The following is a 72,089-nucleotide window of genomic DNA, read 5'->3' as shown; positions in this document are numbered from 1 at the left end:
GTGTTGTTTTATATGTAATATGGATTATTTTCTCATCCTATTTTTCTGAGGAGGCACTGCCTCCCTTGCCTCCTCGGAGGAAACGCCCACAGGGTAGTATTACATAAGACAGGCAAAGCAAATACAACCATACGTATGCGAGACCGGACAATCAACATAAGAAAAGCAGGAACTTAAGTAGTGTAGATTAACAAGGTGATAATCAAACACAGCGGAACCAACCAAACTCAAAATGATGTGTGACCATGTGGACGGCAGACAGGCGGGAAACAAACTAAGGGTACATTTACACGACAATGATATGCTTAAAATGGGAAGTTTTCCTTTGAGTTTTCTGCGTACAGACAGACTGTCAAAACGATCCCCATTCACACAGATCCGCGACAATGACTAAAAACGCTGTATTCTGCTGCCAAGCCATTAGATGGTGATGAAACACCATCAACTGAACATGTAATACGCATCTGCATGATGTCGTTTCCACAGATTCGCATTTTTGTTGTTTACACGGAGACCGTTTTCAAAAGCTTGCGTTTTCAGGCACCCAAAACGCTGTTGTCGTGTAAATGAACAGCCAAAATGCATTAAAAGTTTTCTGTTTTTAGTTGAAAACGGTGTTGTGTAAACAGCCCCTTTAGTCTATGAAATTAAACTCAGGGGCTGTTTACACGACACCGTTTTCAACTAAAAACAGAAAACTTTTTATGCGTTTTGGCCATTAATTTACACAACAACAGCGTTTTGGTGACCTGAAAATGCAAACCTTTGAAAATGGGTTTCAAACTAGACGTTTTTGAAAACTATACTGTTACCATCTCCGTGTAAACTGCAAAAAGTCAATCTGTGAAAATGGTGACAGAATGCACATGCGTATTACGTGTTTAGTCTATTCACCTCATTTTTCAATGTGGAAATAAGGTGTTTTCTGTGAATGTGTGAGACATTATTAGCCGCTATAGAGAAATAACGAGAAGAATATCAAAGTGCAGTAAACGTCTCGGGTTACGACTGTAATCCTGGTTCCCTGAGAACAGGAAACGAGACACTGCGTCCTAGAATGCTTATGGGGAACGCCTCCACGTGACAGGTGTCTGAAGCAATACTCACACTAATCCTATTGGCCGGGGACAGCCTATAACGTAATACTAGCGCGACCAGGAAGTATATAAGGGGCGCCTAGAGAACATGTCATCCGCTTTTCGTCTGAAGGGACTGTAGCAGGCAGCCCAGATGCATGGCAACGAGACGCAGTGTCTCGTTCCCTGTTCTCAGGGAACCAGGGTTACAGTAGTAACCCGAGACGTTTCCTTTCGAAAGGGAACTCGCACTGCGTCCTAGAACGCTTATGGGGAACGCCTCCATGTGACAGGTGCCTGAAGCAATACTCACGACAATCCTATTGGCCGGGGACAGCCTATGACGTAATACTAGCGCGACCAGGAAGTATATAAGGGGCGCCTAGAAAACATGTCATCCGCTTTTCGTCTGAAGGGACTGTAGCAGGCAGCTCAGATGTATGACAACGAGACGCTGTGTCTCGTTCCCTGTTCTCGGGGAGCCAGGGTTACAGTAGTAACCCGAGACATTTCCTTTCAAAAGGGAACTCGCACTGCGTCCTAGAAAGCTTATGGGAAACGAAATACCCACGCCGCCATGCTAAGGGAAGTGCATGCCAAGAAAATGGCTGAGAAAGATTCAAAGAGAAACTCAAACCACTCAACCCCCTCTGGTCACACGCTAGGCTGTCAGTGACATTACTGACCAAGCTAAAAAGCCTCAAAGAGGCCTCCACAGAATGAAGGCCTGCCAAGGCCGCGCAAATGCTTGGGACCAGCAACTTCAATAGAAGGGTTCCCTTTAAGGGAGTATGGCCAGGGAACCAAAAGGATCTCCAGCCAGTCACTTTTCAGGGGGACATAAGTCAACCACTAGAGTCACCAGGGAGGTTAAACTAGTCCATTTCAAGACCTAGTTAAGCCAATAACCTGTCTGTAAAAACAGAGTCTATTACACAATCTTCCTCGAAGAGGAAAGCCCAATGAGAGGGACTGCAGAAAGGCAGAAACCAATTCTCACCAGACAAGAGACAGGCATCCCAGGGAGTAGAACTCAGCATATCGATTCATGACCTTCAATGAGGGGAGTGACCTACTTGACCTTGGATCTACAGAGTGAGTCTGGAGCACTCTGGAGGCTGGGTAAAAGGAGCCAAAGGAGAAAAAGGAGAAAGGAGAAACAGTTAGTGCTAAACAACTCTCAACACGAGGGGAGTACTAAGCTCAACCGGGACGAGTAAAACCAAGCTCTAATGCAAAAAGAGCTGTTGAACAAAAACAGCACCAAAATCGGTGAAGGTTCCAGAAGAGTCTGAAGAACGTGATATAAAACAGCTCAAATGAGATGGGACAGTTTAGACAGAGAGCTAAACCTAACTCCACCTCGATAAAAACTCTCAAGGGGACCCAGGGAGGCCAACCACTTGATAGTATAGAGGTATTGCAGGCTTGGAATACTCGCTCACACTGCCAACACGAGCCGTGTACTCAGCATATCGCTTATCTACCCTTAAATAAAGGGGAGTACAAACACCACGCAGAAGAAATGATGAGGAGGACTCACAAAGGGCCTGATACTCTCAAAAACGGCCACGGGCCCGGGGCTAATGCTTGAGCTCAAAGGGAGTGAACTCCTCTCGCCAACAGAGGGGGAGAATCTGGTGTGCTCAACCCGAGCAGCATTGGTGTTAAGCATGCATGGGGCATAGAGCTCTGGGAGTAAAATGATTTTAGAGAGACCCAGGAGGATCTCAGAAAAACTCTAAGGAGCTAGCTCCAGAGGAACAGCGGGGGAACAGGGAGGAATCCAAGGAGGCTGACAACTCCTTAATAGCAATGGAGTAAAAGCTCAACCTGAACAAAAATGAGGAGGCCGCAGGGCCTGCTACTCGCATTCTTAGCCTAATGCAAAAGGGCCGGCTCCCGGCCAGAGACAACCCTCACAATAGGGGAAGCAAACATGAGCCTAGACACTAGCTGGGGAGGCTGTAACAAAAGTAGCCTACACCGGCTGCTGTGTTAGTCAGAAACAGGGCTGGGAATAGGGACGGCCCAAAGAGGAGGGCCAACCCCCATAATCATGACCTTGCTGAGGCTCAATGGAGGCTCAAATCCGACAGCACACTAAACAAAGCTGGATGCCCAACCACTATAAGAATAAAAAACAGCTAGCGTTCAGCAGGGTAGTGGTCTGAGCCTGACAACTCTCGGTTGAGAGGAGGCTTAGCAATAAAAAGAAACCAAGGTGGCCGAAAGGATTGGCCAATGCTAAAAAGGTACCTCTGCCTAGAGCTCTAGGGAGCAGAGACTCTTACAAAAATGTAACAAAGAGGGGGCCAACACACTCTAAAATGTCAAGGTGGTCATAAATAGGCTGACGCTAATACAAACAGAGCGGTTGTACAAAAAAGCCACTACCCAAAAACAGACGGCCAAGCAAGCCATCACTAAAGGTCAAAGGACTGGAGCTCAAGGGAGTGGAATTTCAGATAAAAAAAACACATCACACAACCTAAGGAAAGGACCCCCGGAGGCCAGAAGGTGGCCTACACCTAAAACGTAAACTTTACTGAAGCTCAACAGTTACATAGAGACTTCAGAAGTGAGAGGCAGCTATTTGATAAAATGGCTTGCCATACTGCATAAAATTCATTCTAAAATAATCCTCTATAAAGCTTCAAAATTAACTCTCAGTAGAGAGGAAGAAAATAGCAAGGGTATCATGATCAACCTTCCATAAAAAGAGCTCCAGGGCACAGAAAAAGCCCCAACATAACAAAATTACAAAATAAAAGTCCCCTATAGCCTTTCGCAGGGAGCTGAGGTCACTGCAGAATGAAATATCTCCCTTAGCAGGGAAGTGACCTGCTAAGCTCACCTAAGACCAAAAAACAACAAAGGCCGAATGTAAAAATGGCCTGCTAGCAGTCTGAAAGGCTGTGCTCACTACCAAGCTTTGAGCCGGACCCTCAGAAGGGGTTCCAGGTAAGGAACAACATCATCGGGCCCAGGCTTCAGGCCTGATGTCAGAGCGCGTGCAGGGAAATGTAGGGTACAGGGGGAAGAAAAAGAAGAGGAGAGGGTGATGGAAAACCTCCAGAGGGAAGAAACACTCAGCGGCGCTCAGCGCGCTTGCTTTGTATTACTTCCTTTAAATCCTGCTTTTTCTTTCTAGCGTCACGCCTTCTCTGAGACCTGCTCCTCAGAGGAGGAGGGGCCCGAGAGGCGACGCTAGACCCCTGGCTCTGTCTAAAGTCCTCAGACCAAGATGGGGCAGGTCCCCCTGGCTGCCTGGGTGCAGACTCGGACCGGCGTGGTATACAAGATTTAAAAGCCGCCAAGCGCCCTCGCCTCCTTGAACTTCCCAACCACTGCCTCGACGGAAGTCCCAAAAAGTTCAAAGGGCAAGACCAGTGCATCGAGGAGAAAACCCTTCTCTTTCTCCCCGATGTCAGCCAGGTTCACCCACGGGTGTCTCTTCGTTGCCACCATTGCCGCCATCGATCAGCAGTTTGTTTAGTGGCACGGAGATCCAGATCTGTGGTGCGGCGCAGTTCGGCTACCACGTCAGGGGAAAGACCCTGGCCCTGGTCCAAGTCTTTCAACAGGTCCACTTGGTATGCTTGAAGCACTGCCATGGTATGCAGTGCAGCACCAGCCTGACCTGCAGTTGCGTATGCCCTGCTGTTTAAGCGTGAAGTAGTCTTAAGTGGCTTAGTAGGCAGGGCCGGAGCCTTAAGAGTTGATGCCCCACCACCAACGAGATAGTTCGTGAACGTCTCGTCTCGCGTATCCCCTCAACATTGGCATAATTTGCATGCCCATATCGATGAATACGGGCAGAATATGGGTTTTTCCATGCCTTCTCGATCTCAGAATGGAGATCTGGAAGGAATGGAAGGCTCACGGGAGCTGGAGGAGTATGGCCAGAAAGGTAGCGTTCATCTAATCTCCCACGAACAGCCTCTTCCCAATAGCTTTAATATATCTGAAGCACACTCCATAGCATCCAACAGCTCAACATACGCGGGGCAGGATGGCCGCGAGGGCTCAGACATAACACTCTCACTGCCCTCAACAGCCATTGCCTGCTCTTCAGTATGGCTAGAAGCCAGAAGAGCACTATCTGCTGAACCAGAGGATGCGAGAGAAATGGCATCCTCGTTGAGCAGATCGTTCTAGCGAGCCACTGAATCACGAGAAAGAGAAACGCCTTTCTCAAACTTTTCAGCGAGCTCCACCTGCGAGCCCCGTGACCTGAGTCTCCTCTTAGCCTCAGCACGAGAAGGACCCAAGCCGCCAGGTGCAGATGCCTGTCCCTCTCCCCTCGAGAAGATTGACAGGCGAGAGCGGAGCGTTTGCATAGGCAAACGCTCGCAATGAACACAAACAGCTCCCTCGAGAACTGAATGCGCGTGTTCCTCACCCAGGCAGTGAACGCACAAGTCGTGTGTGTCTTCAGGTGTCAGATATAAGCGGCATAACGCTTGAAACGTTTCTCAGACATTCTCTTACCTTGTGAGATGACAGATCACAACAGACAAAACAGTTACTGAAGACGAAAAGAGGATGACATGTTCTCTAGGCACTCCTTATATACTTCCTGGTCGCGCTAGTATTACGTCATAGGCTGTCGCCGGCCAATAGGATTGGCGTGATTCGACTATTGCTTCAGACTCCTGTCACGCGGAGGCGTTGTAGGACGCACTTTCGAAGGGGAACTGTAAAAATTAAATGGATATGCACGCGTGAAGCGAGTGCTCTGTAAAAGAAAGTGTATGCGTATGCGTATGTGCATGCGCATAGTCTTTCTTTACAAAGTGACATCGCCAACTACTTTGTCTGGCATGCATTTTGGTCATTTGCGTGGATTTGTGTGAACAGAGATAGTTTTGATAATATTGTCATCTGTACAAAGCAAAACCTTTTCTGTTTTTAGTACATCATTGTCGTGTATTATTATTTTAAATGCAGTTTAAAGAAAATTCTATTGTACGGATATACATAATGATATAATAATAATAATATTTAAGCGTTATAATAACAGTAATACTAATAATAATGATAGATAGATAGATAGATAGATATAGACATAAACATTTCAGTAATTTAACATGAATTTAGTATTGTCATCTTTCCTTAATTTAAAATGTTTACACAAAGAAATTAATAGTACTAAAAATTATTATCATTATTGTTATTATTATTATATTATTATAAAATATTTTAAAATATTTGTTTTTATCTTTATTATAATCACTATTGGCATTACTTTACTGGCTTTTACATTACTTCGAAACAGAGCATTCAAAGTGCATTAATTTAATTAAAAAAATAAAAAATTTAAAAAAAATCTGTTATTTGTCCTGAGGTGCCTATGGATACGCTAGATGAACTTCATCCTTATACGCTAGATGAACTTCATCCTTATACAAGTTTCTTATATTCTGATTCAGGTCAGCCACAAGACTCAGTGTCTGGACTGTAGTCTCCAACACTATCTCCTGCTACTGCAACTTTTCACTGCTGACTATCTCTCTGTCCCCTTTTCTTTTTCTGACTTTCATTCCTTTTACTTATTTCCTCTTCCTCTATCTCTCACTCTTAAGCTTCTGTATCTGTCAAGACCTCGAGAGGCTTAATCAGTGTCAGAACGGCCTCACCAGAGCCTCCAGCTGTGGACATAATAGTTTACACACACTCTCTCTCTCTCTCTCTCTCTCTCTCTCTCTCTCACACACACACACACACACACACATATTTATATTTATTTATATGTCCTTTGCTTCCCTGCAGTAGAAATTGTTCAAACTACTGGACACAGAATTAGACTGTGTCTGAGAGGGTGCTGGGGGCAAGCATAGAAGCAGCAGAACATCACCAGAGGGGACACACACACATACACGCCATATTCACACACATATAATGAAGTATCAGATAACAGCTACAGCAAAATTCTGATGTTTTGCCAAAGTTTGCCCTTGGTAGAAACAACCAATGTTGTTGACGATATTGATGCATAAAATCGTAAGGACTGGTGAGACTGAAATGTGAATGGCCACATAAAATGTTTAGTGAGCATAGGGCACCCTTCAGTGGATGAAATAGAAACTACATGTCGGATAAGAAATAATTCATGTGGTTCTTTGCTGCCTCATATAGCCTACATGACACTTGAGTTAAAACACATAAACATGAATGAACTTAATTTTCATAATTGCCATTGCTGTGTTAAAATACATTTTAGTTTGTCAGTGGTTCCTGCACTGCTTGAACCATTGTAAAATGATTCTAATGACTCTTATGAGCCAGTTCTTTTTACTGAATAAGAAACATACAGCGGGACTACTGAAATCTGAATCACTAACAAATCACTCTTATGACGCAGCTCTTTTTTTATCAGTGAAAAACGTGCTGCATTCGGAAATGATCAGAACCACTTTTTAAAATACCCTTACTATTTTACAGTATATTTTGATGGCAGAAATAGTAATAATTGTGTGCTAGTATGCAGTTCTGAATTCAGCAATACTGACAAAGTGGCCACTGTAGTCTGATTCACAAACAAATTACGCTTTGGTGCTTATGAGCAGAGGTGTAAAGAGTACCTGAAAACCATACATGAGTAAAAGTACAGATACCTTACAGTAAAAATGGCTCTATTACAAGTTACAAGTCACCAATTCCAATACAACTTGAGTAAAAGTCTTTTACTCATACTAAATATGGGCTCAGAGATGCACTAGTTCTTGACACCTGAGAGACATGCTGGTGAAAAAAAAGAAACAATTGATTTGTAAGATGAGAAATCATGTTTATTTTCTAAAATGAAAATAAAACTGAACACCTCAATATTGCAGGTTGACACAACAGCCTCTTAAACATCGACAAACTCTTAAGTCTCAGTTAAGCTCAAGTGCACAAAAAGGCCATAAGTAAACAATATCCTTCAAAAAGGTCTTGTCAATATAACGGATAAATAAATTAATATTAAGTAAAATTAAATAGTTAAACGCCTACTTGCACTGGATGTGCTGGTTTCGACCTTATCACCGGCTGCAGCCATAAGCTCATCTCATAAATCAAACACCTATTATTCAGCAACTACCTGCTAATGCATTCGTATTCATGTAAAGTAGCCTTGTTGACAAGTTTGGGTGAGTAAAGGCAAAATGCACAAGATATAGTACCTTCAAGGTGATAGAAGTGATATTAGAGGTGATATCGCTTCTTTATAGCAGAAACAACCTGCTGCAGAAAAAGTGAGGTGCTCTGTAAAATGTAATGTGTAATTGCATTACTCATCACAAATGTATTGGAGTAAAAAAGTACATTTACTTGTTCAAAAATGTAGTAAAGTAGAGAGTAATAATATATTTGATACAAAGTAGCCAAAAAGATACTTAAGTACAGTAACTAATTACATTTATTATATTACACCTACAATCAAACACAGCCTGCCCAGTGTAGCTATAATTTCATGAACAAATGACTATTATAGCTTAAGCTGGTTCTTTTAATTAATTGTTTGATGAGTTACCGGTCTGACGTATCCTTCATTGAATCATTCATTGAACTACAAGTTCAGTGAAGACTGTATCTAAATGAAGAAAAATTTGTAGAAAAAGTATGACATCAGCATCATCATGAACGTCCATATGACAATGTGTCATACGTTTGTTTTTCTAATGAAGCAATATTCATATAGACAATAGGCCAGTATAGTGAACCAGGGGCGAGTGGGTGGAACTTCATAAAACAGTGTGGGCACCGCATAGTATAAAAACTGCAATGCCAAATTACCAAGAAAAAATATAACAGCACAGTTTCAAGTTTCAAGTTTCAAAACGGCAAACAGAAACAACATAAGAAAATACACTGTATAAAATTTCCACTTATTTCAACTTAAAATGTTCTGTTCTGTTGCTGCTTTCAATTAATTACAATCAAATTGGCTGTACAAGTTATTTCAACTTAAATTATATTAAAATTGACTTCAATAAATCAAGTTATATCTCGAGTAGTCTGAGTACATTTAGGACATGTCTACAGCTGAAACACCTTAAATAACTTTGTGCACAGGAAGCCTGAGCTGTGATTTTTGCTTCACACATGCGTATTAACATTCTCTTTGATCGTGGGAAATTTTCTCACTCCGAAGATATCAGCAAAACTTACTTTTTTCAAAGTAAGATTTTCACTTCACCATGTCTCTTTCACAATGAATAGAATAGCTTATTATCCTTTTATGACTGTTAAACTTAACTTATGCCATTGTAAACGTTATTCTGTGCACTAAAAACTGACATATTTCATGCCATTGTGTCATGTAAGGTCATTGCATAATCTAGAGAAATGTGCGAGTAGGTCAGTGGGGTATGGTTGAGACACAGTGTAGAGTGTACTCCTGGGGGGTATTCCAGAAAGCAGGTTATGCAACATACCTGGTATGTTTAAGGGTAAGTAAGCAAATAAGCTCAACTTTCGGTTCCAAAAATGGAGGTAACGTAGCCATAGCAACTGTAGCGTCTGTTCAAAATCGGATCTGCACGTCAACTTTAGAATCTTCAGAATGCTTTCAGCCTCCTGAACTGTGCATGTAAATCATGAATCGGCTCCAGCAAGTCCGGGACCAATTGCCCCATTGGCACCTTTGTTACCCCAGTAAAGAAAAACAGAACATATTCTCACCAGCTCCAGGAACTTCAAAGAGTCACCCTGGTGGGGCTAAGGGCTATGTGGTCACAGACACCGGCCACAACCCCAATACACACACACACATACAGACACTCACAAACACGCATGGAGATTGTGAATGTACATTTATCCTCCAAATATGACTGTGCCAAAGTGTACCCTTCGCTGTATTTAAAGGTGCATGTATTTATCCCTAGTATATAAGCTTAGCTATGACTGTAGTTGTATTAGTTTTATTCTAAACGATAAAACTCAAGTATAAACTGTATCTCCCCTTTTATGTCTTTGCCATCTGACAAGTTTGGTCTCATTGTAAAGCTTTCGTTATGTCCTAATTGAAAATGTATGTCACATGACTGTAAAATGCATTCTTCTATTTTTAATGGTACTTTGAAGAAAATGTACTCAGATCTGACACTTCATAAACCATGCAAATTAGGTCATAAATGGAGACAAAGAAAAAGCTTGCCCGCCAAAATAGCACCCTCATCATTGGCTGATGTACCCAAGGAGGCGTTCTGGTTCTGGTCTGGTCTCTCGATTGTCTCTCGATTGTCCCTCGCCATTTCACGCGTCTCTCCCGGACGTCTCGGCGACCGCGCTTCCATCACGCGCCCCCCCTCTTCGGGACAACCATCTTTTTGGCAACAAGTTTCTTTGTCAAACCCTCTTCATCCGTCGCCCGAAGTCTTCACTCTTCATCGCCTAAGAGACGGACTCTTTTTCTTTATTTTCCGGTTATCTTACTCTTAAGTTAAACCCTTGTTTGAAAACCCCGCCGAAGAACACCTTCTGCCGTTCAGCCGTACGCGCCGAAACTCCTGCAGAAACACGAAACGACCACAGCACCTGAACCTATGCAAGTATAGAACCATTCTTTTCGAAGCGTTTTAAGCTCGATGTGTAAGCTGAGTTTCCTTGCTGGCTCTCAAAGGTTTTAACTGTTCGTAAGTTGCCATTCCTTTGATCACCTCTGTTTTCTTGACTTTACTTTCGCTTTCTATATATGTGTATGTTTAGTAGTATAGTCTCTGTATCCGTAGTTTCATATATTAAATACATTATATTCATGCTCTATTGTTTTTTTTTGTTTTTTTGTTTTTGCTCATTCAACAAACCCAGGTCACTTTAACGTTTCGATCCAGTATCCTTGCTTTACGCATTGATGCTAGAATAGGAAGTCTTTCTCGTGGCCAGAGAAAAACCTTCCTTTTTATAATCGGCTATGAGGAGCTAATGGTTTGCTGGACAAACTAATAGTTTCTCTAAATTATTATCAAACCAGAACTAATCATATACGTAATTGATTATAATTCGTTGTAATTAATTCACAATATATGTATAATTCCCTCTTGGGTCGGTATATGTATTATAATTAATCATAAAGCTTTATGATTTATTATATTCATATATTTCACCCATAAATTAATTAAATACCTGTACAATTTCGCTACACAACTTACTCCCTGTTCCAGGGTTAGTTTACTTCAGAGGTGTTCAGCGCATACGTGCCCTATTGCTGAGTCTCCAGAGGGCATGACAGATTGTGCATAATATTATATATTATTACAAGTTACATATAAATATATATATAGAGAGAGAGAGAGAGAGTTGTATCGAATATATATTAATTATAAAGCACTATTATAACAAAGTAATATTTAAATATTTCTTTAATTCTAATATATTATTTATTTTATTGTAATCTTACACATAATTGATCTGCATTCAAATGTTTTTTTTTCCTTTTTGCAACGGGATGTTTTCTATGCTATGTTTTTCTATAATGAAATACATATGTCTTATTATATAATTAGCAACAAACAAACCATATAATTCGTATTTAGTGATTAAATATTCAAAATTAAAGGGTTAGTTCACCCTAAAATGAAAATTCTGTCATTAATTACTCACCCTCATGTCGTACCACACCCAAAAGACGAACAAAACAAAACTAATGAATTTATTCAACAATATCTTCTCTTCTGTGTCATTCTCCTATGCTGTTTACATTCAACGCTTCCAGGTTCTACGTCAGAACACCGACTCATTATTAGCCAGCTCCTGCGTCAGCATCACACGCATGCAACATGCTGCTCACTTGAACAGCATCGGCCAGTACTGAGCTGGCGTATGGGATTAAGTTCCTGCCTAAAGTATTGCGGTCACAGATCAAAAAAATAATAAGCGTGAATCAAAAATTTAAAAACACATGTAAAAATATATTTGCACAAACTAAAAAAAATAATGCAAAATGATCAGAATAGCAAAGAACGTGGTCATGGATCAAAATATAATAAGCATGAATCGAAAAATTAAAAGCACATTTAAAAAAATAACAAGCATGAATCAAAACTTTAAACACATTGAAAATTATATTGCACAAATCTTAAACTTGCGTTTATGTTTTTAAAAGTTGTTTTCCTTGGTTTTATTACTCTGTACTTTGTGCTCTCTTACATTTTCTGCTTATATTTTACTCTTTTGTATGCTTGGCCTGTTTTTCTCTTTGCTCTTCTTTCCACATTCTGCTCTTGTTTTTCCAAATGTTGCAGTTCAGTTTCATGTAAATTAGGGCATGCTTAAGCGTCACCATTGGTCCACTAGTTCTAGATTGACAGCTCCTCCTCTAGCCAATCATTCGAAGAGAGGGAGATGACATCACTTCAATGCCACTCATGGCTACTGATGCTCACAATCATACATGGGAAGATAACAGTTTAATTTGAAACTTTACAAGGACTTTCAAGCTGTAAAGTTATCTCAACAATGGACATATACAAATAATTTCTCTTTTTGAGATACATGAGATACTCTTTTTAATGTGCACTCTTGTTATGATCGTTAATCTTTATGTTCATAATATATGGTACTTGGTGTTAAAATATTACTTGACTCATGATGCTAATATGCTAAGGCTACTGTAGCTAATGTACTTTTTTTCTTTTTTTTTTTTTCTTTTTTCCACAATATTTTTATTTTATTTTCACTTTTTAACACTTTGAAATACAGCCTTTTACATTCATGTACATTCTTTCGAATTCCATACAACCATGAGATCGCTGCATCAAAAAAACAAAAAACAAAACTAAAAAAAAAAAAAAAAACATAAAAACAACTACAACAACAACAACACTCAGAACAAGAATGTTCCCTCTGTTTTAGCCCATGGTAATCTATTCAAAATTGACTATTATAGTCATAACAAATGCAAAAATAAAAATATATATGTTGAACAATTTATCAATTCTACAAGGTCGGAACCACAGTGTCCACAAAGATTAATCTTCCACTTCTTCATCTGTTAAATTCAAATCCTTAATATAATTAATGAAAGGGCTCCATATGTTTTCAAATACATGCTGTTTAGCCTTTAATATGTAAGTTATTTTTTTCTAATGGAAGGCTTGACAACATCTGTTTTATCCATTGAGTACTACTTGGTCTGTGAATCTTTGTCCACAACAGACTGACACATTTTTTGGCATAAAGCAAGCTAAGGTCTATCAACACTCTTTCACCTCTACTATAATTTTGTTTCTCTGGGTATAAGCCTAAAAGAAAAAGCTTAGGGTCCAGTAAAATTTGTTTTGAAATTATCTTCTCAATTATTACTCTCCCAGAATAATTTAATTTTTCTGCATTGCCAAATACAATGAAACCAAGTTCCCTTTTGAAAGGGAACTCTACACTGTGTTCAAAATGCATATGGGGAACGCCATCATGTGAAAGCAACCGGTGTCTGAAAACAATTGTCAAATCCTACCAATCCTATTGGCCGGCGACAGCCTATGACGTCATCATAGTGCGACCCGGAAGTCTATAAGGAGATTACTTCGAATCCGGTAAGAGTTTTTACTATGTCTGACAAACGTTTCAGAAAGTGTGCTGATCCCTGTCCCAGGTTTTTGACACCCAGTGAGACACACAATCTGTGCGTTTTCTGTCTGGGAGAAGAGCACACATGGACAGTGCTTGAGGGCGCTGTCTGTGCGAATTGTGAGCGTCTGCCTATGAAGACGCTCCGTTCTCGTCTGGCCCTCTTCTCGAGGGGAGAGGAGCCGGCATCGGTGCCTGGTGGTTCTGGCTCCACTCGTGCTGAGGCAGAGCGGTGGCTGAAATCATGGGGTTCGCAGATGGAGCTCACGGAGGAATTTGAGAGAGGTGTAAATCTCTCTCAACCCTCTGTAGCTGACGAGGGTGAGCTGTTGGATGATGACGATGTCTTGTCTTTGACATCGTCAGATCCAGCAGCGAGTGCTCTTCTGGCTGCAAGCCAAGAGAGCAGGAGATGGCTACTGAAGAGGAAGCAGGTGAGCCTGCTGAAACTTCAAAGCCTCCCTGCCCTGCGTATGCAGAGCTGCTTGAAGTTTTGGAATGCACTTCTGGCAGGCTGCAGCTGCCGTGGGAGCACGTTAAGAGAGGGGCCGCACGCGGACGGCTTGATGAGTGGTTCTTTTCTGGCCATAACAAAGCAGCCCCCATGAGCCTTCCATTCCTTCCTGATCTTCATGTTGAGATCGAGAAGGCATGGAAGAACCCATATTCGGCTCGTATTCATCTGCATCAGTGGGCGAATTTCGCTGATGTGGAGGGATTGAGCCAGCATGGGTATGTGTCGATGCTCCCTATTGACGAGATGTTCGCAAACTATCTCGTCATAGGGCAGGCCCCGACACTGAAAGCTCCGGTCCTGCCTTCCAAGCCCCTTAAACTGACTTCTCGCTTGAAAGGCAGGGCATACGCGGCAGCGGGTCAGGCTGGTGCGGCCTTACACACCATGGCAGTGTTACAGGCCTACCAGGCTGACTTACTGAGGGATCTGGATCAGGGGCAGGGTCTGTCCCCTGAGGCGGTAGAAGAGCTGCGCCGCACCACGGATCTTGCTCTCCGGGCCACTAAGCAAACCGCTGCTTCGATTGGAAGATTGATGGCAGCGATGGTGGCCATGGAGAGACACCTGTGGCTGAACCTGAAAAGGGCTTTCTCCTCGATTTCTCCTCGGTTTCGCCTTCTGAACTTTTCGGTACCTCCGTCGAGGCGGTGGTAGGAAAGTTCAGAGAGGCGAAGGCGCGCTCGGCGGCGTTTAAGACCTGCATACCGCTCAGATCCGATCCTGGGCCCAGACAGACAGGAGGTCCTGGCCCGTCCCGATTCGAGGATCGGAGACAGAGCCAGAGGTCCAGTGTTGCCTCTCGGGCACCTCGTTCTCCTCGGAGTAAGTCCCAGAGAAGGCGGGACTCTAGGAAGAAGAAGCAGGATCTGAGGGAGGTAATTAACCACAGACACCAGCAGCGTCAGTGATTGGTTTCCTCTCTGTGAAGGTAGTTTACTTCTACCCTCTCCTCTCTTCTTCCACCTCCTGGTTATGGAATTTTAAAATGTAACACGCTCAGGCTTTCTTAAAGTCAGGCTGAGGACGGGGCCCATGATGAATAAAATTCTGATGGCCCACCTTCTGGCTTGATAGTAAAAAGGCTCCTTTAGGCTTAATAGGACCCTAGATTCCATCCCTTACATGATAGGAGTCTTCGGTCTTTGAGCCGCAGGAAGGTAAGCTGGGTCTATATTTACATTATAGTATATCTGACCTTAAGTTTCCTGTATGGTTTTTCCTGGGTGTGTAGAGGGAAAAATAGTAAGAGGTTTTTAAGGGCTCTGAAGTTTAAAAACCATTAGGTTGGCTTGAACAATTTATTTTGGTTTGGCAAACAAAATGGCCGCCTTTACAGCCACCATTGGTAGAGTAGCTTCTCCTCTGGTCATAGCTAGAGTTGTTTTGAGATTAGCACTCTTTACTTCAGATAGATCTATGTTTAGCGTCGGCCTCCTGGGCCGCCTGACATTGTTGGCTTGGGTTAAGTCTTGCTCCTTTGAGCTCTTATTTTAGAGTTTTTAGAGTAGCCTCTTCTCTCATGAGATTTTAGGCTGAGTTTTAGCCCCCGAGCAGATCTATGCTTATGTGTGGCCCTATGGGCCCACAGCTTAGCTGGCCTGGGCTAAGAACTAGGGTAATAGGTATTTGCTTTGCATTCCCCCTTGTATCATTATTTCCCTTCTCAGGTTGTATAGTCTCCTAGTTCTGGCCTCCTCTTTCTGAGTTGTCAGGCCAAAAAGCTCTTTACCCCTTTAGTGTAGGTGTAAGACAGATAGCAGCTAAGGTAGCAGGCTATCATTAGCCTCCCTGGTGCCGTTGTCTCAGGTGGTAGGCCCCTTATCATAGGTGGATAAGAGAATGCTAGTGTTGCGTAGGCCCCACTTGTCTAGAATTTTCATTCATACTATGTTTGCCTGTCCCTTGAACCCCTTGAATTAACATTCAAGTTTGAGTGTAACGGTGTCAGCTTTTATCTAGCTCAAGTTCCCTAGGGTTCAGTACAGATGTGTAAACTTCTGGTTGGTGTAAGGCATCCATCCTTGTGTTCAGGATGGCATGAATGAAAAAATAAAGCATCACATTTTACTTTAAGTTCTAGTTTTTGCCCTACACAATGTGAGCTGTACTCTATTGCTGCCACAGGTTAGCACCTGTTTCTGTAGCAGTAGGCTTGGTTATAGCCTCCTTCAGAGCATGGTGATTAATTTGTACTCCCCTTGCATTAAGAGTAAAGGTTTTTTCTGAGTACATGGCCTGTTGAAATGCATAGCTCAGGTTGAGTTCGCTTTGGGAACCCTTACTATTCAGTTTGGTTCTTTTTTAGCTCCCTTAGAGTTTAAGCACTGCCACAAGAATTGTTTTGCACTGTTGGAGTTGAAGGCTTTCGTCAGATAAGCCTCCTTCTAAGCACTGTAGCTTGTTGTGTCACAAGCTCTTGTTGGTGGATGTTTTTTGTCAGAGTTTCGCTCATTTAGAACTTAGACACTGCCACAGGTTTATGTCCGTGTCTGTTTGAGGTGGTAGGCCGTTTTGGGCCTCCTTCAGAGCACGATAACATATTCCTTTGTGCTCCCCTACTTCAGGGTTTAGAGTGTTGTTACTGAGTACATTGCCTGTTGGAATGTGTAGATTTAAGCTCAGGTTGAGTTAAGCTAGGTAACCTCACTTTACTGTTTGGTTCGCAGATTAGGCTCCCTTAGAGCTTAGACAGATGACACTAGCTGACGCCACGTGTCTTCTGGAGTCGCAGGCCCCGGTTTGGGCCTCCTCTAAGAACATGATGGCGCAGACTTGTTGTGGGTGTGGACACTGCCACTGGCTGACGCCCATGTCTCCTAGAGTAGTAGGCCCGGTCTGGGCCTCTTTTCGGAACAAGCGGAGTTTTTTGTACTCCTCTTGCCTTAAGAGTGTTAAGTGCTTACTGAGTACATTGCCTGTTGGAATGTGTTGTTTGATATTAAGCTCAGGCTGAGCTAATAGTTAACCTCACTGAATAGTTTGGTTTCTATATGTGGCTCCCTGAGAGCTTAGTAATTGCCACTAGAAGCTGGCGCGATGTGTCGTTCAGAGTTGTAGGCCCCGTTTGGGCCTCCTTCAGAGCATGATGGCGTAGGTTTGTACTCCTCTTGCTTTAAGAGTAAAAAGGTGTACATGACCTGGTGGTATTATGGCTCTGGTTGAATTAAGCTAGTTAACCTCACTTGAGAAGTTTGGTTATTCTACTTGGCTCCCTTAGAGCTTAGAACACTGCCGTGAGCTGATGCCACGTGTCTGGAAGTCGTAGGCCCTTTTTTGGGCCTCCTCCAGGTGTGTTGGCGTATGCTGTACTCCTCTTGCTTTAAAGTCTAATCTGCTGGATTTGCTTATCAGCAAGCAAGCTTTTCAGGTGTGTGGCCTTCACAGGCCTCCCTTTAAGCTTCCTCCTCCCATTTCTGGGTGTTCTCTAAGCAGATTGAGCGCATTCTGGCCTTTAGCAAGGCTGCTGTGATGTATTTCTACACGTGTAGAATTTGTGTCATGTGGCAGGCCCCCTCTTGGGCCTCCATGATTTTGTGCCTACAGTGCAGTTTATCTGTTAGGTCGAGCTCTGTACTCCCCTCGTTTGAGAGTTGTCCTGCATAGTACTTAGCTCCCTAAGCTGGTCAGTGGTTGAAGGCCTCTCTGAGGCCTCCCTATTGGGGATCAGCCCCCAGGCTGTTAAATGTACTCCCCTTGTTGGGTTCCTTTGGAGTGCACAGCCTCCTCAGTGCAAATAATCACGCGCTGAGTAGATCCTAGGATTGAGCAGAGTATTACTCCCCTCATTAGTAAGGGTAAAAAAGCGCTAAGCTGAGTCCTGCTCTCAGGATGCCCGTCTCTACGCTCTGGTCTGAGTTAGTTACTGCCTCTTTTGCAGTCACTCTTACTGGATATCTTCTCTGAAGAAATGTGATTGGAGACTCTGTGATCAGACAGGTTGTTGGCCAAGACTAGGTTTCTGTAAAGTAGACCAGGTCAGGCCTCCCTGGTGGCAATCAGGGTTGAGTACGTTCCCCTGACAAGTGACTGGATAGGGTTCCCTCGGGCCCCCTGGCCACATTCCCTTAAAGGTACCCTCTTTTCCTGAAAAGAAGCTGGTTTCAGAAGCCTTTGAGTGGCCTTGGTAGGCCTTGTGTGGAAGGCCTCTTTGAGGCTTATAGCTTGGGCTGTTGGCCATAGGGAATGCTGTCACTGACAGCCTATGTGTGACCCGTAGGGGGAGTGGTTCTGGCACTTCAGTTGAAGCTGCTAGTTCTGACGTTTGTCTAGCCATTTTGGCATGCACTCCCCTCAAGCATGGCGGCGTGGGTATATCGTTCCCCATATGCGTTTTAAACACAGTGTAGAGTTCCCTTTCGAAAGGGAACGTCTCAGGTTACGTATGTAACCATGGTTCCCTGAGAACAGGGAGCGAGACAATGCGTTTCCTTGCCATGCATCGGGGCTGCCTGCTGAACAGTCCCTTCAGACGATAAGGCACTGACTGGTTCTCTAGGCGCTCATTATATACTTCTGGGTTGACGTCATGATGACGTCATAGGCTGTCGCTGGCCAATAGGATTGGTAGGATTTGACAATTGCTTTCAGACACCGGATCACGTGATGGCGTTCCCCATATGCGTTTTGAATGCAGTGTCTCGTTCCCTGTTCTCAGGTAACCTGAGACGTTTTTCTTAAATGCATTCAACTTATATTGTGAATTTTCATGAGATGAGTGAGATGTCAGCAACCCGTAGAATTCAGATATGATACCCTTTCTCAAATTATCCTTTATCATAATTTTTTCCAAAGATGAATGCGGGGGTCTAGTAAGGACATTATCTTGATTTGCTTTAACAAAGCTTCTAATCTGGAGGTATTTGAAAAAATGCTTCATATTGAGGCTGAACTTAAGCCTCAACTCCTCAAAGGACATCATAATATCAGAATCTGTCAAATAAAGATCTTGAATAATTTTAAGTCCCTTCAATTGCCACAATTTGAATGTAGCATCTGCTCTTCCTGGTACAAAGAATCGATTACCCCATATTGGACTATATTGAAATATTGGAGTCTTTTAAATATTTTTGTACATCATACCATATCTTTAACATATGTTTTACAATTAGGTTTTTAGTTTGTTTCCATAGTTTTTTTGCTGTGTCTGAATATATGTAGGAGGGAAGAGGTAGGGTTAGATTGTGAGATTCCATTTCAGTCTAATGTGGAGACTCACTTGTTGAAAAGTAGAACATAATAGTCCTCAGCTGTGCAGCCAAGTAATACCACAATAAGTTTGGACATTTTAAGCCCCCTCTGTCAAATGGTAAATACAACAAAGACAAATGAAGTCTTGCCCTCCTATTGTTCCATATGAATCTGACAAACATAGTTTTAATCTTTGAGAAAAAATCTGAAATTGGTGGAAGTGGAATATTTTGAAATAAATAAAGTAGTTTGGGTAATATATTCATTTTTAAAATATTAATTCTCCCAATTATAGATACTGGTAGTGACATCCATCTATCAATTGACTCATTAATTTCCATCATTAAAGGTTCATAATTTGCATCAACAATGTTTTCCAGTCTTGGCAAAATCTGTACTCCCAAATATTTAAACTGCTCTACAACACTGAATTGAATTACCTCTGAAATCGGATTCCTTCTTTCATTTGAACTGAGCAATAATATAGAAGACTTTGTGTTATTTACCTTATATCCAGAGATATCACCAAATGTTTTAATTAGCTGTAACACAGCTGGAATTGATTTACTTAAATTTGACATAAATAAAATAACATCATCAGCATACAAGGCTATTCTGTGTTCTGTTGGCCCTACTATTATTCCTATTATTACTATTATTATGAAATTATTTCCAATTCCAAATCTTTCTAAAATATTGAAAAGATAGGGCCATTCGACCCTATTGAAGGCCTTTTCGGCATCTAATGATAGGAGTGCTGTATCTGACACTTCTTTGTTAGTATGAATAATGTTCAATACCCTTCTTACATTATGGAAACCCTGCCTTCTCATTATGAATCCATTTTGATCTTTATTAATAATATTTGGCAATAGTTTTTGTAACCGTTTTGCTAAGAGTTTACACATTATCTTTAGATCAGAATTTAACAAACTTATGGGTCTCATGTTTTCACATTTGTTAGGGGGTTTACCTGGTTTGGGCAGTAAGATAATTAGAGCACTATTCATAGAGGGTGGAAAACTGCCTTTCTGAAATACCTCCAGAAACATTTCCAAAAGTGGAGTTAACAATTTAATTTTTAATTTTATATAAATGTCTATTGGAAGACCATCTGGCCCTGCCCTTTTTCCTGACTTCATATTATCAATGGTGTTCCCTATTTCTTCTTTGTTAATTTCCATCTCCAGGTCTTCTTTATGTTCATTTGGGAAATGAGGTATAGGCAGTTTATCTAAAAACCTATTTAAGTTTTGTGAATTAATATCATTTTTTGTATCATACAGTTCTTTATAGTAGACTCTAAAGGCATCATTAGTTTCTATAGGATCCACTATAACCTTATCATTGGTTATAACAGTTGTGATTGATGTTTTGACCTCCAACTGTTTAATTTGCCATGCTAATAATTTACCCGATTTATCTCCTTGCTCAAAGAATGCTTGTTTTAATCTCATAAGACTGGAGGCAGCTTTGAAAGCTGACACCTTATCATATTCAGCCCTCAAAATTAGTAACTTGCTTTCCACCTGTGGGTCACTTTTCTCATAAATTTTACCCTGAAGTGTCTTTATTTTATATTCCAATTGTATTCTCTCCTCTCGTGCCTTTTTTGATTTTGAGCCTGTATAGCTAATAATATGTCCTCTAAGGAAAGCTTTAAATGCTTCCCACTTTGTACATGCAGAAGTTTGAGTAGTATTCATTTAAAAAAACTCTTCTATTTGTTTTTCTATATATTTCACAAATTCTTCATCTTGTAGCCATTTATGCTGAAAATGCCATCTAGCTGGGTCTTTTGTCAATTTTTTATCTACATATTCTATACAACACGGGGCGTGATCCGAGATCATGATATTATCATAAAAACTGTTATGAATTTTGGACCGTAATTCTGAAGAAATTAAAAAATAATCTATTCGAGAATATGTTTTGAATATGTAGCAAGAGTAGGCTTTAGCATGCGGTTTCAATTCTCTCCAAATATCCAACAGACTAAATTAGTTAATAAAACGAAGAATAACTGCTCTACACTTCTTATGTGATTGGTCCACTCCTGTGGATCTATCCATACTGGGATTCAATGTACAATTAAAATCCCCTGCTATAAAAGCATAAAACCTTTTGATGAAAAAATAAAAAAAACTCACCCATCTGTAGTATTAATAATCCTGAAGACACTGATTAGCTGGTTCAGGTGTGTTTGATTAGGGTTGAAGCTCTGCACTCCTAGGCTGCGTTCCAGTTCGTTTTTTTTATGCCCTTCCCTCGCTAACTTCCCTCAGTCTCGTTGACTCGGATGTACAACATTGCTTTGTTGCATGAGTGCCCACTACTGGCAGAACCCTTGCAATGGGCTGAATTGGAAAGTCCTTAGCCCTTGATCACTTGTAAGCTGCTTATGAAGTTGATTTATTATTTACATTTTTTCTCCTTACAAAACTAATGCAGCATTCTATATGTATATAGGTGTGTTTGGGTTGTCTTATATGTTTAAAAAAAATTATTAATATATCACAGAGTTTTTTTGTGGTGGGGCAAATTAAACGCGATATGTGGTGACATTACAATTGTGTTGCACTGTGGTATATGGAGCAGCCTGAAGTGTACATATGAAGTAGAGGGAAGTTTATATGGACAGACAGATTTTGACAGAGGCTGCAAGGGTCTGTCCATATAAATTTCCCTTGTCCACTTCATGAAGTGGAACGCACTTCAAAATGGCGGCAGGAATTTCCCAGAGGGGAAGTGCTTAGGGAAGCTCATGAGTGCTTGTCTAAAACTGGAGTGGAATGCAGCCCAGGACCGACATTGCCCATCCATGTTATAGAAATATGAAGTTAAAGGCCAGTATGTGGCAGCAAGTTACTGTCTTTACGAGTGGGTCATTCATTCAAATGTCTCATTCAAATCAGGAATTCAATTATGAAACACTGCTGTGTTGCTCAGAGACGAGCAACGCTATTCTGCTGTGGCTTGTTTGATACTCCTTTCAAAAACACACTCAAATTAACTTATTGCTATATTTATTTATACAACAGTTCAATAAACATTTGCAATCGCTGTAATATTGGGGAAAACACTCTTGCTGGTGTGATAGGCTATTGCTTACCTTTATAATTTTATAATCTCAGTGCTAAAATGTGATAAAATTCATAAACTAACACCCTTGTCAATGACATACTGGAAGACAAAATCTATAAATCTGTTTACAGGAAAACAATACATGACAAAATATGCAGACAGTTTACAATTATGAGCAATATACAATGATCTACACAATTGTGATGGCATATCTTTAACTGTATTCACGAGCAAATATATTAGTAATGTAGGCTTCATATGTTATATGCTCTAGTGCAAAAGACAGGAATTGAAGAGACAACAAGGAAGCATATAAAAAAAATCTAACAGCAATATCACAGGTATAGACGAGCCAGGCACATATAAGAGTGACGTTGTGAGGCTGGTGTATAGTGGCAGTTGCGTTTCGCAGTGCCAGGACCAGTGAGGTGCATTAAAAGGTGAATATAACAGTGATGGATCATCAGACAGGCACAACTGTGACAGGATGTCGTTAGAATGGTGAATTTAACAATAAAAGATTTAACAATAAAAGAAATTGCCAGCTGTGACGGTTATCTTCCCCTGTATGAGTGTGGGCATCAGTAGCCATGAGTCGCATTGATGTCATCTTCATCTCTTCGATTGATTGGCTAGAGGAGGAGCTTTCAATCTAGAACTAGTGGATCAATGGTGACGCTAGTGGATTGATGTAAGAAAGCACAAAGTACAGAGTAATGAAACCAAGGAAAACAACTTTTAAGAACACATAAACGCAAGTTTAAGATTTGTGCAATATAATTTTTAATGTGTTTAAAGTTTTGATTCATGCTTGTTATTTTTTAAATGCGCTTTTAATTTTTCGATTCACGCTTATGATATTTTGATCTGTAACCACGTTCTTTGCTATTCTGATCATTTTGCATTATTTGTTTCAGTTTGTGCAATATATTTTTACATGTGTTTTTAAAATTTTGATTCATGATTGTTTTTTGATCCGTGACCGCAATACTTTAGGCGGAAATTTAATCCCATACCCGGCGTTCTGACATAGAACCTGGAAGCGCTGAGCACCATTAAACAAAAGAAGAAGAAGAAAGTATGGTGTGTTTTTTCTTAGCGACCGTTTCCATGGCGACTTGTCGATGCGTCGCTCTGTTAAGAATGTCTTGTGTGTTAACCGTGAACATGCTCTGGGTTGACTGAACTTACTGGGCTGTTTTTGGAACCAACATACCTCAAATAAGCAAGGTTTGGGTTAATCAACAGAGAGTTCAGGGTATATGTGATGGTATGTTAACCTTGCTTTCTGGAATACCCCCTGGTGGCCACAGCTATATACATACAGTGTGTGAGTGTGTACATATACACACTATGTATGGGGTTTGTTTGTTTGTTTTTACATTGCATACTTTACATTACATTGCCTTTTTTTACTGTTATTATTGTATTGTTATACTTACATTTGTACTCTTTTCCAGTGTTAAATATTTTGTCCCTGGTTTATTTCTTTTAACTGAATCTGACTGAAATAAAGGGAATGAATGAATTTGAATTAAAATATTTTGCACAATTGTCATTTTTAAAAGTTTATTACTTTTGCAATGGTAGTTTCAACTGTACACTATGGGTACAGTTGAGACAAAAATGCACCTTATGTTTATGAGCTAATTGTGGAAAATATAAACTACGTATGGATATTATTGATTTATGATTTTTTTAGTACACAAGCAAAGGAAATATGTGAAAAAATCATTTCGTTTCAGCATCTAGTTTTTGTGTAGTATTCATTGCTAGACTTGGTTTCTTGCAGGAGTACAAGTAGTATATCCAATTTAGGCTTTTTAGAGTAACTGATATTTGCTTTGCAGATATCAGTTGACCCGTAGCTTCACCAATGTAGTGAAGGGTGAACTAGTCCCTCCTGCTGCAAAAACTGAATTCTGTAGGAAACACTTTGTGGGTTTGTGACGTGTGCTTTGCTTGTTTGCTCATGCAACCATGATGAGCTTAGGCAAGAACCTGAGTGATGATTAATGTGTTCTGTTCTTTCTGACCTTTCATACGTTGCCATATCAGCCACTTTCTATACACACAAAGTGCCTGCAGGTATGTGTATACACATACCCCCTCACATAATAAAAGGCCTACATGTCTACTGAATTCAATAATTATCAATGGGATAATCATTTTAAGTGAAGCTGATTTGATCAAGACACGTGCCGTCAGAACATATCATGACTGCAACTCAGCAAAAGATGTCTACTGTTATTTGAACATGTTTACCTTTATTTTGTGATGCTAGAATGCAAGATATGCTAGTGGTCATGTCCACTCTGTTATGGAAGATATAGGAAAAAATAATGTTACAATATCAAAATGTACGTAGCCTACAGCGTGTCAAAGAGATCGTCAATCTCCACTTACCTCGTATTTTCAGTCTACTGAAACAACGGGGATATATGGTTCCTCTGGTTATTTTAGTATTTCACTTGTTGTCATTTTATAAGCAGCGCAGAAAGGCTAAATGTACGGATCCATCAGAAGAGCTCCCGGGTCATTCAGACGTCGCTTAGTAACTTTCCGAGAGCGTCTAGTCAAGTAAGCTCATTCATTTTCATAATCCAATCCTTGACCAGTAGACCCCCACAAGCCCCGCCTCTTATGCTAATGAGAATCCGCTGAAGGATCTGACTCTAACCGAATGGGAGCGCGTTTGCATGTGTACAGCCGCTCTACAATAACACACAGCAGCGGAGTATCAGACACATATTGCAAGTTACTTTTTATTTGGAATGTATATCTGGTGAAGACCAGAATTAACGCATTTTGCAAGGACTTCATTGTGTGAACATCGCTGAAATGGGTGGGCAGGTTACCCGTACCGCTTTAGGTGAGTGACGATGAAATAGTCTAATTCATAGTTCATAATGATTTCGAAGAATCCATGTGAACTAATATCAGGCTATATATTAATATAAATTGTGTGAAGTATTTTTCAGAAAAGTATATAAAGAAATTGGGCTGCATTTTTCCAATTTATCTGAATGAAAATTAGTTTTCTTCCTTACTGAGCTCATATCGTAAAGACCTTATTGTAACTTAAAAACGTGCTCTAAACAATAGCATACTTGTTACTTAGAATCCTCTTATCAAACAAGTGACTTCATTCTCTTCCGTTTCTTCAACTTAAATGCATTTCTGTCTGAGATAACTGTTTGTATTGTCGATCAAAAGGCTACAGATCAACAGTTTGTCTTTCAGGGAGCATTGTTTTTTTAATTAGCTAATTATATTTAATACAGATTAACTCTTATCCAAACCTTACCCCAAGCTTGAAAGAATGTTTTGATATTTTTAATAATAATTAAAAACATTATTTACATGATTTTTGAGCAATTTGTCCCCAAAGGGATGATTTTGTTCTTCTATCCCCCACACACTTACACATAGTTTTGATATGTCTATTGCATAGGTTTCGCTCTTTTTTTGCTGTAAACAAGAAAAGTAGGCATAATAAACTATTTCAGGTTTATAGCCACTTAGTAAACGAAGCTGACACTGAGTCAACCTGACACTTCGACCAGCTATTGCCTACAGCACTGAGAGAAAGAGTCCACACATATAATGGGATATGACATTATTATCAAGAGAACATCCCTAACATCTCTTTGAACCAAGAGGGAAAATAAGGGATATTGGAATCTGTGATTAGTGATTACCCAAACAAATATTTGCTCAAAGAATGTTTTGCAAACATTCCCATTAAGTTATAAAAAACGTTATTTCTGAATGTTCCCAAACATTCAAAACGTCCAGTTTTTTAAATGTTTCAAAAATGTTTTTTCTTGGTTATGTGAATGTTAAGGGAACATTCCATTTCATCATTTTGCAAACATGGAATGTTACTTTTGACTGTTCTCTGAACATTCTAAAACTAGTAACATTTATAAAACATACATCAAACTATATGTTTCAGGTTAAAAAAAAAAAAAAAAAAAAAAAACATTCCTTGAAAATGTATAAATAATATTTTTGTGCTAACATTATTAAAGACCACATAACTTTGAACAAATGTTAAATTAACATTACCGGATAAATATTTATTCATAACTTTGAGAGAACCTCAACGTTAGTTCTGAGAACATTCCCTGTTAGCTGGGTAGTGTAATGATGGGCTGACAGCGTGAGGATCCATTTGCAGTTTCTTTATTGTAACAACAAAGCACAAGGCAGACAAGGGCAAGACAGTAGCGGAAACAGGGACAGGCTTAGGTCAAGACAGGCGGCAGAGATACAGGGTCTTACAACAGGCAGAGTTCAGGGCAGGCGGCAGGCAAACGTAATTCAGGAAACAGGCAGGGTTCAAGGCAGGTGGCAGAGGTTCACAGGAGATAAACAGTCCAAACAATAACAGGGTAACAGTCCACAAGAAAACGCTCAGTAGTGATCACCGGGGCAAATCAAGACTTCGCAGTGCGTGTGTGCGTCTTAAATAGTGTGAGTGTGATGCAGTGCAGGTGTGTGCAATCAGTCCCAGGAATGAGGGCCTATGGGTAACGTAGTCCAGAGGGAAGTAACTCAAAACTCAGGTGATGGCTCCCTCCGGCGGCCGGGAGGGGGAGCCGTGGGAGCCGTATTCGTGACAGGTAGACTGTTGGTTTGTTTTTGTAAGGAAAAATATTGTCTTAATGAAAAGATAAAAATGCAAAATTATTTCTCTAATGATTAAGTTAAGGGTTACAGGATAGAAAATATAATTAGATCATACACCTGCAACTACATATCTCACATACACCTGCAACTACATATCCTCATTTGCCCTCACAGAGCTCATGCGGATAAAGTGAAAGAAGTATGCAGAATTAGTCTCTCGCTTATGCAACTAAAAGCTAAAGATTCAGTTGTTGACCCACACCCAGAGATAAGCCAAAAGCAGTTAATTAAAGAGAAAAATGTCTCTGAAATTAGACTGTGTCCTTGACTTAATGCTTCGAAGAGGTCTGGGAAAATATTCAAGGGAGTTCAGGAGCAAGTGTTTGATCACAAGCCAGTTTCGTCTGTGAGAATCAATGTGCATCACAAATTTTTAATGGCTGTTTGTTTGTTTATTTATTTATTTATTTATTTGTTTGTTTGTTTGTCTTATTCATCATCATGGAATTGTGTAGGACCATCTACTATCCCAGAACTGTTTATCACAGCATTTTATCACTCAACTACCAATACCAGACACTACATTGTACCTTTATACGACAGCACTGTAGAATGCATGATTCTGATTGTCTGACAGACATTCTAATCTAAGGTGTTTAATTTTTGTTTTTCAATAACTACACAGCTATGGAGTAGTTCTGAAACTGATCATATTGCAGTTCTAAATCACAGCAAATTATTTCAGTTGTTTAAAATAGCAATACCACTTCCTAATAAGGATAATCTATTTATTTGTCAGTTTATTATTTATGTTTGTTTTTGTTTTTATTCTGGCCCAGTCAGTCTAATAATTCATGGTTGTATAACTAACTCCACCACACACAAAAAAAGATACATAGCAATGACAAAAAAAAATGATTGTAGCAACAAATTGCATCAAAAAGAAATATATTTATGTATTTCAGTAAATGTTTTCTTCAAAAAATGTTTTCTTTGTTTCCTTATGTTTTCTCTTTTTTGCAGAAATAGCTGGAAATTATACTGTTATAATGTAATTTAGTAGACAACTATATACTGATAAACAGACTATAGACTTTTAGTTGAAAACGATGACATACTGTACCGTATGGTGACTTGATTCATTTTTAACACATACAAACTGCTTCCATTCTCAGACAACTGTGACAAAACCTCAGCTTAGCCAGCTAGATAACTTTTGCCCTGGTGAAATGTTTAAATAATGAAAGTTCATAACAACAATGTTCAGTAAATCAAAGTTTGTAAGGCATAAAATCAAATGTATAATCAACGAATGAAGTAGTCTGATGTTGAATTGAGATGTCTTTGCCAATGTGTAAGTATTTGTGTGTGTGTGTATGTGTGTGTGTGTGTGTGTGTGTGTGTGTGTGTGTGTGTGTGTGTGTGTGTGTGTGTGTGTGTGGAGACATAACCTCATTTTTGGCAGCCTGAATAGCAGAAACCTGCGTTCTTTCTCTCTCTGTATCTCTGTGTCTCTTTTGTTGTCTCTCTGTTCTTGATAAAGATTTTCATTCAGAGATGGTAGCCACTGTTCTCCCTCTGTTCTGTAAACACAGCACAAAGCTCTTAAAAAGAATAACCAGTGTTGGGGGGGTAGCGCATTACAAGTAACGCGAGTTATGTAATTAGATTACTTTTTTAAGTAACTAGTAAAATAATGCATTACTTTTAAATTTACAACAAAATATCTGAGTTACATTTTCAAATAAGTAACGCAAGTAACTTTTTTTTTCAATTAATTGACTGACACTTCTGCTGTCCCCATGTTGAGAGAAATAGTGAGTATGTGCAGAGATGCGGTGGGTGAACATGGTTATTGTAGTTCTAGACTAAATGTGAGCAGGCATTTACTCATCTCACTTGCAGAAAAACAGATTCAGTATTCTTCAAAATGAATAAAAACAGTAAAATGCAAATTCAGGCTATTACACAAACCTGCAATAATTAAATATTTTAAATTACACAAATATACTTTATGTATTTAATCTCACTTTATTAAGCAAAGCGCACTTTAATCTCACTTTATTAAGCAATGCACGCAATTAGTTACTTTTTTTAGGTAATAACGCAATATTGTAATGCATTACTTTTAGAAGTAACTTTCCCCAGTACTGAGAATAACAGTTGCTACTAGTCAGAATTTACACTGTTGTGAATACCTATATAGGCTATATACATACTGTATATATTTGCAAGTAATATAACTCTTTTTTTATCCATCTCTCAGATGGTAGAACACTTCACTGCCACCCCTTGAAGGCGAGTATGTGCCCACAGCTGCCAGCCTTTCTGCCGCTCTGTTTCCATGCCAACACTAAAGGCTCTCAGATCGTGATGGACAAAACACAGCGCAGCGTGTGCCGAATTGCCAGCTTCTGTAATGCCATCACCTTCACCAATCGGCCAATCAGAATCTATGAACAGGTCCGGCTAAAGGTATGGTAACCTAACTCTCAACCGTTTCCACATTCCATCCCGTGTTTTCCCAAAATAGCCCTCACATATCCCTCTTTCATATCACTCCATCTCAAACTTTCCCAGCGAAGGAAAAACAGAAAGAGAATGCTAGAAATGCTAACATGTGAGGTTGTGCCTGTTATCTTGTTCTGGTGAATGAGGTTGTTTAAGAATGAAAAAAAAAAACAATAACCCATTTCTGATAAATGTGCCTGCTGGTCTCTTTTTATAGATTTTATAAATATTAAACAAAAACTTGTATACATAAATATATGGCAATTTTATAAATTTTCTTTTAAAAAGTGTCATTTTAGCTAACTCCATCGGTTTCTCAGACTTTTGGTCTCTTCATTTAGATCACAAAGAAACAGGGATGTTGGAGTGGTGCCCTGCGAGTGGGTTTCAGTACAGTGGACCCATCTGACTTAAGTTCAGTGTGGCTGCCACGGTTCGCCTGCCCAGATCTGGTCAACGAGACAGGATTTTGGGCCCGTGCACTTCCTGAGGAACAATGTGAAGAAGGAACCGTTCTGTCCTTCTGGTTAGATAACACAGGACGAGTGTTTTACCGGGTTAACGGCAGCTCTCCGATCTTCTTCTTCAGTGGTGTCCCAACCGGAGAGCCAGTATGGGCAATCATTGACATTTACGGGCTGACACGTGGAGTACAGCTACTTGGTGAGTTCACATTCTTCTCAGGCCCTGTTTATACCTGGTATTAAAGGGTTAGTTCACCCAAAAATGAAAAATCTGTCATTAATTACTCACCGAAGGTCTTACGGGTGTGGAACAACATGAGGGTGAGTAATTAATGACAGAATTTTTATTTTTGGGTGACCTAACCCTTTAAGAAGCGTTTTGGTCAATCGAATCACATGCTAAATACAGGTGTAAATGGGGTCTAAAACATTTTGAGCTTCTCCACTTTCGACCACTTCCAGAGGTAGTTGAAAACCCATTCGACCGACTTGCTTTTGAAGTGTACACACTCATGTGGATGAGTGTGTTCAAACAGCCACAAAAGGGCCCCTACTCTCTTCCTACTGACCTAATGCATAAACCTTATAGGAAGCACGCTAGCTTTGTGAGCTGGAGACCCAAGTGTGTTTTGAAGACGAAAAACGTACCAAGCACAATGTTCTCTCACCTGATTTCTAACACTCACTCACAGTCGGCGTGGTCTTGCTGCTGTCAGTTTTTCTGACGTCTCTGGGCACGTTCATAAGTAAATTGCACAAGCTTATTTTTAGATTGAAATATCTGAAAAAAACATACATTTACCCTCCCATAGACCCTCCCCTCTAATAAATCAGGACAGAAGTGGTTGAAAGTAGACAAAAGAGACAGATTAAAACACCAGATGTAAGTCTCCCTCGCCTACTAATGAGCCAATCGACCAAGATGCATCTTTATACCATGTAAACGGCCTCATATGAAATATAAAGTTTCGCAAATTTATAATGTTCTGTCAAGTTCTAAACCAAGAAGTCATCAAACTGCCTAAAGCTAGTATGTCTGACATCTCTGTGAAATAACACTCAATGCAGATCAGATGATGTGCCATTCAGAGTTTGCTCCAAGTGGAATTGCTGAGCTCCAGGTTGGCGTGTAATGTGGGCCAGTATCTGTTGCGCTTCACTGAGCACGTGCTGATCGCTTGATGAGTTGTAAAGTTCACAGAGGCCGGTTTGTTTTCGCTGTGCCGAGCACATTTAAACAATTTAAATTCACAACATTTAAAAATAGAATCCTAGATTTATACACTCTTATCCTAATTACAAAAATTGCCCAATGGAAAAAAGATTGGAGAGATTGGAATGTTGCCTAGCAACACTTTCGCTTCTAAAATGAAAAACATATGGGAATTCCAGAATGTTGGCAAAGTGAGAAAAAACTATTTGTGTTTATACAAAATCAATAAAACTCAAAGCTGAATGGAAAACAGAGTTATTCCATTCATAATTCTGTTGAGATTCTGTGGAAACAAAGTCAAATAAAGCCAATTAAGCCAATTAAACACTCCATGAGACCATGAGAAGAATTATGCTTTAATCTTTATTTAAACTGTTACACATACAGATTTACAATACAGTTGTTGTTGTTGTTGTTGTTGTTGTTGTTGATGATGTTTGGTATTATTATTCAGCAGTTTTCTTCATCAAAAAAAACTGATTGGCAGTTAATATGGTCAAGGGTTAACAGTGTTTTGGAAGTGACTTTGAAACTTCATCATAAGTTAAAGTAGTTAAACTACCATTTTGAAAAATGAGTTATCTTTGTTGTAATAGATTTATTTTAAGAGATTTATTTATACTAAGTAAATACCACCATGTTTACTCTAAATATTATCTTGTTTTATGAAATATGACATTATTTTGTGTATCACTACCAAAAGATGATATAAAAAAGAGGTTAATATACACTACCGTTCATAAGTTTCGGGTCAGTGAGATTTTTGGTAACAGTAAGTTAGTAAGACACTAAGGTAACATTAAGTTGGTAACACATTAGTTAACATCAGTTAACTGCTTTAGTTAACATGAACTAAGAATGAACAATACTTTCAAAATTAACTAATACATTATGGAAATCAAATGTTAGATTTGTTAGCATTAGTTAATGCACTGTGAACTAACATGAACAAAATGAACTGCTGGATTTTTATTAACTAACATTAATAAAGATTAATAAAAACTGTAACAAATGTATTGCTCATTTTAGTTCATGTTAGTTAATACATAACAAGAATACTTAACAAATGAGACCTTAATGTAAAATGTTACCAGATTTTTTTTTTTTTTTCACCAAGGCTGCATTTATTTAATTAATAACAGTAATATTGTGAAATATTATTATAATGTAAAATAAACTGTTTTCTATTGTAATATATTTTAATACTGATGTTTATGGAACACATTCGATTTTGTACTTCAGTTTTGTTAGCTACTGTATAAACCTGTATGCACCAAAAATAGCAATGTAACATTGTGTTACTTCTTGCAAAGTAGCTTGTTACTAGAGAAGCTACATTATTTTGAAAAGAGGGGTCTTCTCTCACAGACTCTCTTTCTCTCTTTCTTACGTTTGAGTAAAAACAGTGAATGTTTCCGTTACAGTCAGATAGCATATAGCATAGTGTGTGTGTGTGTGTTCTTGTATATATGGTTAATGAGGACACAAATGTGTATAATAACATGGGTATTACAACATATAATAACATGGGTATTAAAACTTCCTGTGTCCTCGTAAACCAGATGGATTAAAAAACATACTAAACGGTGTTTGTTTGAAATTCAAAAATGCAGACAGTTTGTGATGGGTAGGTTTAGGGGCAGGGGTAGTGTAGGGCGATAGAAAATACGGTTTGTACAGTATAAAAACCATTACGCCTATGGAATGTCCCCACAATTCACAAAAATAAACGTGTGTGTGTGTGTGTGTGTGTGTGTGTGTGTGTGTGTGTGTGTGTGTGTAGTGATATCAGGGGTCAGTATTGGTGTAACATCAGTTAACCCTTGGGACATCTAGACTACTTTAACCTTCATTATATAGCCCGATCTCAGCTTTAAAAACCTACTAGAAATGCAAATACACATACACACATCCAGTCATATTTTGGTTCTGTTATCCAGCTAGCAACATCCGCTATGTGTATTCAAGCTTATTTTCAGTTGCACTTTGCCTCTGTATAAATAGACAGACATAGTTGGTTTATAGATCAACAATCCTTAAGCAATTCGCACACTGTGCTCTCTCACGTTACCTCTGCTGCTTCCAAAATGTGTTTATTGTCAGATGGCCAGATGCTGTGCTGTGACTAAATTCACCTCCTGTTCTAACTAATGTAGATCACACCACGTCTGACATTTTGTCAAAGTGTTTCAATTCTAGATGGAAGGCCCCTTGTACTGTAGGCCATCACATATTACCTACAAATAAATTTCATCATGTGTAGGGAAAGAGTATTTTTAATCTTTAAATATCAGTATGACAGAAATCATTTAAAATATTAAAAGAGAACCAATGCACATGCCTCCTTCCTTTTGATTTTACGTTTCATGACCCTAGTGTCTCTGAAGCTTCTATGTCTCAATAATTCCTGTTCAGACTACTCAGCGTCAGCTGAAGGCAGTTCAGCGGATGGCATGCGACGTCAAGCCCGGAACCTAAAAACAACCCAGAGAGGAATATCTACTGCATCTGAGAACGTTTCTGCTGATGCGGCTGCAGTAAAAGTTATAGCAGACCAGTAATTTCCATCACTGAAGCTCTGGTGTTCTCATTAGCGGCTGTCCACCGTGAATGGCCAGTGGCAAAGTTCTTACTGACTGAGGTCAAAATGAAAAACCACCTAGTACAATAATACTGATGTTGCTGATTGCAGGCTACATAAGCAATAGAGTTTTACATTACATGAAGAAAATATGAATGGTGCTTAGCCATGCAAAACTTACTCCCACAGTGCTAGGTCATTGTGGATAGTCATTTATTATTATTATTTCCAATGATGAAAACAGTTGTGCTGCTCAATATTTTGGTGGAAACCATTATACCTTTTTTTTTTCTTGGCCACGTACACACTGTAAAGTTTCAGGAGTGACAACCACATTTAAAGGGTTAGTTCTGAAAATGAAAATTCTGTCATTACTTACTTACCCTCATGTGTCCCAAACCTGTAAGCCCTAAGAAAGGTAGTAAAGACATCGTTAAAATAGTCAATGGTTCAACCTTAATGTTAAAGCGACAAGAATACTTTTTGTGCACAAAAAAACAAACAAAAATAATGACTTTATTCAACAATTTCTTCTCTTCCATGTCAGTCTTTTACACTATTCAAGTAGTAAACACAGTGCAGTGCTCTTGTTTTGCCATGTCCACTTATTATAAGCGTATTTGGGCTTGTTGTTTAAGCTTGGCTTATAAAGCTAAAGATTTACAGAGTTATTAAAGTGAGCAGGTGCAGGTTATGATATTTTGGTCTAATTTTCAGCATAAAATTTATTTACATTTATTGTGGGCTTGTTCTTGTTTGTTGTTTTTCTAGCTAGATCTGCAACAAGAATGAGTCAAGGCTCGTATCGCTTTCCCTGTGATTTCTTGCACTGCATATAAAGAAGAGAGAAACATTTCTGATGCACTTTAAAATACGTCATTAACAACTAGTTGTTCAGTTCCGTTCCGTAAACACTGCATAGAATTTTTGTAAAGGTGGTTGTCACTACTTACATTTTTCAGGAGTTAATTCGGTTGTAGAATGCAGTTGTCACTCCCTTAAATTACTGAACTGTGTGTGTACAGAACTGGATTAAGCACTAAAAAAGTGAATTGACAACCGAATTTAGCTGAAGTTTGTACATGGCCTTTGATGAATAGAAAGTTAGAATAGAATAGAGTTTAACTGAAAAAAAAAATTTTTGTAGCAATGTACTTTTGATTGATTTATTGCATTCTTGCTGAATAAAAGTACCTTTCGGAAAAAAAATCTTACCGATAAAATTTTTGAGCGGTAGTGTAAATGTAATAGGAGAAATGAGAATGCAATTGCGGTTGCTAGGTTTTTCTGGTTGGTTGCTAGATTGTTGTTTATTGGCACAGGAGCCCACCCCATGTCCCTTGTAAGTGCAATCACTTAGAAAAATAATAGCATAATTCTGATTTTAAATGTAGTGTGTGTTTGTTTGACAGACAGCAAGATGGTGCCAGCTGAATATCTCTGTCCTGATTTGACTCATGAAGGGATGAATGACTGGCATCTGTCAAGCAACTGCTCTGAGCTTGACCTCCAGGACGGTCTGCCATCATTCTCAAGCTCTCCAAATGCCCTCAACTCAGTGCTGTCACGTCAGCTTGACGATGACTTGCATTTTCACTGTGTCCATGGCAACGGTCTGCGTCTGCTGACTGAACACATAGCAGTGCGTTATTACAACAGACGTGAGGATTGTGCTCTGGTGTTCACGGATCGACCGTTGCGCTGTGGAGAGTGTGTGTTCCTAAAGGTCTCGTTGAAGTCATCTGCCCTGAATGGATTTTTGTCTTACGGATTCACTTCCTGTAACCCAGCCTATTTGAATCCAAAGCACCTGCCAGTCAATCCACATGACCTGCTGGACCGCAAAGAATTCTGGGCTTTAAGCTGTCTGACTTCACCGCTTGTGGGCGGGGATATCATCGGTTTGCGGGCAACTGCAGAAGGGGAGGTGCTTGTGAGTCATAATGGAGGGAGAGCCTGTAGAGAGATGTGTGTGGATAATTCCACTCCTCTGTGGATAATCTTCGATTTACAGATACACATCAAGCAAATCAGCATACTGGGTAAAAAATAAAAAATTATATATATATTATTGCTCTGACATAAAGTTAAGATGTTTGTTTTGTCCTTTAACTTTATTATTGATTTTTGAATATAATACTGCATCGACCAATCATCTTAATTGTAAAACGACTGAACTCTCAAGCGCCACCAGCTTGCCGTTTTCAGAAGAACACCAGGCATTTTTTTCCAGCTGGCTAAAAACTCTTCGGTGAACACATGTTAATTGAATATTTTTTGCTAGGCATATGGTCTATGGGTCTCTTTTGCATTTATGCAATATACTGGAGCCAAACCTGAGAAGGGAGTCCAGAAGATTCCACAGCGTACCTGGACCCGTAATTGTAATTCATAGACGGGCATTATGTTAATTGTGAATGAGCGTGCATGGCGCCCTATTTACAGATGATTGGAATTCCTTAACATACACACGTTTAACTATCATATCTGAGGTTTACAAAGCATTTATATATCCAGAGGAGCGTTTTTTGGGAAAGTCAGTTTTACGCACAAGTTACTCATATATTTACGAATTTTCATGAATGAGGCCCAATAAAACATATATTTGAACTTCTTTAATATTAGCTAATGCATTTCATTTTAATTATATATATATATATATATATATATAAATTCAAAATAAATAAATAATATAGTTTGTTTTTTTTCTAGGCACTTCCTGTGGTTACACTCCATCCTGTTCAGAAATACAGAGGTCCATCTTTAGTGATGCAAGTCACCCCTCAGCCAATCAGAGACACAGTACAGCAGTCAGGGGCTTTACTGACATCTTTCAGCTCCACCCACAGAGCCTCAGCAGTTCTGGAGGTGTGTTCCTGTCTCTCATTCTGTTATTCTTTTGTTGATTTACCAAATTCTTCAATGTATTTCTCATTGCTGTTTTCTATGTGGTTGCTGTGGTTACCAGGCACAACATTCAGTTCACTGTCCTCAGAATCTTCTAATAGCCCATCATGCTATGCAATTACTGGTGAGGAGTGTTTAATTTGCTGTGAGAGGACAGTGGACTCAGTGCTGTACACGTGCGGACACATGTGCGTGTGCTCTGTGTGTGGTGGGAAGCTAACGGAGATGTCAAACCCGTCTTGCCCCATGTGTCGCAGCCCAATTAGAGACATCATCAAAATTTACCGCAGCATTTAACCTGGCAACAAACAGGATCCCAGTACCTGGATGGTTCTAAAGAGTCCCTTCACAGGTCATTGTCCTGTTTGAAAAGGATTTCCTACGTCCATTTAAAAGGTTGTGTGTTTGAGCTCAGCAAGGAAGAGGCACTAAATGACTGATTAATTTACTAAATGTCTGACCAAAAATGCAGAGAAAACCCAGAAGTGACTGTGCATATGCAAATGACATAACATTAAAAATGTCATTAATATAATCCCAGATTCTATAAATCTCTGCTGATTTATAGATAGATGTGTAAATGGAAAATCAAGCTACTATGAAACTAATTCTGATTTTCAGTTTGATAATGTTTCCCCACCAGCAATTCATATTTATCAGAAAATAAATATTTATTTTCCTTGTATACCTTAAATCAATCCGGAATCAGAATCTACGAACTGCATTATGGATTTGATCTGTTGCTAATTATTTTATTTTTTTCTGCAAAACAAAATGAAAAACTGAAAAAATGTTTTACATACCAAAGTTGACATTCACAATATAAAAGTGCCAATAACTTTTATCTATGTTCATTGTGGAATAAAACTATTATTGTAATGATATCCAACAACAAAGCCTGTTGTTATTATTTGTTATTGTGAAAATATAAATATAATGGTAACACTTTATTAACATTAGTTAACTACAAGAACATGAATTAAGAATGAACAATACTTCTACAGCATTTATGAATCTTAGTTAATGTTAATATTAACATTTACTAATACCTTATTATTAAAAACAAAAATTGTATTTGTTAACATTAGTTAATGCACTGTGAACTATTATGAACAAACAATGAAGTTATATTTTTATTTCGTAACTAATGTTAACAAAGATTAATTGATACTGTTGCTCATAGTTGATGTTAGTTAATGCATTAACTAATGTTAACAAATGAAACCTTTTTGTAAAGTGTTACCAATATAATTATAGAATACCTTATTTTTGTTTAGATTTTTATGTTGTGGGATTGTGTTTTTATATTAAGCATTTGTAATCTGTATGCACACTTGTTTACCTTGTTTGTTTTTTTATGAATAATGCAGTGATTGACTATTTACTGACTGATTATTTAGAATATATCAATGTATAAACACAAACACACAGAGACCATCAAGCTATTGTGATTAAGATGCAAAACAGCACTTGGCCAAGACTTGGTTTGAAAATTTAGTATTTTAATAGGAATAGTACCATGTTTAATTACACAAACAAAGAGAGATTTACAGATAGATAGATAGATAGATAGTAGATAGACAGACATTTATTTTGAAAGTGCATCTAGTCTATAAACAGACTTTAATATATTTATTTCGTAAAAAAAAACAACAAAGAGACACATTTTAAAAGAAACCTTCTGCAGCACATTAAGACCAGTTAAGAGCAATAACTAAAAGCTTGTTCAGTGACAATAACATCACATCATCCAGCAGGGGTGCGAGTACAGCATATAAACAAGGTGTCAATCAACAGTTGTGACTTACTTTGTTTGTGTTCCTTAGATTTTGTGAACAGAGACGGCGATATCTAATATGAAATAAAAAAGAGAACACATTTTGATTGGGGTCACGGAGTGTTTAAAATGAATTCTGTTTGGTAAATTTGGAATTAATTTATTCTGGTATCATTTTTGTTTCTGATGGCGGAATCAAAGAACACTAGCTCCTCCTCTCCAGGAAGTTGGAGGGCACCCATCCCTTACGTGTTTTAGCTGTGTCGAGCACACGGCAGTACCACCATCCGTTAGGGTTTCTCTCCAGGACCTCCAGCCTCGTACCTACAGGGAAGCTCATGGTCTCTGCGTCGCCATGGTAATCGGCGATAGAAACGTACTCCTCACGCAGGTTGTTGTGGATCAGATGAGGTTTAGGCTTCACCATTGACACCGGTACCTTACGCCTCATGCTCTCTGTATTACCTGCACAGGAAGAGGAAGTTTGGTCATTGTAGCTATGGAGTGTGGGATGATTAGGCAGCATGTCATTCCTCCATCCTGTGGGAGTTGTGTACGTATTAGTGTTGTCCTTAAGGACGTTCTGAGGTCTGACTGCGAGCTGCTTCACACCAACCCTGCAGTTCTGCTGGTTAGATCTGTCTCCACCCTTCAGGCTTTGGTTAACACGCTGCTCGTTCTTCTCCAAACTTACACATTTACCCAACTTTCCAACATCGACCTGCACAGAAATCTCTAACTCAGGAGCCACATACCAAGACATCTCAGAATTAAGCTTCTCAGTGGTTTTGGTTTCTATACCACTTACTTCTGAGCTTTTGATTGGCTGTAGATAGTAAGTGGGTGCCCATCCCTCTTCGTTCCCCCAGCGGACGAACCACCAGCCACTCTCCTGCTTATCCAGCACCTCCACCTGCACTCCCGCAGGAAAGCTGAGCTCACATGGCTCTTCTCGTTGGTACGCCGCAGTAGTGCGGTACAGGCAGGAAGACGGATCTGACAATCTCATCTGAAAGTTGTCCGATGAGCCACTCTCAGACTCCTCAGATGTGCAGGAGGTCCTGAATTGCATCTGGCCTGTTTGCTCCAGATTTAGGGGACTTCTGAGGGCACTACAGTCTTGGTTTGTGGGCTTCGGATGTACAGATGGTTTGGTTTTAGACTCATCAGCCTGCTGTTTGATTTTAGGTTGCTTTGGGTTTGTGTAGAGTGTCGTATTGGTGTCGATGCTGGACTCGATTGTAGGGGCGTCATATTCCGGTGGATCCCACATAGATGCCTGTTGGGCCGCAGAGGGCGAGTATTTGTCTGAATGACTGTCCTTACACTGTGGCACAGCTCTAAAGCCACCATTTGCATACACACCTTCATCGTCCTCTTCATCCCCCTCACCCAATGTGAAGGAAACGCTACGCTGACACAGAGGAGGAGGGGCTTTACTTGGTGCATCTCCTGGGAGAAACTCCAGCTCTGTGTCAAATTCAAGGCCCACTGCTGGAACATCATATTCTGGTTCCTCATACACTCGTGGACTTGCTGGGCTCACAACCTCAGACTCAACACATGGAAGCGAGTTCTGCTTTGTAATTGGTGGAGCAGGAGGTGGGACCTTGGGCCGGGTCAATGTACTGGTTTGGCGGTTCAAGGTAGGCTTCTTGCGTTTGTCAATGTAAGAACAAGGGGCCCAACCCTCCTTCTCTCCAATCTGGACATACCACCAGCCTCCAGAGTTCTTCTCAATGACCTATAAACATACACAGCCTTTAGGTCTTCCATAGAAATACTTATATGTAGTTTTATTTGCAGCTATAAAAGGAACATTGGGCTCAATTGTCACACTTTTTACTCCATGAATATTTTAGAATTTTTTTTTTACACTGATTTAGAATCAAAAACATTTAAAAACTATATATATATATATAACAATTTTCAAAAACATATCTACACTACTGTTCAAAAGTTTCCAGTCTGTAATATTTTTGTAAAGTTTTTGAAATAACTTTTCTTATGCTAACCAAGGCTGCATTTATTTTGTAATATTGTGAAAATGTTTTTACATTTTAAAATAACTGTTTCAACTATTTTAATATATTTTAATGTGATGTGAGCCATTACTCCAGTCTTCAGTGTCAAATGATCCTTTGGAAATTATTCTAATATGCTGATTTGGTGCTCCAGAAACATTTATTATTATTATCAATGATAAAAACGGTTTTTGCTTATTTTATGGAATACATTTATTTTAGGATTCTTTAATAAATAAAATGTTCAAAAGAAGAGCATTTACAGTATTTGAAATCAAAATCAAAATCTTTTAATAAATAAAATAAATGCTATTACTGTCACTTTTGATCAATTTTTGATCAATCCAGCGTTGCTGAATACAAGTATTAATTTCTTTCTTTCAAAAAAATGTACTGACCTCAAACCTTTGAATGGCAGTGTATTATTCTCCAAAACCCCTAAATTGTAAATGACAAATAATCCCATGTACTGAACAGTGTCATACGTCAGCTTTCTGTCCTCCACTGAAACTGATCCCATCTGTCAAGCAGGACCGGAACTCAGCGATGGTGTAATACTCAGCTTCAACACTAGGGGGATCTGGGGGCTGCGGTAACTGAAATCCCTGAACGTGAAAAAAAGAATTTGCTGTTCAGCATAATACAAACCACAAAATGACCTATTTGTGTGTGTTGTGTGCAATGGAGAGAAAGCGGAAAAGAAACGTAGAGAAAGGGAAAATAGACTGACCAGGCTGTTTTCTCGACGGGGAAGTGGTTTTTGACTGTTTGATGGTGATCCTGGATTAAAGAGAAAACAAATAAAAAACTAAATGTGTTTACTATCTTTGACACATAAAAGAACAACATTATAGACAATAAAAAGAAAAAGAGGAAGAATGGAAAAGAGAAATATAAAGAAAAAGGAAAGGAAATAAAAAGAAAGAAAAAAAAGCACAAAAAAGGGAAAGAAAAAATCTCACTGGTCTCAACGCTGTGGAATCTTTGAGGTGCTACTCGAGCAATGGCAGGAGATGGAGGGACACTCTTGGTCTTTAGTGCGGATGGTGTTGAAGACACATTTGCTTCAGAAACAGATGCAGGTACACAAGCATCTGGCACTGGCACTGACACAGACACACTGCTTTCTGAGACAGACAGATGCATACTCGAGTCTGTGTGCTGATTGACCTGATCATCAGAGTCTCTCTCTGAGCTACTACTGCCCGTGTTAGCAGCTGTATTAATGCTGCTGCTGCTGCTGCTGCTGTTTCTGGCATTGTGTGTATTGTTACTGTAAGCATCAGTCTGCTCTGCATTGCAATTGTACTGTGTATATGTGTCAGTCTGTGAGTGCATGTATGTGTTTGCTAAATGCATTAGTGTGTTGCTGTTAAGGTGTACATTGGTGTCAGGTTCTGTATGTGAGTGCCGTTCGTTAGCGGGTTTCTTGTTCAGGAGGTTGCTGATCTCCATAAGGTTTCCGATGATTTCCACCTGACCATGCACAACTGGTTTATTTGTCTCTGTTGCCTGGTTACCAGCCATGACACCATCTTGCATTTTCCTCAGGTAAGCAGCTGGGGCCCATCCCTCCTTTCCGCCATAACTGAGAGGGGAAAAGATCGAAAGAGATAGAGATATTGCATATGCCCCCAAAAACCATGGGACTCAAAAAAAAAAAGAAATAAAAAAAAAATACAATACAATTTAAAAGTTTGGGGTCAGAACTTTTTATTATTATTATTAATTTAATTTAATTAATCCTATTCAGCAAAGATTAAATGGTTCAAAAGTGACCGTAAAGACATTTATAATGTTACAAAAGATTTTTATTTAAAATAGATAAAAACGCTGTTCTATTAAACTTTCTATTCGGAATCCTAAAAAAAATTACAAAATTTCCACAAAAATATTAGCAGACTGTTTTCAACACTAATAATCATATGAAATGTTTCTTGAGCGCCAAATCAGCATATTAGAAATATTTCTGAAGGATCATGTGACACTGAAGACTGGAGTAAAGGCTGCTGAAAATTCAGCTTTGCCATCAAATAAATTACTTTAAATGCTTTAAATAAAGTGTCATTAAATATGACATGTTTAAAAATACAACAACCCTGTCTAATATAACAATACTGCCCAATATTTACTATCTTCCCTTGACTATAGTATAAAAAATCAAAGAGGCAAGAAGGTCAAAAAAGAGGAAAAGAGAATAGGAAATAAATCCTATTACCAGATAATTAAGTGAGTGTTTTTCCAGTTGTTTACTTTTCTGACTGCTCACCTAGCAAATTTTATAATCACATTTACTTTTTCTGCAAAATCCTAATAAATATTGACTAAATTCCAGCAAAAGAAAGCAAAGCATGTTAAAGTAGCTCAAAGAGAAGAATGAACATGTGGAAAAAGAGTTTACCGTATGAACCACCAGCCCTCCAGATTCCTCTGGATAACCTCAACCATTACGCCACTCTCAAAGCCCAGCTCATCCTGACTCGAACTGCTGAAGGACTGATCTGTAATATACCACTCTGCTACAAACAAAAGAGGAAGGAGAGCACATTGTATACTGCTCTGCTACAGGATACATAGACATCTGAATACAATGCTTAGACAGAAAAAAAGCATTTACAAATCAATTTTAAATCTGTCTAGGAGTGAGTAGGTGTCTTGAACTTACTCATATAGTACCCTCAAAATGATCTGACACTAACAGTCACATTTAAAAATTTTATTAGGGCTTTTCACACTTAAAATAGTTAACTCTGGGTCATTCTAAACCCCGGAGAAAAGAATCCTTGGTTATCTTGCTTCATGTTTCACACCGCTCATAATTTACCCAGGGTTAACAATTAATCCTGGGTATTCATAAACAGATTTTTCACATTGTACACCCCTAAACCCTGAGTTAATGTTCTTATTTGCATATTTGCAGTGTCAGTTTCATGGATTGTACGCACACTCGACCTGTTTACATAAAGGCTCTAGCATTGCACATCATCATTACATATTGCTGACTGTAATATAATTGTTTCCTGAATGAATTTTTCGGACTACAAAATGCCTCAGATAGGACAGTAACCTCGGTTCCCTGAAGAGGGAACAAGACGCTGCGTTGTAAGTTTATGACACTATGAGCCTTTGTGACACTAAAAGCCTTACAATTGGCAATGTGTAATGATGACGCGCAATGCTAATGATTGAGACTTCAAGCACAGGTGAAATCAGTCCAATGGTGTGATGGAACGTCATAGGTGGGTGATGTCACGACCAGGAAGGTATAAAGCACCCCCGAACCAAAAAATGACTTCAGGAAGTCTGTCACAGGCACGACAAAAGTATGGCAGGGCAACTCTTCAGGTAACCAAGGTTACAGTCGAAACCAAGGCGTTCCCTTTCAAGGGAACTTGTGCTGCATTGTAGGTTTCCAACACTATTGGAACGTTAATACCTACTATGCCATGCTGACCCCTGCCTGTCCAGTGTGAAGCACAACTAGGACTGCAGCACTTGGGACCCTGAAGTAGAGTCCAGGTTCTAGGTCATAAAATTTGACGAAAGTGTGCGGAGAGGACCAGACCGCCGCAGCACAAACATCATAAAGAGAAGCCCCTGAAAATAAGCTCCTCATAGAATGGGACCAAACAGCCAAAGGAGAAGGGTGACCGGCCGATTCATAAGCAAGAGAGATCGCCTCAACTACCCACTTGCTCATTCTCTGCTTAGATGTTGAGTATCCCTTCCTCATGGAGGGAGCTCTGAAGTGAAGAATGGTCCCAACAACCTCAGTTGAGAGACCAGCCTCTATGAGTTGGGCCCCCTCAGGGGCCAACACCCACAGTTTCCATAACTCTGGGAGGGGGTGAAATACTGAGCCCCCCGCCTGAGATTGAAGATACCGCCAATAGTCTCTGAGACCTCTCTCCTTAATATTTGAGAATATTCGATAAATATCTCTCCAAAACTACCAGGGCTACTATAGTACGAGCAATAGCTCTAGCCGTCTCCTTGATAGCGCGAAGAGACAAATCAGTGGCTCAACACAGTTTTCAAGCTGTGTTGGAATCAAGCTCCTCCCCCTTGTCGAGGTCTTTAAGCAGGTCGGTCTGATATGCTTGCAAAATGCCCATAGTATGCAAGCATGCACCAGCCTGACCTCCTGCCGTATAAGCCACAACCAAAGCCGATGTTGTTCTTAGTGGCCTGGAGGGAAGGGTCAGGGCCTTGAGGGATGATGCTGAATCATGTAAGAGATAGCTCACAAACGTCTGCTCCACCTTAGACATCATCCCATAACCATGCTCTTTGAGCCCCAGGATATTCAAATAGTTCAAAACCTGAGGCCCATACACTCGTGACGAGTATTGTTTCTTCCACAATCTTGACACCTCAGTGTGGAGATTGTGAAAAAATGGTAGGCCCCAACACGGAGGTTGCACTCTGGAAGACAGAAAACATTCATCCAATTTACTTCTAGGCCAATCGATATTGGTGTGAAAGCTCTAATAAAAACTGGGTTTAGAACGATGATAACCCGGGGTTAAGCGCAGTGTGAAAATCCTCATTGAATTTGTTATGCAAATATTAAACCCAGTATTATTTATTACACCTTTTCACAGAAGTCACTTTTCTGAGCCATTACATTTAAATGTATTCATTTATCAGATGCATTATTCAAATCAACTTAGTAATCCAAGCAAGATACAACACAATAATACACAGTAGTGCATACAACACACAAAAATGCTTTTTTTTCTGAAGATTAAAATTGGTGACACTATTCAGGTTTATTGTCAAGGTTTTTAAAAGTGACCTTTTGCGACTGTATGCAGTGATAGATGTTTTGCAACTACTTTTAACCAACTGGTCCCAAAGTCAGTGGATTTATGAAGTCCGTTCACACAGGTGAAGTTCATCACATTAACTATGAACATGTTTCACTGATGTCTGACAACAAGAAAGGGTACAAAATGCCTTTTGCCTTAATTTCAAAGAGTATTGTTTTATCATTTAAAACTGTGCAAACTCCTTTTTGTGAAATGTTTTGGATAAAAGTATGTTTGTGCTATATTTATTTAAAATACATATGCTTTGATATTTTTTGTCTAATAACATTCACAAATCTTTAAGTATGCCTTAAGTGATAAAAATACTCCTTTGTGCCATTTTATGTAATGCTTGTGCATTTAGTTTGTTTGCCATTTTAATTTTACAGTGGAAAAACTAACCAAAACATGCAGACACTGCAGAATATCTCCACCACTAGTCATATTCTCTTTGTGTAATATGGGTCAGTGTGTTGGACCTAGTTGTACAGCAAAAGCCTTCTGGACCAAGAGATGGAAAATTTGACATCTTTGCTGGAATTTCCACTCCCAGGCTGTTAAATGCTCCAAGAAATCTGTGTGTGCATGCATGCTCTCGCTCGTGCATGTGTGTGTGTGTGTGTGTGTGTGTGTGTGTGTGTGTGTGTGTGTGTGTGTGTGTGTGTGTGTGTGTGTGTGTGTGTGTGTGTGTGTGTGTGTGTATATGTGTGTGTGTGTGTGTGTGTGTGTGTTTGCAGAACAAGAGGGTCCCTAGACTATGATCTGATGACTGTATGGTTTTCATCCAAGCAAGACTCTATGTGCTGATATGGCATGAAATTGCGTCCATAACATATTTCACCGACAGTTTTCACCCATAAATCTCTTGAAGCAAATGGATGGAAACTGTAAAGAGTTAAGGGTTGCGCAAGACAAAGAAAAACAGGACATTTGGCAGCTCCTTGTGTTTTACAAAAGCCAGCAGCTCTGATATCTGCTGAAAAAGATGTGCCTTGTTTGTTCAACGGTTCTTAATTCAGTTTAACAACAGTGTGGGTGATTAAATATGTAGTTTAGCAGTGTATCTTTGTCTTACTCTCTCCATTTAGTGATCTGTGGCTGTCTCTACGTCCTGTGAGAGAGACAAGGTATGTTGCAGGAACCCAGCCTTGTTCTTCAGCTGTTCTTACAAACCACCACCCTGGAGAGAGAGAGAGATACAGATACAATGAGCACATACCACTGATGTAACTGATTCCAGCTGTATTCTTTTAAATTGGGTCATATCCCCTATGTCTTAATAGTCCTGAGCACATCAACATAAACAAAACAAAAAAAAATCAGATCATTAAATATTATTTTTGAGGAAAAAGGATTTGGCAAAATGCATTTGTGATTAATGCAACCATTTTCAGGCCGAGGACCTCTTGGTGGATACAGAGGTGAAGCAAAGACCCCCGTTATATTACTTAAAATATAAATATGAATGTTGCACCTGTCCTAAATTAGCATGCATAGATGCATACAGATATTATTATTATATGTTACATTGCAAAGCTATGATGATCTTTATCACATACTTGACATGATATTTTATTGGGAGGGACTATGAAACATTTACCTAAACCCTTCTTAACGTTAGATTAAGATATTAACAATATCATATATTTTTAATGCTTACACTACCGTTCAAAAGTTTAGGGTTGGTAAGATTTGGAAGTCTCTTATCCACATAAATGGTACATTTATTTGATTAAAAATACCGTAAAAACAGTTTTCAATTTTAATATATTTCTTTTTCTTTTTATTTTATTTTTGATGGCAAAGTACACAAAAAGTTCTGAAGGATCATCTGATCATTCTAATATGCCGATTTGGTACTCAAGAAACATTTCTTATTATCAATGTTGAGAACAATTGTGCTGCTTAATATTTTTGTGGAAACTGTGATGTTTTCAGGATTCTTTGATTGAATAGAAAGTTCAAAAGAGCAGCATTTTTTGAAATAGACATTTTTTGTAACACTGTAAATGTTTTTACTGTCACTTTTGATCAATTTAATGCATACTTGCAGAATAAAAGTATATCCCGCCACAAAAAATGTAAAACCACAAGAAAATGTTTGGTAACACTTTACAATAACAGTACATGAATAATCATGTACTAATACCTGAATTAATAGTTACTTCAACATGAACTCATGATTAATGAAGATATGAACTAATCATGAACTAATAAAGAGCTATCCTTAACTATGACAGGAGTCATAAGGATTCATGCATGAAAACAGCAGCCTTAACTACATTTTAATATATGTTTGATAATTAATGCATTAATTACCATTTAGGGTAAACTAAATCAAACAGTCTCTATAAGAAGGAATAAGAAATATTTGGACTTTGAAATAAATTTAAACAATTTATTGTCATACTTTAAACAGCTGACATCAGCAGCTTAGTTATAAACATTACTGAAAGGCACAGGATTAGTTTGTCATTATTTTCACTGATCCTCCTTATCAAACATATAAAATACTAAATCAACTAATAATTTATCTTAAAAGGTCTTAATCTGTTTTGTGATATTCTTTCCCATCAAACTAAACCTACTGTGACTTACATCAGTTCCTGAGGAATCAGTTCCCAAAAAAATAACCCAAACAAGAAACTGCACTAAGGTCAGGGAACATTTGCTGGGTATCAGTAGTTTTCTCTCCATCCAGACGCAGGCCGTGATGATACTGTACCTCCGTTCTCTGACTTTTTGAAAAGCCGTACATCACTTAACTGGGCTGAATACTAGTTGTACTAATACATGTATATTTGATAGTAAGTTGATGATAAATCATGAGCTGAATTTGGTAAGTAGTTAACAGTGAATTAATTATGATGTGCCCCCTCAAGTAAAGTCATGACACAATGATGCACTTACAAATCATTAACTAATATATGAATAAACACTATCCTGCCATAAACACCATCCTTATTGATTTACACTCCTGACAAGATAATAAAGATAAAGATGATTTTTTTTTTTTAGTATTTCTTTTATTTATATAATTAAACATATATGGACTTAAAGGCAAGCCATGAACATACCTGTAAAGACACACATAAGGCATGTAATAGGGCGCGTCCACAAGCTAATGCTAATCGAAGCATATACATTTAAACGACAAAAATACAAATACAGTAAATAACTGTACACAACCTCCTGAAAATCCCAATAAAACATACATGTAAACATATCTTTAATTATTAATTCGGTTTACCAAAGCAGTCAACATTTATTAGTTTAAAATGCCGCTCTTTGTCGAATGAACACAACAAACACGCCAAGAGAACACCTATAGTGCACCACTAATGAGCGTCCCACCAGAAACAAACCCAACATTATTTAGTTCCGGGAAGAAAGTATGACTATTTAGCTATGACTAAATATAAATGAACTATAAAAATCAGAAAACAGTTTAGATCAAATTAAATTTATTAGTGGTAGTTAGTCTATTTTCCACGTTTGATTAGACAAATCTATGTAATTAATGGCTAAATAATCATGTGCCATTCTAATTATTTGTCACAAAGCTGCAGATGCCAGATTATGGTTTACAGTTTAAATTATGACTGAATTAAACATATCATTTAATACTAAGTCCAAATATTATTATTCCTTCTTATAGAGACTGTTTGATTTAGTTTACCCTAAATGTTAATTAATGCATTAATTATCAAACAAATACTAACATGTAGCTAAGGCTGCTGTTTTCATGCATGAATCCTTATGACTCCTGTCATAGTTAAGGATAGCTCTTCATTAGTTCATGATTAGTTCATATTTTCATTAATCATGAGTTCATGTTGAAGTAACTATTAATTCAGGTATTAGTACATGATTATTCATGTACTGTTATTGTAAAGTGTTACCAAATGTTTAAAATGTTTATGCTTACCACAAGAACACTGTCACTAGTTGCACACACCTGCCTTGAGTTAGTGGTCACAGTGTGAAATGCTCATTGGAGCAAAAAAAACTAGTTTGCCAGATCCACAGTTTATTATGCTGTGTAAAAAATACCTTAAGGACCTTTACCTAGCATGCATTACTCTGCCAAAGCATCATATACTGAGAAAATGTGAGACACATAAAAAGGACTCATGCAATTTCAGTATTTCAGATGTCTGCATTTGTTTTTTGTTTTTGTTTTGTTTTTTAGCATGTACTTCACATGCCTTCATCTGTTTGTGTGTGTGTGTATGTGTTAAAGGACAGAATCAGAATATTCCAAACAAATGTAAGAAAGCATGCTAATAGAGAAAATCAGACATGGCAAAAAAGAGAGAGAGAGAGAGAGAGAGAGAGAGAGAGAGAGAGAGAGAGAGAGAGAGAGAGAGAGAGAGAGAGAGAGAGAGAGAGAGAGAGAGAGAGAGAGAGAGAGAGAGAGAGAGAGAGAGAGAGAGAGAGAGAGAGACGGTAAGTGGAAGAAAGAGAGCATAGTGTATTAAGCTCATAATGACTCTAACATTAAGCTCACAGTTCAGCAACACACACTCACACAAAGACATCTACACACAAACAAACACACACACACACATTCTGGAGGATCCATTAAGATGGTCTAAAGACCTTAACTCAAGTACAACATGCTGGCTGTGGTGGGATTTTTTCAGACACACACACACACACACACACACACACACACACACACACACACACAAACTCTTCTACTGCTCCAAAATTATTCAGTCTTATTGCTTTGCTCACAAATGGTCATTTAATTCTCTGTCTTTGCATATGTACAGGTGCTGGTCATATAATTAGAATATCATCAAAAAGTTGATTTATTTCACTAATTCCATTCAAAAAGTGAAACTTGTATATTATATTCATTCATTACACACAGACTGATATATTTCAAATGTTTATTTCTTTTAATTTTGATGATCATAACTGACAACTAAGGAAAATCCCAAATTCAGTATCTCAGAAAATTAGAATATTACTTAAGACCAATACAAAGAAAGGATTTTTAGAAATCTTGGACAACTGAAAAGTATGAACATGAAAAGTATGAGCATGTACAGCACTCAATACTTAGTTGGGGCTCCTTTTGCCTGAATTACTGCAGCAATGCGGCGTGGCATGGAGTCGATCAGTCTGTGGCACTGCTCAGGTGTTATAAGAGCCCAGGTTGCTCTGATAGTGGCCTTCAGCTCTTCTGCATTGTTGGGTCTGGCATATCGCATCTTCCTCTTCACAGTACCCCATAGACTTTCTATGGGGTTAAGGTCAGGCGAGTTTGCTGGCCAATTAAGAACAGGGATACCATGGTCCTTAAACCAGGTACTGGTAGCTTTGGCACTGTGTGCAGGTGCCAAGTCCTGTTGGAAAATGAAATCTGCATCTCCATAAAGTTGGTCAGCAGCAAGAAGCATGAAGTGCTCTAAAACTTCCTGGTATACGGCTGCGTTGACCTTGGACCTCAGAAAACACAGTGGACCAACACCAGCAGATGACATGGCACCCCAAACCATCACTGACTGTGGAAACTTTACACTGGACCTCAAGCAACGTGGATTGTGTGCCTCTCCTCTCTTCCTCCAGACTCTGGGACCCTGATTTCCAAAGAAAATGCAAAATTTACTTTCATCAGAGAACATAACTTTAGACCACTCAGCAGCAGTCCAGTCCTTTTTGTCTTTAGCCCAGGCGAGACGCTTCTGACGCTGTCTGTTGTTCAAGAGTGGCTTGACACAATGAAAGCAACAGCTGAAACCCATGTCTTGCATACGTCTGTGCGTAGTGGTTCTTGAAGCACTGACTCCAGCTGCAGTCCACTCTTTGTGAATCTCCCCTACATTTTTGAATGGGTTTTGTTTCACAATCCTCTCCAGGGTGCGGTTATCCCTATTGCTTGTACACTTTTTTCTACCACATCTTTTCCTTCCCTTCACCTCTCTATTAATGTGCTTGGACACAGAGCTCTGTGAACAGCCAGCCTCTTTTGCAATGACCTTTTGTGTCTTGCCCTCCTTGTGCAAGGTGTCAATGGTCATCTTTTGGACAACTGTCAAGTCAGCAGTCTTCCCCATGATTGTGTAGCCTACAGAACTAGACTGAGAGACCATTTAAAGGCCTTTGCAGGTGTTTTGAGTTAATTAGCTGATTAGAGTGTGGCACCAGGTGTCTTCAATATTGAACCTTTTCACAATATTCTAATTTTCTGAGATACTGAATTTGGGATTTTCCTTAGTTGTCAGTTATAATCATCAAAATTAAAAGAAATAAACATTTGAAATATATCAGTCTGTGTGTAATGAATGAATATAATATACAAGTTTCACTTTTTGAATGGAATTAGTGAAATAAATCAACTTTTTGATGATATTCTAATTATATGACCAGCACCTGTATGTTTATTTGCAAAATTCAAAACAATATTTCAGTAAAAAGGTCATTCTGAATTCTCTCCAGACATGCTATGTTTACTTGGGAATCTTAACCATAACTCATCCATAACTCATGTTGTGATACAAATTTTCCAGCATCTAAATAGTTGTAGAGTGACAAACTATTTTTACAAGTTTTTCTGTGAAGGTGATCCACGATGAACGAGCACCTTAGAGGCTTTTTTTTTTTTTTTTTGCATGTCTTTGGAATTAAATTTGAATACATTTTGTAGTAGCCATATATCCTTATTTTCATTTCACTTCCAAAAAGGTCATAAAATAACAATTGTAATATCAGAAAAATAAGCACAATTGCCATGAAAGACAATTCACAGAAGGTCAAGTAGTGCAATGAAAACAGATCATCAGGACAGCATTAGTAGTTTGTTTCATCATTGTTACAGTTTGAATGTCTTAAGTGCAATTTTTAAGAACACATTTTCAAAAACAGACTTTTGATGATTAAGACCACCCTATAGTGAACACCCCTGCATAGTTTAAAAACCCTAAGTTGGTCTACCAGTCTGACCAAGTTGATGCTTTTAGAGAGATCTGGGGAACTTTTTAACTGGTCCGACTAAGAGACCAGCTAAGCTAAGTTACAAGCTAAACCAAGCCTTTAGACTTTTTAGACTTTTTTGTAGTGTACAAAAGACATTTTATGAGGTGATGAAGCTTTTATTAAAATTTACTTTTATTTATTCTTTTTTTTTTTCTTTTTGAGTTTGTTCATTTGGGATGGGGTTGGTAAAGGGCACAAGTTCGAGACCTCATTGAAAATCTGGGATCCAAATATCTAACTGAAACCTGGAAATAAACAAGATGCTCTTAAATCGTGGATTTCAAATGCATCTTCTTAAATCATGCTGCAGAACATGATCATCAGATTTTAGACAAACTAGTGGAGTTTACGCAGCTTAAGTGCTGCTGTCATCAAAGCAAAAGAAAGACTAATCAAATACAAAGACATTCTGAAGTTCATGATCTTTTTTTAATTCAACTTTGATCTCAAAATGTAATGTTAATAATATGTTAATAATAAAAATGTTTCATTACCATATAAAATGCAAAATACACACATTTTCACTAGTTCTCTTGGAATTTTGGACTCCACTCCATATGACAATATGTTGTGTGTGTTGTGGATGTGTGTCACTCACCACTCTCACTTTTTTCAATCACCTCCACTCTCTCTCCTGCTTTCAGGCTGATTTCTGTATTCTCTTGACGCTGGTAGTCCGCCGTCACCACATACACACACATACACTCCTCTGCACCCAGGGCTTCTCCACGCTCTCTCCCTGAGGACGACGGAAAAAAACAGGCCGTGAGCCAGCTGCCTCCCCGCCCATGTCCACCTGAACTACGCCGCGCCATTCACCAACACCAACACAGCCCCAGCCAATCAGCACGTGGTAACAGATCAAGGGTCATCCAAAAATCAACAAGAACACAGGTCCAAAGAGGTTCAGATATGCGGAGTTAATGTCTCATCAATCAAAAGGCTCAGGTACAACAAATCCTACTATACATCCAGTTCCATCCCGCCTTAAAGTTCCAAGGTAAAAGGTTTTGAGCAAGCACAGTTCAAGCTGAAGCACATCCTACCGGCCCTGGGCCCAGGGGTCCAACCAACAACAAGACTCATATGGACTCTGGCATCTCCTCTAAGAGGTTCAGATTCCTTCTGCAGCAGGACACAGGCCTGACTAAATAAAGGAATGGAGCAAAGGGGGAAAATAAAGAGAGAGAGAAAAGGAAAAGGGGTAGCTGACGAAAGGTTTGAAAGATGAGATGAGGAAAATACACCAAGAGCTAAAGGCTCAAGGGGCGGGACAACAGAGAAAGGGGAAACAGATGTCAATCAAATGATGCTCCACCCCTTTAAAACAGTTTAAACAGAAACATATGGCCTATGAAAATAGAGCATACTCACACAGTCAGCACATACTCACATTCTCTCCAACTTTGTTCACATTCTCTGAAACACAACCTACTGCTCTGACACAAAAAGAGCACCATTCGAAAGTATGCTTCTCTATTTTTAGAAAAAATGATTAGTATTCTGTCCATATATCTACAAAAATATATAATGACATTTCTATACATATGCATGTAGCAGCAGGGGCTAACTGCCAAATGTTAAATACTTTACAATGGTCATAAGAGAGGTTGAAAGATTGAATACACAAACGTTGAAAAACGTGGGGTCAGACATAAATATATGTATTTTTTATTATTTTTTACAAAAAATATATTTAAAATAAATGCTATTCCTTTGAACTTTCTATTCATCGAAGAATGCTGAAAAAATGCATTTCGATTTTACAAAATTATTAAGCAGTGTTAAAATATAGTATAACGCTGATAATAATATGAAATATTTCTTGAGCACCAAATCAGCATGAATGATTTCTGAAGGATCATGTGACTCTGAAGACTGGAGTAATGATGCTGAAAATGCAGTTTTGCCATAACAGGAATCATTTACATTTTAAAGTATAAAATAAAATATATAAAAATAGAAAACAACATTTTAAATAATAATAATAATATTATTATTATATGTAATAATATTTCACAATATTACTGTTTTTACTGTATTTTTTTGAACAAATAAATGCAGCCTTGGTGAGCACAAGAGACTTCTTTCAAAAACATTTAAAAACATTTAAAAATCTTAGCGACCCCAAACTTTTGAATGGTGTATATTCTATCACTTGTATAATATAGTCTTTGTGGCTATATTTTAAAACAGTGTGTTTTTAATGCTTGTTCCAGTGCAATTACCCAATAGTCTTCCACTTTAAATGCACTACTGTACACATATTGTAATTTTATCAATGAATTTATTATTTTATTTTTTGTGGCAAAATCACAGTCATGCTGATATTCAAAATAACAGCTCTCTTGTTTGTGATATTTGTGTAAATAAAACGTAGTTCAAACTTTTATAAACAGATTCAGCCTCATTTAAACACATTTACATTTGGAGCATTTATGCTGATGCTGTTATTCAGAGATATTATTTCTTAAAATTCCCATGTACTGTATTTAACCCCTATTTTTACAATCCTCATCCTCGTCCTCCCCTGCACAGATGAGGAGTTTGATTAACTTTTAGTCTTCAGAGTGTACAGACAAAGGGATGTTTTATTCCCTTTTTTACAGTCCCTCTTTCTCTGTTTTACTTCTAATTTTTTCCTCTTTCCTTCCCTTGTGGCTCCCCCTTTCCTCACTCCTCATTCCCCCATCAGACTGAAACAACTTCCTCTCTGCCACGTCAACAGCCTCCCTATGAACTGCTTTTCTTGCAAAATCTCTCTCTCTCTCTGACTGTCTCTTTTGTCTCCATTACTCTTTCTCTCTCACTCACTTTCTGACCATTTCCTGTCATTGTTGTTCATTTCTACAGGAATTCAGCTGACCTCATGAACAAAAAAGCACAATGTACTTTCTTCATTATAAATCAGACTGCAAATTCAATACTGCACATTAAATTACACTTAATCAAGTACATGTTGCAACTCTGCTGGGGGGTTTGACATGAAAAATGAAATGTGAGATTAAGTTGCAACTACTGCACAAACTCAGGAAAAAGTTAGTCATTTGTCCACTCTCTGTAGTTTTAGAGTATATACACACTGTGCTTACTATATGTGTGTTCCTGACCTATAGAGGAATACTTTTGGGGACAAAATTGCCAAAAAATGTCTTGCTAGAATCATTCTAGAAGAGAATGCAGGGGTCTCTTTTTAAAACTGAAGTACTTTTAGTTTGACACTCCATATTAAAATGCTCACAGTGCCAGACGCTGAAAAACAGACATGGTGCAATGACCAATGACGTCAGTCTGATTCAACAATTAACATCTTAGACTCCAACAAAATGCACAAGCATGCATGACTGAACCTTGCGAAATGAAATGCTGTGTACTGCCAGTTGAGAGGCTTATGTTGAGTTATATGGAAGTAAAATAAACAATATATTGACTTCTAAAGTAAGTTTGTAAATGTCTGTTCAATTATCACAATAATGTCTTTTGTCTTCCTTTGGGGCTTTTCTCAGCAAATTTTGATATTAATAAATCTGCATATCATGTGATTAATTTGATTATACTTTTAATTGATTGACAACCCTAAATTGACAAAACAATTGTGGATGAAGTACTTTCCCATGTAATTGAAACTTGCAATGATATATCAGTACCAAATACACACAATTTATGTAACACACTAAAAAAAAGTTCACATTTGTTCTCCTTTTTTCCAATAACCCCAAGCAGAACTTTGCACTGGCTTACACATCACATCCACACACACAAGTTATCATGTCTAACTATGTGTTAATAATATTAAATGCAACGTGTAATATTCAACAAATTTCTTTCTTGCTGTTGCACACGCACTGATATTGGGAATTAAAGGCACAATATACCCAGGCCTTAATTTGAGGTAATAATTGCATCAATAATGATATTTTACTGTGTAATTGTATGTATTAACTTGCATTATTTTGCAAACTTAACCTGAATCCCTTGACATCAGCAGTCCAGGGGACCTTAACAACAATATTTCTGTGCCAATTGATTCCAGATGTTTCGCTTCTTTTCTGCTGAAAAGATGTGATCCCCATGAAGTAATGTTAAAGCAGCTTATCCTGAGAAAACACTTTTCGTCAGACATGCAGGACAACTACTGGTAGGTCATCAGGTTGGTCAGACTTTCAGAACAATGATAGGTGTGCAAAATTAATTAGTAAAGTTCATGACAATTAAACTAAGCTAAAACAGATAGAAATCATTGTCAGATACAATCAAACAACCACTGCAAACACACAAGAAGTCTGCTAATGTTGAATGTTCTGGGTTATTCTGGAACTGCCCTCAAACCAACATGCACAGAAGTGTTTTCACACCATTCGCCTTTAATTTTACAAAATTTACAACTGAATATAGCCTTACTAACCCTAACTTAACTGCAAAATCTAAGTGCAACAGCACAACCTAGTGTACAAAGACCAACTAAGTATTGTACTGTATCTATTTCAGGTTCAAACTCAAAAGGACAGATAACAAAATATCTGGATTTTTTTTATACTGTCAAAAAAAAATTAAACTTCCCATGTACTGTAATGGTAATGTAATGTTTCATGAAGAAAATTTAACATCCATGGAACCCTTCCATTGCACAAAAGGTTCTTTATGGTCGAAAATGTTCTCAAAAAATGGTTCTTTTAAAATGGTTCTTTTAAGAAATGTTCAGTGAAAGATTCTTTGGGAACCATTTTTTTTAATGAGTGTAGAATAATTAATATTTTTCCGTTACTTCTAAATCTCTTTATTACATGGCATGGAAGTTGAAATATAATCAGATTAGCCATTACCAGAACAATATCACAGAAAACTGTACCGTAATCATCACTGAGATCATGTCACAATTGGCATTTAAACTTTCTAGATCTTGTAGCACTAATTGTGTAGCACACAATTACAAAGAAATATTTCCAGAAAGTTGTGTATGCTTTATTAACAAAGGCTGAGAACAGTAGAACTGAGCGCTCATTAACAAAAGTGGTTCAAAACTGTAATGTAATATTCACCTTCTCAAATTGAGGTCACATTGTGAAGTCTCACCACTTAATCAAATCACACACTTGCTGTTCCAGAGGATGACCAACAAGTAATCGTATGAAAGACAGAAAGAGGGCAAGAGAGTGTTAGGTTGTTGTGACCACACCACAGCGTTTCACACTCCACGACTAAAGCCACCAGAACTAAATACATGATGAGATTAATGCTGCTGAGTTGCAGCTCGCTATTGAGTAGTTTGAAAATATGCAGTGCTCCATATGAATTCAACATTATAATGTATGTAGTAGAGAGACCAGGGAGTGTTGTTACACGTGGTCAGTTGTAATACTGTCAGTTTGACAAGTCAGAAAAGAGCTATGGTGATGTCATCATACACACCCATCACCTTTTTGAGCTCACAGGAGAAGTGGCATGCGTCTGTGAGCAACATTGTAGATTTTATGAACAAAAAAACTGATTTTCAGGAAAGAAAATTTTTACTTTTTCTTAAGATTGTTTTTTGCTTAGCAATCGTATTGTAGATACAGTTATTTGACTTACGTAACCTAAAAGCTGTTTCTCTTGTTTAATTTGATGTTTTACATTCATACTAACTTCAAACCCACATGCTATAACAGTTAGCTATGTTATGGCTATTTGGGGTGGGGATAGTTGTAACAGTTCATTAAAAATGTTACAGCCAACCCTAATGATGATTCCAGTTATCAATCACATTCCCTATTAAGACAAAATTAAGATTTTTTTGTTGCACATTGAGGGATTTATGTGGTAAATGCGTTTCCATCATAGTTTATGTGCATGTGTTCTTATCAAAAAACATTATTATCCACCTCAACGCACATGTTTTTTGTGCAAATTTTTCGAATTGACAAATGAATCTTCCAGATGATTCATTCAAACATAATTCCACACAAAAACCCAACTCAACAGACCCCAAATCAACAATCTAGGACCATAAATGAAGTGGGCTCCATCCAGTCTGAGCTAACTAATGAAACCCCCAGCTAAGTACTTTATGGCCATGCACGCATCTTAGCTGAGGAAGAACGTTGTCAACTTGGCAGTAAACCCAAGACTAATGGCTGAAAAGGCAACACATTGTGACTCACAGCTTGAGCCCCACGAAGATAAACGGCAGAGGTTGTTTCATTCCCAAAACATAGATACAAAACAGACTTTCTTCTTCTGAGTGACCCCTAAGTGACACAGAGTTGAAATCCACAGGAAAACTTTTTTTATACATATAAACTGCATAAAATCATCTAAAAACAACATCGTTCAACTGCATAATTCTATATCATGTCTACAACCTATATAGGTTACCATTATTCTTAGACCACTCACAATTCATGTAATTGTTATAACTTTTGAATGGTGAATTGGAAGAGTGTTGTTTACTATGTGAGTGACTGATTTCTAATGACTCAAAGGATGGCATGAATGAAATAAAATGTATCATAATCTTTTTAGAGAAAACGTGTAAACTGTACTCTTCTGTACTCACTGTTAAGAGCAGGAAAGTTAAGAGACCAGGTGATAACATGTAATTTATGGTGAGGAGGAGAAAAGCCACCTTTGAAACAAAGACGACACCTTATTGGTCAGAACTCCTCAAAGAGGTTGGACAAACACCTCAGTTTAAAAATACAGGACACAAGGAAAGCTTTAGACAGAATCAACGATTGAGGCAGATAAAGATTAGATGAAAATGGGTTAACAGTTTCATTCAAGTCATCTTACTACTCTAGTCTCACTTACTTTCTTTTAGTTTTGTCACGACCGGGGCTAGAACCCAGAATATGTTGCTGGTAGCCCAATGCTCTAACCACTACACCACGGAGCAGTGTAGACCTAAATTGCAGAGAATCACAAGAAAAACAAACAGTCTTAATGTCCTTCTTGAATAAACAAAAATTAAGCATCAAAAGCAGGGCTGAAGAATGTACAGATCCACAAGGCAAAAATGTCCAAAAACATAAAGCAAAGTTTCCAAATAAGCAGGTCAAAGTTCTGAGTAAAAAGTCTCTCACAGTAATCCAAACAAGGGCCAAAAGATCTGTCAGAACAAAAGAACTTCAAGACTGAGCAAAGATACAAACAAATGCAGGTCTTATATATGCCCACAAACACACACTAACAAGCTAGGCACAGGTGATATCATTGAGCTAATAATGAACAGGAAATCAGGAGGAAGTTGTGGAAGGTCTTGTGCTCTCTGTTTCCCTCTGCTGGACAGACCGTGGTGTGACAAGTTTCCTTTCTTTTCCACTGAGAGTCTCGTGTTTTAAGTTAAGTTTTGCTGCAAAGTTTAATCAATGACTCTACAGTCTTTGCCCACCTCAAAACTTCAAACTTCAGCCACGAGGGAGACTCCATTCATCGCCAGCACACCAGAACGTGATTGGCTTCCCACGACATCACTCCAATGAACTTGCGAAAACCCCTTCTCCAAGCCAAAGACCGGCAAAGGGAATCCCCATTTAAAGACACAAACAACAGAGTATACCTCCAGATTGTAGCTAAACTGGTGCATTGATATAAAGTCTAATAACCCCACCTAAGAAGCGTTAGAAGGGTTAAATCAATGATTGATGGTTCGTTCAGATCAGGTCTTATTAAGTGCATATATTGCTAGAAACTTGGGATTTCATCATTTCACTCTCTTAAAACTCACTCTTTCCTTGCTTCATTTCTTTCTGCAACTCGTGTGAATGTGTGTGCATGTGTTTGTGTTAGATTTTAGTTTATGTGTTAGAATAATCAATAAAGTCTCATTTACATTTTTAAAGAGAAGTGTCTTGTGTTATGTGCTTATGAATTTAATGTCTTAAACTGTCGATCTATGTTACCTTGCTGATAAATAGTGTTTTCACTATAGTTTGGATATTCATATCCGTACAGAGCATATAGTTATGGCCCGTTCAAATGAACGCTGGACGATTCTTTTGCTCGGTCGTAAAATAAGTGACTCTTTCAAAATTCCCTATAAATTAATTAATTAATTCCCTTTGAGTTAAATTGACCTGTTGTCCCTTACACAACATAGCTAGTGACTGAACCCTTATGTGACAGGAATATAGTATAGACACACAAACACTCACACAAACACACACAGCAATTGTTTTGTGCTAAATTTAAAGTAATAAAAGTGGTAAAATACACTGTTTTTTGTCACTTTAAATTATTCACTTTATTCAAAACTGATCATTCTTTGTTCTTCAATAACATTCTTGCATAAATTTAGACTGTGTGGATCTTATTTCAGCAAATTAGCTCTTATTGTTACATCTATCCCCAGCTTGTGTTACAACTCACCCTAGTATGGGGTAGGTTGTAGCAACGGAACTCTTTGTATTTGACATAGGGTAACCGTATGTCCTCTTTTTCCCGATATTTCCTGGCCAGGATTTCTAACCAGGTGAAAAAAAAAGTTCATTTCTATAATGTACTTAAAGTGCTCTATTTTCGTGCACTAATTTTGTACTTAATATACTAAAAATTCTTCTTTAGTACTTCTTAAGATAATCTTAAGACCATCTAAGTGTACTCAACTGTGTTATTTTGAGACACCATGAAATATGAACTAAAATGTGCTTTTAATATACTATCTCTATTTAAAAAAATTTATTTAGATACTACTTATAGTACATTTGAACCCATAGTGTACTACAAGTGGTAACTAAATATATTTTTTAAATACAGAAATAGTATATTAAAAGCACATTTTAGTTCATATTTCATGGTGTCTCATGGTTTCATGGTTAAGAAGTACTAAAGAAGAATTTTTAGTATATTAAGTACAAAATGAGTGCGTGAAAATAGAGCACTTTGAGTACATTATTGAAATGTACTTTTTTTTCACCTGGGTCAACAGCCTAAAATGGCTTGAGCCCCTGCCCCTTTAATCGTGAAAGTGAAAGTGCCCTTTTCGGTCGTATCGAGGTGCCCCCAGAACGCAATTTCTACACGAAAGTATGTGCACGCCACTGTTCCAGCTGACAGTCCTCATGCATTAAAATGATTGCAATGCTTTGACCTCTTCTCTGTAGATCCCACCTTCTCGCAAGCCATGATTGTTTGATTATGTACATTGCCTGCATGCTGTTTGTCAAATTACTTTTCAGTCATTACCTTCAGCAAGTATGAAAACAAAGCCAAAACTGGGACATTTTAGGCAATTTAAATATCCTGACCAGGACATGTCCGGGAAAAAGAGGAAGTATGGTCACCCTACATTAACTCACATAAACTGTGATTGTGTGCTGGACACCAGCATGCTGGACACCAGGTGACCATGGTGAAGCCTGCTGGCCAGAAGGTCTCCAGAGAGGAGCACAATGGACAGAAGGTCTCCAGGATGGAGCAAGCTGGACAGAAGTTCTCCAGGGCGGAGCACGCTGGACAGAAGGTCTTCAGGGCGGAGCACACGACCACAAAGCGCCAGGCAGACGGGACCAGATACTCCCAAGGTGGATCAGCAGCAAACTAGGGCCAGGCAGACTTCTCAAAGCTGACAAGGCATACAGACAAGGCAGTATTCAAAAGGAAGTACAAGATCTGAACTCACCTCAGGAGTAGGTTTGGCATCAGATTCTTAGATAAACCTAGGCAAAGGGTGCACAGACTCATTGACAGGAACAGACTCGTAGACTCAAACAGGCTCAGGAACAGACTCAGGCTCAGGAACAGACTCATAGACTCGAACAGGCTCAGAAACAGACTTAGGCTCAGGAACAGAGTCAGACTCAGGAACAGATTCTTAAACTTGAACAGGCTCAGGAACAGACTTAGGCTCAGGAACAGATTAAGACTCAGGAACAGATTCATAGACTCGAACAGGCTCGGGAACAGACTCAGGCTCAGGAACAGACTCATAGACTCGAACAGGCTCAGGAACAGACTCAGGAACAGATTCAGTCCACATTTGAAGGGCGATTGCGTCACAGCGGCGCGACAAAGGCTGTCCCAATTCAAAGGCTGCACCCTCCGAAGGCTGAATTCGAAGGCTGATTGTATCACAGTGGCGCGAAAAAGGCTGTCCCAATTCAAATGCTGCACCCTTTGAAGGGCGATTGCATCACAGAAGCACGACAAAGGCTGTCCCAATTTAAACTCTGCACCCTTCGAAGGGCGATTGCTGCTCCAATTTGAAATGTCATTCAAATGTGACTCCAAATGCACACAAATGAAGGATGCAACAATGGACACTTTGCACCCTACCCTACCCCAGAATTCATAGCACGCTGGTGACGACAGCGTTTTTTATTTTTATATAAACCTGTCTAATTACGTTCACCGTGGTCAAGAGAATAAAATGAAAGCTCTAGCGTAAGTTCTTACGATCATTTCTCAGATGTGCGTACATGTGATTCATAAAATGAACATACTCACAGAAAACGAGCGTACGCCTCTCTTTCAGATGTGAAATCTATAAATCGCAAATGATCTTTAAGCGTACGCACACTTTAAGATCAAATCTGCGCGTGCGCACGCTTTATAAATGAGGCTCCAGGAGTATAAAAGATCAGTACTTACACATGTTTGACTTCGCAGTTGATGACGCCAACATTCATTGAGCTGTCGCGGGCAATGAGAGCAAACACTCGCGTTTCAAATTCAGAAGCATGCAGGTCCTCTCTTTGCGTTTTCGAATTTCGCTTCAGCAATCACTTTCATTGAGGACTCTCTGGGCCTATCATCAAAGACACGGCTGCAATCTTCATCACCATTCTGGCGTCATCACTACATCAGCCATTCAATCTCAGTGATACGTATTTTCATCGTTTTATGCACATTGATGTTGATCGGGTGTAGAATTGTACTCGTTTGCTTTTATTCTTTCTACATACAAAATAAGCTGAACTGTATGTGTAGTCACACGCATTTGTTTGAGACAGAGCGCTTGTGCAACGTGAGCAATTGTTGTGCTTGTTTGCATTGTATAGTACATCATTAAAGATCCATATGACACAGGTTACCGTCATATTTATTACGTTTTAGAAAAGCGTAAAAGCAGAGAATAGCGTAGCTTATTCACCATCATTTGCAAGGCTCAGGGAAACCACAAACATGGTTTTTAAAGCAACATGCACCCAGATCGTATTCGAAGGCTGATGATTAACTGAAGTTAGCTGGAATAGCGAATTGGCTCAGGGTTATGAAATCGCTATGTTCTAATTAAATATGCTAAGTATATCTCAGCATATTTTTAAGAATAGCACTGACATCAGTGCATCGATCTGTTCGGATTAAATGCTGCTCGATTCATCTTTGCAAGAGCTGTAAGTTTGTCACTTATAACGTGCAATTAAAAGTAACACAAATGTTTTCTTTTTTCCAATTTGTTTTATGTGCCGTTAATTGAAACATCTTTTCAAGCTTTGAAGTGTTTAAGGGCCTATTATCCAGCAGAACAGATATTTAATGACACCCTTTCATCTAACTCATGGGGCATCTAGTGTTCAAATAACTTCCTTTTGCGATCTGACATGGCTTCGTATCATTATGAGGCAAAAACAATTATTATATGTAGTGTTCTGTGCAGCGATAAAGGCTATGTCGTTTGCATATTGCATTAAAAACATGTTTTATTCTTGTAAAAATACCTGTTATGTCTAGGAGAGCACAAATAGACAATATCAGTAGTAATTTTCATGCAAATACTGGTGGTGGTGTTATGTTTTTCTCAATTTATTACTACTCATCTATTCTCTTTTCATTAGTCTCCATAGCCTTTCATGACTTTGTCCGTGGCCTATCATGGCCATGTGGCCTAATGAGGTCTTTGTCTCTATGTGGCCTATCGTGGCCCTTATCTCTATGTAGCCTATTGCAGCCTTTATCTCTATGTAGCCTATTGTAGCCTTCCTCTCTTGGTCTATTGTTTCACTCTTTCACAGCTTCCTTGCTTTCCTGTTATTATGTCTTTATGTAGCATCCTTATAGCTTTTGCCGTTTTCTCACACCATGGCCCTCCAAGTGGCCCTCTTCCACTGATTAAGCTTCATGGTCTACAAGACCTTTATTCTGGTTCCGCAATTTTATGTTTTGTTATGCCCACTTCATGTTTAACTAAACATTTTTTTTATCTCTCTGTTTTAGGAACCGCAAGATACACTACTGGTGGGTATATATTTCCTCTTACAGTTCTTTAAGGGTAGGCTCTGTCCCGGCGGGATGGTTTTCCAAATGCAGAGTCTGCTCTGGATGTGAGCTACAGACGGAGCCTACGCCAAAGAACTTTGTCATACAATATTTTGCTTTCATTTGCTCGTCTGTTAATAAATAAATGCCATTGTTATGTTATCTTGCCTCCTGAGTCTTTCTGGGAGAACTATATAAAATTGCATCTTGGTAAGGTATAAGTCAACATTCGAACCGCTTTATGTGTATTTTGTATTTTCATATGTATCATTAGATTATTCAAGTAAGTTGAAACCCAATACTTAATAGCTACATTTAAAAGCGTAATCTGCTAATTAAGGGCTCATTCACACAGAACACGTTTTTGCTTTGAAAAACGCGAGACGCAGGCAGTGGAATGGGGAAAAACGCAAGGTATCAAGACGCGTTTTTTAAAAAGTGAACTGATTTTAACTTGAGCGGAAAGTTTTTAGACATGTCATGCATGAGACGAGGCACAAGAGGCAAGAGCTACAGTTATATATGTCTATCTAGCATGTGTTTACATAAAACAAACTATGGAAAAGTCGTGCATTGGAATAGAAAAACGCGTTCTATGTAAACGGACTCTAAGGACGCAGCAAACCAGTTCAACTTACCTGGCCATGGTCTTGGCTAAGCCTGAGATAAATTACCTGGCGGCGCCGGGGATGAAACATCTCCACCATCTCTGGCTCAGGCTCAGAGATTCATAAAGATTCATAGGCTCAGGAACAGGCTCAGGAACAGATGCATAGACTCCAACAGGCTCAGGAAAACACTCAGGCTCAGGAACAGACTCAGGCTTAGGTTTAGGAACAGATTCATAGACTCCAACAGGCTCAGGAACAGACTCAGGAACAGGCTCAGGCTCATGAACAGACTCAGGCTCAGGAACAGATTCATGGACTCCAACAGGGTCAAGAAAAAAGGCTCAGGCTCAGGAACAGATTCATAGACTCGAACAGGCTCAGGAACAGATTCATAGACTCGAACAGGCTCAGGAACAGATTCATAGGCTCAGGAACAGGCTCAGGAACAGACTCAGACTCAGGCTCAGGAACAGATTCATAGACTCAAAGAGGCTCAGGAACAGACTCAGACTCAGGCTCAGGAACAGATTCATAGACTCAAAGAGGCTCAGGAACAGGCTCAGGAACAGATTCATAGACTTGAACAGGCTCAGGAACAGATTCATAGGCTCAGGAACAGGCTCAGGAACAGACTCAGACTCAGGAGCAGACTCAGATTCACAGACTCAAACAGGCTCAGGAACAGGCTCAGGCTCATGAACAGACTCAGGTTCAGGAACAGATTCATAGACTCAAACAGGCCAGGAACAGACTCAGGCTCAGGCTCAAAAACAGATTCATAGACTCCAACAGGCTCAGGAACAGACTCAGGCTCAGGAACAGGCTCAGGAGCAGATTCATAGACTCAAACAGGCTCAGGAACAGACTCAGGCTCACGAACAGATTCATGGACTCGAACAGGCTCATGAACAGATTCATAGACTCGAATAGGCTCAGTAACAGACTCATGCTCAGGAACAGACTCAGGCACAGATCTGCAAACTAGAACTGGCTCAGGAACAGACTTAGGAATAGGAAAATGCTCTGAATCATGTGCAGCCATCTTGTTCTAAGTTTCGAAAAAAGTCGACCAAACACACTATAGCGCCACTGATGAAAGCACAGAGGAAGGCCAGGTGAATTCAGGAACCAGTGAAATGTCAGTAGAAATACTAGATGATAGCAGCTTAGGAAAGCTGGCTTTTATGACCGTTCTCAGAGATGGATCTACAAAATTTGATATCAAGCCCCAACGTGGATAGGATGCCTTGGCGTCCTCAATCACACAGTGTCGACGACACCCAGGAACACAGGGATGGTGTCCGTGATGGCTGAAAACTGTAAGGTCTCATCCTCATAAACTGGAGACTTTGGATTGGTGATCCTGACTGCTGGCGGCTCAGGCATGGCAGCGCTGAAGGCTGGCGCAGTTCTGACGTGACTGCGCTGATGGCTGGTGGCTCAGGAATGGCTGCGATGGCAGCTGGCGGTTCTGATGTGAGTGTGCTGATGACTGGCGGTTTTGACGTGACTGCGCTGACGGCTGGCAGTTCTGACATGACTGCGCTGGTGAGCGTTGTGAGCACTGGTGTTGCCAACATTACAGTGGGCACAGATGGAAAACGTTGGCCAAGCTTAACCACAACGCATAGTCCAGTAAGTCACTGAGAGCCCGTCCACACGGAGACACTTTTAGCTGTATATGTAAAAATGTTGTATCGTATCGGCATTTCATCCAGACAGATTCGGCATTTTGGGAGCCAGAATCTGCTATTTTTTTAAACTGGGTCCCAGAGTGAATAAATCTGAAAACGACACCCTTGCGTTTTCGTGTGTACAGCCAATCCGTATATTTTATGAAATGATGATGTCATCACCCCACGTCTTGACCCTAGTCAGACACCACTACGTCACGTAAAAGCAACAACAACAATAATAGCAGTCTACATGCTTGTGTTTGTGCTGCAGAAGCTACTGAGCCTATTGGCTTTTAATAAATATAAACTTCATTACTAAGCTTTACTAAAGTTTGTATACAGCGCGCAAGGTTTATGCGCATGCTCCAAGTCTTATTCTCCATTTTTAGTGTATCTCTGTGGCAGAATTACAGTGCCACATACTGGTCTGGCATGTATACTTGAGTTGATTTCAGTGGCTTCATGTGTACGCAGATATTTCTTGAGACAACGCCATGTTTTTTTTTAGAACAAGGGAAAAAAAAGATCGGATAGGGAAAGCTCTGGCTTATGAGAGCATGATCCAGTATTTCAGAAACATTCGCAATGTCCAGGAAACTCTGAATGTGTTCTTTAATTTTGATGTTATCTTGGGGCATACGGACTAGTTCAACTGCTGGATCCATAAGGATGAAGTCTTCTGTAATGATTTGGTGGTGGAAACATAGAGTGAGGATCCAAATGCGGTTTATTTATACTCCAAAAGTCATAGTCCATACCAGGCAGAGGGTCAAAGCACATGTTATCAGTCCAAACACATATAACATCCACAGAGGTAGAAAGAAACGAGAATTCCAAGAAACAAAGAGACTGCTCTGCTGACCATAACATGCAAACCAAAATGAACGAGACTTCACCCGAACACAAGGGAAAAGCTATTCTTTTGTACTTGCAATTTAATTCAGGTTCTGCAAAATCCTTGCAGGTTCCGCAAAATGTTAGCAATTAAATAAAGAGATAAATAAAGAGATAAATAAAAGGGATCATAAAAACTACATTTTAAGTACTGTATTGTTTTTTGTTGTTGTTGTTGTTGTTGTTGGTTTTTTTTTTTTGTCTTATCTATATTGAATATATGTTTGAATTTCAGTACAAAATATATTTTTTTATCTATATTGAATATATATGTTTGAATTTCTGTACAAATTTATTTGAATTTTTTTTTAAATAAGAATATAATATTAAGAAAAATATGTAATATCAAACAGATATCACAATTGTGTTGTGAGAAAGTATGGGGAGATACAATTATTTAGCAAGCTTCTGAAAAAAAACTTTGACAAATATAAACTTTTGACTTGAAAGGAACATAATACATTTTATGAGCATTGCTGTAATCATGCTTTTGTTAGTGTTTGGATTAGATGTGGACATATTAAATAAAGAAAATTAAGAAATTGCTTCACTTGTGCATGTGTATGAATAGTAAATTAAAGTTCTAGGACTCTTTGGACAGAAATATGTTCAACAGGTCAAATTTGGACTACTATATGGCTGAGGAAACATCATAAAGAGTCTTTGAGTATTTATAGAAAGTTAAAGTTTGAGGACTCTTAGGCCAGAAATATGTACAATGTGTCAAATTTGGACTACTGTCTGGCGAGAGTCAATAAGTATGTATAGAAAATTCAAGATCGTGGACTCTTTGGCCAGCAATATGTTCAGTAGGTCTAATATGGAAGTAGTTTACCTAACATCAGAAGAAGATGCACATCCACGATGGAGTATAAGGGTTTAAATTAGGCTGGGGCCGTCCGGGGATGAGCCACTTAGGCTTTCCAGGCCTCGACATTAACCCTTCTCAGGGTTTGTTTGAAGGAGTGAAAGAGAATTTTATTTTCTCGACCGGAAAAATTGTCTGATTAAAACATCAGTAAGAACAAAGAATAAATAGGTAATCACCAAAATGCGATAACGATTATGATTTTATACATTCAATGTAAGTGGCGACTGATACATAGTAACAAGGTTGCGCCGTTGAGGCTCGCGCACCCTCTTGAGGAGAAGTCAAAACAAATTAGAGCAACACACACAAAGAAACTTAATTAAGATACTGCGGTAAAAAATCAAAATGTGGAGTTTTTTTATTTATAACATATGATGCAGTTAAGCAACATGACAGAATAGTGCTGTTTTCCAACAGCACAATTACAAGTCAGTTTTTTGTATGCAAAGAAACAGAGCATGAAATCACAATTGAAAATGTGACTGAATGATATCATACAACAGATCAATAAACAAGTAGTTGGAATTAAGTCACTTACGTTTTAGAACCAGTATTTTTTTTTTCTTCTTCTTCTATTTCAGCAGCAAAAATATAGTTCCAAATATTACATCAGAACCATATCATCTCACGACAATTGACACTCAAGTTGTGTTGCATTACTGAATGATTCAGATTTTGAAAGAATCGGTTGAGTCAAAGATTCAATGGCCCATTCATAAACTGCCTCATTCTTAAATAAATCAGCTGTTTGAACGAATCGTTTTATAGAATGAATCAATGACTCACTCATTAGATAGTCATTTGCCGCCACCTACAGGTGGTTTAATTTCATCTCCCCCCCAAAATTTGAATGTGTATATTAAAAAATATTTAAAGAATAACATTATTTAATGCTTTTGTAGTTTTTTTTTTATTATTATTTTAACTTACTGAATTTAATTTACTGAACAAATTTAAGAAATTTAAATTTAAATTGAGATTGAAAAGATGAAGCATTCATTTAAGAAGATTCAGGATGCCCTTTATAAAGGAAAAAATGCCCTCATGGTAAATATCAAATATCATTCATATGCAGATTTAAATATATAAAAGCTAATAGAACACTGATGAGAATATCGCTTCAGAATAAATTATATTTACACCACCAAAAATAAATAAATAAATAAATAAATAAATAAAAATAAAAATAAATCTCCAGACAAGCAACTTCTTACTCGTACAAGCACAAGAAATAGCTTAATGTCAAGGCCTATATTTTGTATTTATATTCTCTCCTATGTTTATTTATTCCTACATTTGATACTGACACAGAAAGTAAGAACATTGTATTATCATCAGATAATAGCTTTGCACACTGCCAGCATCTAGATGATTTTGTTCAGCATTTATAGTGTTCATAGCAGAGTATGGAGGACGAAATCTGCAAAAACAATAAATAAATAAATAAATAAATACGGAAATAAATAAATACATGCATAAATAAATCCACAAAATTATACATAAATGAAAATATAAATAAATAAATGTGCAAATAAATGCATAAATAAATGTATAAATCCACATATCCCTGCATAAATAAATATATAAATAATTAAATGTGCAAGGAGATAAATAATTAACTAAATAAAGCGAATGTTGGGAGGAAATTAAAAAAAAAAATGTTAAAGGAAATGCTAAGCTTAAAGTTGACTTTTTTACTTTAAACCGTTTATTCATTTTTGAACGTAGCTTCGTATTTATTTTTCCTTGGCGCAACATGCTAATGAGAGGGTGTCAATCAAACATCAGAAGGCGATCTCTATGCCACCATTGGCTGATCGTTGTAAAAGCACCATTGGTTTTAGGTTAGATATTTGCCTAGGCAGGTAAAGGGACCGTCTGTAAATTCCAATCACAGTCCAAAAATATAAACGTCCAATCATTCATTCAAATGAACGAACGCCATTTACAAGGTTATAGTAAATGCCTCGTGGTGAGACTGACTTACTGAATATGAGCTTCTGCCAGTATCTCGTTTGTACAGTGCATGATTATTTTTTGAAAAAAATAAAAAATAAAATACTGCAATTCAACATGGTTTTTTTCATGTTCCAAAGGTTGTAGCACATTCCTCGTGACAAGACTGACTTATTACAGGTGAAATTTTGCCAATACCAACCTTAATGTATGTACAGTACACAATTATTTTTAGAGAAAAAAAATACTGTAATTCAACATGTTTTTTTTCATGTTCCAGTGGTTGTAGTACGTTCCTAGTGGCCAGACTGAATTACTACAGGTGAAATATGCCCGAATATCAAATCAAAAACTACCTTTTACTGCACTCTTTTAGCGGACAAACGTATCTACAGCCACATCAAATGTAGCTGCGGAGTGACCTTAAAGCATTTAGAGACGAATCTACTCTGAAGGGAGTATAATCAGCAGATTGTATACAACTATTTTCAACAGTGTCAGCCAATGGTGCTTTTACAATGATCAGCCAATGGCAGCATAGAGACCGCCTTCTGATGTTTGATTGACACCCTCGCATTAGCATGTTGCGCCAAGGAAAAAGCTACGTTAAAAAATGAATAAACGGTTTAAAGTAAAAAAAAAATAAAAAAAAATAAAAAAGTAAACTTCAAGCTTAGCATTTCCTTTAACATTTTTTAATTTCCCCCAACATTCGTTTTATTTAATTATTTATCTCCTTGCACATTTAATTATTTATATATTTATTTATGCAGAAATATGTGGATTTATATATTTATTTATGTATTTATTTGCACATTTATTTATTTATATATATATATATATATATATATATATATATATATATATATATATATATATATATATATATAATGTTGTGTATTTATTTATTTATTTATTTATTTATTTCCGTATTTATTTATTTATTGTTTTTGCAGGTTTCTTCCTCCATAGCAGGGGCTCTCTCAGTTTGTTATATTTTTTAGTTTGTTAACTGATAAAATTTTGTAGGCTTTGCATACACATGTGCACCCCTCGAGCCTGAAACCACAGAGCCCCCCAACATAACAAATCCCAATTTAATCCCTGCATATACACATATAATACACATAACATTGTTCAAGTTTGACTGTAATATTGTAACATAATAGCAAAAAATTATACTTCAGTACAGAAAATGCTAAACTTTAACAAAGAGTCAGTTGTATTTTTTATAATAATGATTTTACAATATCTAAATACAAATCTAAATGAAAAAAAAAAAAATGCAATAAGATGTATACATATATGGAAATGGCAGTTGAGACCGTAAGTAGTGCTCTGCAGCCATCTAGTGGTTGTCGTTGAAATTTCCAGTAGATGGCTCTAATCTTCCACTAAACCATTCTTCTTTGTTATCTCGGTGAAGGAAATCAAATTAGATAAACAATTACAAATACAAATATATTTTAAAAAAACACCATAAATCCCCCCACACACCCCGCCCAAAAAACTGCACAACTGTACAGTAAAAACGTTAACACACAAAAAACAGAGGATTAACAAGAAATTACGAGAACT

The 72,089-nt window shown here is 38.5% G+C and overlaps 2 protein-coding genes and 1 long non-coding RNA gene across 11 annotated transcripts; 1 reads left to right on the top strand and 2 right to left on the bottom strand.

Annotated features, from left to right (window-relative positions):
* Positions 1-22,415: 22,415 nt before the first annotated feature.
* On the bottom strand, positions 22,416-24,978 carry LOC127498441 (uncharacterized). The gene is made up of 3 exons (XR_007925886.1): positions 24,826-24,978; positions 24,685-24,734; positions 22,416-23,097 (listed from the first exon to the last, which is right to left on the bottom strand). It is a non-coding gene; the product is annotated as an uncharacterized LOC127498441 (long non-coding RNA).
* Positions 24,979-25,088: 110 nt separating this feature from the next.
* On the top strand, positions 25,089-37,630 carry neurl1ab (neuralized E3 ubiquitin protein ligase 1Ab). The gene is made up of 6 exons (XM_051867755.1): positions 25,089-25,291; positions 29,321-29,529; positions 29,907-30,228; positions 35,236-35,865; positions 36,536-36,691; positions 36,792-37,630. Exons 1-6 carry the CDS (start codon positions 25,261-25,263, stop codon positions 37,025-37,027), a joined length of 1,584 nt encoding a protein of 527 aa, XP_051723715.1. The 5' UTR covers positions 25,089-25,260; the 3' UTR covers positions 37,028-37,630.
* Positions 37,631-38,211: 581 nt separating this feature from the next.
* sh3pxd2ab (SH3 and PX domains 2Ab) lies at positions 38,212-63,040 on the bottom strand. 9 transcript variants are annotated; one of them, XM_051867741.1, is made up of 9 exons: positions 59,391-59,548; positions 59,119-59,211; positions 52,928-53,068; positions 46,418-46,522; positions 42,933-43,050; positions 41,494-42,119; positions 41,262-41,311; positions 41,017-41,136; positions 38,212-40,251 (listed from the first exon to the last, which is right to left on the bottom strand). In XM_051867741.1, the coding sequence occupies exons 3-9, from the start codon at positions 53,028-53,030 to the stop codon at positions 38,713-38,715; spliced, it is 2,661 nt and encodes an 886-aa protein (XP_051723701.1). In that variant the 5' UTR covers positions 53,031-53,068; positions 59,119-59,211; positions 59,391-59,548; the 3' UTR covers positions 38,212-38,712. The 9 variants fall into 9 exon arrangements, with proteins under 9 accessions (XP_051723701.1, XP_051723697.1, XP_051723703.1 ...); XM_051867737.1 differs by lacking the exons at positions 59,119-59,211; positions 59,391-59,548 and adding an exon at positions 62,896-63,040; XM_051867743.1 differs by lacking the exons at positions 59,119-59,211; positions 59,391-59,548 and adding an exon at positions 62,752-62,809.
* Positions 63,041-72,089: the final 9,049 nt, after the last annotated feature.

Source organism: Ctenopharyngodon idella, chromosome 17, assembly GCF_019924925.1.
Source record: "Ctenopharyngodon idella isolate HZGC_01 chromosome 17, HZGC01, whole genome shotgun sequence".
In the NCBI taxonomy this organism is placed as follows: domain Eukaryota; kingdom Metazoa; phylum Chordata; class Actinopteri; order Cypriniformes; family Xenocyprididae; genus Ctenopharyngodon; species Ctenopharyngodon idella.
This window is presented reverse-complemented; position numbering and strand designations above follow the sequence as displayed.

Excerpts from the sequence above, each read along its gene's own strand:
- neurl1ab (XM_051867755.1), top strand. The coding sequence starts at position 25,261 with ATGGGTGGGCAGGTTACCCGTACCGCTTTAG. Across the intron at positions 30,229-35,235 it reads ACGTGGAGTACAGCTACTTG|ACAGCAAGATGGTGCCAGCT; the intron begins GTGAGTTCACAT and ends TTTGTTTGACAG. Across the intron at positions 35,866-36,535 it reads CAAGCAAATCAGCATACTGG|GCACTTCCTGTGGTTACACT; the intron begins GTAAAAAATAAA and ends TTTTTTTTCTAG.
- sh3pxd2ab (XM_051867735.1), bottom strand. The coding sequence starts at position 53,144 with ATGGCGCGGCGTAGTTCAGGTGGACATGGGCGGGGAGGCAGCTGGCTC. Across the intron at positions 46,523-52,927 it reads GATTGAAAAAAGTGAGAGTG|GGTGGTGGTTTGTAAGAACA; the intron begins GTGAGTGACACA and ends CTCTCTCTCCAG. Across the intron at positions 42,120-42,932 it reads GAGGGCTGGTGGTTCATACG|TTATGGCGGAAAGGAGGGAT; the intron begins GTAAACTCTTTT and ends TTCCCCTCTCAG.